Genomic DNA, 72089 nt, shown 5'->3' on the forward strand with positions numbered 1-72089 from the left:
ACCAACTTCTACTGGGGAAAGAGCCATGCTTTCAGGCACCACAGAGCTCTTCTTCAGGGTCTTCTTCGTGAAGCAGAGCTCTGTGTAGCTGGAAAGCTTGTCTTTTTCCTCAGCGCAGTAACAGATATTACCTTAGCCCCGTTATCTATGTAGTACCCATAGACCAACATGGTTGCAACACAAATGAAGACAGAGAACTGAGCTGACATTTCCCCAGAATTTAATTTTTCATCAAAATCGCAAATTTCCACCTGAAAAAAAAATTAACTACGTGTTCACAAATTATATTTCTGGGTGTTTGATCAGCTGTTTGCTTGTTGTTGTTTTTTTGAATGTCACAAAGGTTAATGAAAATTTGTAGCAGCTGGTTTAATTTTGACAAAATAAAATACATAAATATGGGGTTGTGAAATGTTTTCCATAGTTTTGATCCACTCTCCATACAAACTAAGGCCCAAGATAAAATAATAGTTAATAAAATAGGGCCAAATATAATTAAAAGTGTTTGTAGACCTGGCCCAAATCCTGCTGACTGAAATCAGTAGGGCAACTCACTTGAGTAAGGCAAGGAGGATTTGGTGCACAACATGTAAAGGTGAGCCAATTGGTAAAATAAGCTTGGCTTTGCAAAAATAATCTTTGGATTGGACTCCTCATAAAAGGCTATTAAGGAGACCAAATAATCAGCAGCCAAGGAAAAAACTTGTGTCATGATTTCCCAACTGGTAAAAGAGAGCAGACAGAGAGTCATGCAGCCTGGTTCTTCCTGAGGGTGCAAAGAAATGTATCATCATTATTTGCATTACAGTAGCATACAGAAGCCCCAGCTGAGATCAGGGCCCCATTCTGCCAGTTGCTGTATATATATATATACACACACACAGTGAGCAACTGTCCCCGCTCTGAGGGGCGTAGGCCAGATTTTCAAAGGCATTCAGGTACCTAAAGATGCAGATAGGCACTCTGAGGTATTTTTAAAAGCGCCAAAGCAGGTTAGGTGCCTAACTCCCCTTGATCCCATTTTTTAGGCAAAAGTCCACTAGGTAAGATAGATAATGGGCAGGAGGAAGAAGGGCTGGATTATTATCCCCAAGTTACAGAAGGGATACTGAGGCACAGAGCGATAAAGGCCCAGATCCTAAGAGTGAAGCAGCTAAATACCTTTGAGGATCTGAGGGTCCTACTTGTCCAAAGTCACACAGGGAATCTGTGGCAGAACCAGGACTTGAACCAGGATCTCCTGAGTAATCATAGTCTGCATCAGAAACAGGCACAAGGCAGGAACAGTTGAGAGGTGGCATCCTGGACTGAGGAGGGTCTTCATTCTTCCTGAATCCTGTTCCAGACGTAAGTGGCGAGCTGGCCGCCATTGGCTGTGAGCCACTCCCGCTGCTACTGTGATGGGGCCCAGATCTTACAGCCCCCCATGACACTGCCCAAGCATTGAATTAAAATGGGAACCTGGGTGATTAAATGTTACAACGATTCATAACCTTTGCAGTTGAGCTCTATTAGCCTGGCAAGCTAAGAAGTTCTCTGCAATTAAAGTCTGGGCCCGTGCACACTGAAATCAATGACAGTGACTCTGATGGCCTTCAGGGTGTGAGATGATCACCTGTGCTCATTAGGAAGCGAGTGCAGGGATGTGCACTGTACAGCTGGCCAGTTGCTATGTGGCCCCATTGTGCTAAGTGCTTTTGAAACACCTAGTGAGTGACAGTTCCTGCCCTGAAGAGCTCCCAAGCTCAAAAGAGGAGAGCGGAAGGGTGGGGGGAAGCAAGTGCTCTTATCCTCATTTTACAGAAGGGAAACTGAGGCAGGGAGCAATTATGTGATGACCCACGATCACCCAGGAAGTCTGTAGCAGAGCCAAAAGGCAGCCCAAGCCAAAGGCTTGACCATCCTTCCTCACTTTTGCTGCAGCCATACTGGAGTAGCTGGTCCCCGAAGAAATGCCCAATGTAGCTATATGCGAGTAGGCACAAAAAGATTTGGCAATGGGCCACTTGGTTCTCAGTCCAGCCGCATCCTGGTTGCTCTGTAAAGCTAGGGCTTAATTCCCTGCCGTGCTGCGCCCTGTGTGATCAATTTCACCAGTGCACAAGGGGTTGTGAAAGCTTGAGGCAGTAACTTCTTGCACTTGCTTTGCACTGGTGTGTACGGCTGTGCAAAGTGTAGGGCAGCTAAGAGTGCCTATACTGAGGACAGTGGGTGCAGGCCTGGGCCCTGTATAATGCCAGCTCTCATAGATTTACTCATTGGTGGGACTTGGTAGTTTGGCTTGTGTGTAGGACTGTATTCCCACTGAGGTTTACGGGCATGCCTCTCTCCATTAAAGGCTATGGTAGCTGGGGACCCTAGGTTGCTTTCCAGCTCTGGCACTGCCAGCCTGGGCACCTTGGGCAAGGCCTTTCACCTCTCTTTGTCGCCACATGAAACGCGGCTCATGACACTCGCAAAAGCCCAGCATGAGGCAAAACACTGCACAAGAGCAAAGCACTTAATGAGCTAATTCATCCTGCTCCATTTGGCAGCAGAGCAGGAGGAAGGGGACGCTGCATGAGCCCAGCTTTAAGCCCCTCTGCTTCACCACCTACTTGCAAAGGGCCTGCGTTTCCTCCCTGCTCCGGCTGCCCTGCCCCCTAGATTAACTGGGGACAGGAGCAGCTCCCATGGCCAGGCCAGCAGCTGCGAAGGCTCTTTGCTACTGTGGTTCTCCGCTGAGACTGGAGAGCCTATGCAGACCAGAGTCATGCTAGACCAGTGGGGGAGGCGTTTGCGAAGCGGGGGGAGAGAAAATACCAGACTCAGGGGCAGTTTTGCTAGGGCCCGGAGTTAGAGGACAGGGGGGAACAGCCATGTGCTGAGCCCCCGCAAGGGGGGCTCTGCACCCTCCCTGGGGAAAGCCACACGAGCGGCTGAGGCTGGCGGCTCATTCCTTATCCAATTGCGCCACCCCGCGGACGGTCGCGGCATCGCCGCCCCACCCGCCGATTGTTGACGTTCACACTTAGCGCTAATCGGGTCGGCGTCAGAGTTTGGAGTCAAACTCGCCGTTCTCCATACCCAGGGGTGGGGGAAAGCGACAACCAGCGACCCCCGCCCCCCGCTCAGAGCTCGTGGCAATGACCAGGCTGTGTCGGTCGGACAGGCTCTGGGAGAGAGCATTTCATCTATGAGCAAAATCATCAGGCCACCCAGCGTGGTGTGTGTGTTTTAATCGATGTTTAATAAAATGGCCTCACAGTTTGCTTTGTGCTAGAAGTTGACATCCAGGTGATGCGTCACATAATTAATGGGAACTTGAACTTTTTTTCAAACACAAAAATGAGTTGTCCTAGCCCTGGTTTCCCTAGCAGGAAGAATTCGCCTCTTGCTTTCCAGGTGCAATATTACCAGTCGTTTACCTTCCCTTTTGTAGGCTGCTGGCTAAAGATGACTTCATAATAGTAGATCACGGAACCGGTTGTCTTCCACGCATTTTGTGTTGTGTTTTGAGTTGGGCACAAGGGGCAATCTGCAAGTAAAAAAGAGTCTGGCCATTTTCGAGTGGCGGCATGAGCTCTGGTCTCAAAGCGAGAGGGGTTTATGGTGTCAACCCAAAACCAAGCCGGTGGGATCACCGACCAGCTTTCATTCTTGTACCTCTTGGCTTTCCGGGCCCAGAATGTGATTTCAAGTTAAAAAGTCTTCTCCTGGACCTCCACTCTGTTCTTTGCTGACCCCAGCAATCTTTGCTTGCCTCAGTTTTGCCCTGTGTCTTCTTTCCCTACACCACACCCCTACCTGTTTGTGGGCTGGAGCTCCTCCTAGCCCGCCTGCCCACCCCCCCGCCCCCATCAGGCCAGTTGCAATTTTAAAGCGATAGTGTTTACATTGCCAGAGGTCCATAAGTCTATTGCATGATGCACTTTTCGACCAGTCACTTCCTTCTGGTGGCATTTAGTATTGATCAGAAACAAGCATATGGTTATAGGCCTCTGATATTCTTCTGTGCTATGTGTGTGTGGAAGCCAGCCAGCCATCTATGCATACTAGAGGTATGTATATACACACACACAACCACAAATATGTGTGTTTGTGTGTGGGTATATATATATATATATATACAGAGAGAGAGAGAGAATGAGAATGAAAAAAATACAAGATAAAGAAATCTATCGAGGATTGTGTGTTTTTTATTTACACCTCTAATATTTTTATGTAAAATAAACAGACGGTTGGCACACACACCTTGCACATGGAGGAATACAGTCAAATCTCCCATATACACAGTGGCTGTGTGTCTGGTTTTATTCAGCCAACAGAATCTGAAACTAGAGTCACACTTTAAAAACAGGAAGAGATCAGATTTTGTTTACAAACTCACACAGTTGGTCAGATTCTTCCATTAACAATCTGAGGGTTTTTTAAAAAAAATCGGGGGAAGGGGGGATACAGCAAATGGAATAAAACTGAAGTCTTCATTTGCTGTGTGTGTGTGTGTGCTGATTTATGCTTGACCATTCAAGCATGACCATTTATGCTTGACCATTTTTTGAACACAATTGAGAGAGGAAGTGGCTTCAGACGATCAGGCTGCTGCCTTGTTAACTTCTCTCTCTCTCTCTCTCTCTCTCTCTTTTTTTGGCTGTGAGATTTTTTTAAAGGTTGTTAAAAAAACCCCAGAACCACCTCTCGGAACTGGCGATGATGTTCAATGGGTAATAAAACCATTTATCATAAGGACAGTTCAGAGCAGGAGGAGGGGAAAACCCCAGGGACAGCAAGGAAGAACTTTGATGACCCCTTGTGGTTAAAAGGTGCCATTACAATGATATTCCGGCCTGGGTTGTTGGTTCCCCTCCTTCCTTGGGGGACCCCCTGCTCCCGGTCGTTTGCGACGATGCTTTAGTAATAACAGTCTTCACGGGGCGGGCGGGGGCGGGGGAAGCAATACAAACTAGATTGTTTCCTCCCCCAGATAGCACCGGGCAGCCTGCGCGGTGGGGAGATCGCGGGGTTTATTGGCAGATGCCGGGATAAAAGGAGATGATCCGTGGACACGGGGAGAGAGAGTGTCACTCTTAGGAAGCCACAAGTGCATATTTCCGGAAACCATGCACACTACACTATCTAATACACACCGCCACTTCAGGCGTATCCGCCGCCTGGCGAGCTGGTGTAGAACGGGGGCCGTGTACTCTGGGCTGCACTCCCCCCCCCACACACACACACAAACACAAACACACACACAAACACAAACACACACAGCGTTTGCTTTCGTACTCCCCGCCCAAGCCATCCCTGGCTGATTCGGCCCCTTAATAGCGACAGCTGAGAATTGTTCTTAGACTCGGTAAACATTGGATTAGCTTTTCATTGCCCAGCCCTCTTGAAAAGGCCCGAACGACCCACGCCAGGTCTCAGCTAAGCCCAACAGTCAATAGGTAATGAAAGTAAGTTCTTTCCCTGGCTTAGAGGGGTTTCCACCTCATTACCAGGTTATCTGATTCTCCTCAATAGTGGCTCTGTAGACGCGAAGGGGGGTGACTCAGAGTCGAGCGAAAGGAGGGAAATTAACCCTAAAGCGCAAGTTTAACTATAATGTCCCTTGATTGGGTTGGAGTTGGGGGATTCATCCCGCATTCATTCATCGCCTTTTCTTTCCTGTCAGACGTGACTCTGGTTTTCCAGATCACCCACTGGAGGTGTAATGTGTTCCCCGTGTCTCCTACCAGTGGAAGGGTGACATATCTGTCTGGCCCGCCACAGGCGACTCTGAACGAGGCCAATTAACATTTCTTCCTGTTGATCTATTTCCAGACCGCTGCAGTTTATGCCTTCCTCAACACAAAGCCAAAAAAAAAAAAAACCCCTTCCCAACACATCTGACACCGCGTAGGAAATCCGTCCGTTTCCCCGTCACAATATCACCCAAACCACACTAGGGATTGCAGAGTTTGTGTAGGCGTGTTACCACTCAAATAAAGAGAAATTGTCTGGTCGGTGTAGGAACCGAGTTAGCATTTTAGCCGAAAATCCTTTATTTGATTTGATTTTTTGTTGTGTTCTTTAAAAAAAAAATAATCAAAGTTAGCCCCTTCAGTTGTTCGCGCCCACCCTGTTTGCATTTAGCTCCTTGGCTGCTTCATTCATTTTCTACTCGCCCAAGCTACTCTCCGGAGCGCGGGGGGCATAGCGCGTCGCTAGTGCGCGGTCAGCCGCCAAGAACTCCAGGTAAAGGCAGGAGGCCAGGTCTGGTGGCCCCGGTGGAGATGGTTAACCGCCAGCACCCCTCGCCCCAACCAGAGAAAGCCTTCCAGAGAAAGGAGCGGGATGGCGACTTCTCAAACTCGCCGGCCTGGAACAAGGAAACACTATCACAAGAAAGGGACAGTTCTCTGGAAGAGAACAAAAAGTGGTCAGTCCGCAGCGCTCTCCAGTTGCGCACGGAGGGAGAAGCCTGCATAACATTACACCCCCCTGTGAATGAAACCTTGTTCTCCCGGCAGAGGGGAAAAAACCAGCTCAGCGACCCGAAGTCAGCGGAACTACAATGCTGATCGGGGTGCATCGACTGCCATTTGCTTTCATTTTTATGGGCGAGATTTGTTTAGGCCCCGTGCAGATGCAGGAATTTAATTTCCTGTGAAATGAGAGACAAACTTGTCAGTAGGGCTGGAGAAAAGGAGGCCCTGTTATCCTTCCAAGAAGAGAGAGGGGTTTTTTTTCCCCCTCCCCCCCCTCCCCCAGAATAGATATAGCACGAATTTTTAATTCGTCTTCCTTTCACAGACAACAATACAGGGTTTGAAAGCAGGACACAATTTGGGTTTTGTGAGGGTCAGCCCAGCTGGCCATATGGAATACAGCATGTACAACATGGGGGACAATGGCTCCAAGTGACAGCCAGAACAAAACCCAAGGATACTTCTCCCTGACTCGGGGATGCACCGCTCCTGATAAACGAATTGAATGGCACTAGAAAGAACAGGGGGAGGATGGGGGAGGCCAGCACCGTCTCTCTCTCTCTCTCTTTCCCCCTACCCCTGTCCCCTCTGGGTTCTCTCTTTCTCTCTGCCCTCCTTAATATGTACGCCTCTAACATCCTTAACGACCAGCCTCCCGCATTGTGCTGTTTTGTGGTGGCTACTGTATATTGTGCAAAGATAGACTGCGCCAAACTGCCCCAGCGGCGTGTGAAATATAAGGCCACGGGGGAGGGCCACACAACTGGCTTGATAGACTTAATAGGGGCCAAGCAGAAAGTGACTGTTTCCCTCCCACTCGCTCTGCGCGGCGGGCGGAATTGGAAGAGGGGAAAGTGTCCTTCCCTGTAAAGTGGGCTCCTTTCTTCAGGCGCCGCCGAAACCTGTTTTCACTTCACGGGGAGCTCGGCCCCGCCTGGCTACCGAGATGGCAAAAAAAATAAATCCTCAGACCCCCTGTTTGCAACGAAACGCTGCCATCCTTATGTATTTAGATCTCTCTCGCTTTGCTACTAATGATCAGCTTCCAGGATAGATCCTGCCACGGCAGAGCCGCGACTTGCCGTTTGCCAGCCACGCTGTTGATGGGTGCCCTCGGCTTTGGGGAAACCCGGACTCATTTCTTGGGTTTTGTGTGTGTGTGTGTGTGGGGGGGGGGGGGGGTCGTGTAGAATAAGGTTTCATCTGAAGCAAAACCAAAAACAACCCCCCCCCCGGCCCCCGCTCTGTGACTGCCTCCCGCTTGTCATGACAATTCAACATTCAGTGGGGAGCGACTAAACCAGGGGAAGAATTTAAACTGGTGTCAACTTTGCGCCTGAGTTTGGTAAGACACCATTGCAAGAAATGGCCATCCCAGCTGGGACTCCAGTCCTGAAGCAGATCCGCGCATGGCTAGAAGACCCCCCCTCGCCAGCACTGTCCACGCAGAGCTGTGGGTCCCGCCGATTTTGTTACAGATAATCATGTTTGCGCGAGATATTGAATTAAATCTGATCATCAACAAGAGCGCGGCTGGTAATTCAGTGGGGACGGTTCAGTTTGCTTTTCCTGTTCCGAGCCCCCCCCGCCCCCCAGCCCTGCCCCTGCAGTCCCTGCTGTTTGTCCAGCCTACAGCAAGGGAGACAGTTTCAGAAACAGAGAAGAATTTAAACAGCATGGTTGGAAAGAAGCCTCTCTACCCCAGACAGAGGGGCCAATTCATTTCGGGTCAACCCCAAGCATATTGGAGTATGTGTAAGCCTAAAAATCGTGTGTGCGTGTAGATATTATATACAAGGGAGAGAGAGAGAGAACAGAGAGGCACAGAGTGTGTACCTATGATCCTAGATGTAGACACACACGCCTAACTCACACACTCGCTTTCCAGCTGGATCTGTGTGTCCTTTAAACGCATATTCTAAAATGATCATGTAAATAGCCGGAAGAAGTTTTGCTTTAAAACACGCCTTAGACAAACTTTCCTACACAAGCCCACCGCATTTGGAGAACTCCCCCTATATCGCGGCACCCCACAAATTCCCAATATGTGTTATCACAGGCAGAAGGGGATCTCCAGAGAGCCAGTCGCCCGGACGGAGATGACAAAATTCCGTTTGGTTAAAACAGGTTTTAGAGCAAACTTTACATTGCAAATCCGACCGCGTTTAGGGAGAGCCCCGTGTGCCCCACGACTTGCCCCAAAGCGTTATCTGCCCGCAGGAGCAGAAAGGGGGTATAAACTCATCCGCCAGCCGATACCCCCCTCCCGCCCCCATTCAGCCGCCTATCTACCACTGCCGGCTAAAGGAGGACTTACAACTCTTCGGGCTCACCCCGCTTAGATCAACCCCCGAGCAAAGGCAGGCCATTGAGACTAGACTGGAATCAAAAGCCCCTCCGCTGAAGGGTCACTCTTACATTTAAGTGAGTGGTGGGGCTTATTTTTTCATTTCCACAAAGTCACTACTCCAGCGCCTTTGTCTCTCCAGTAGACACAACGAGGCAGGACGCAGAAGAAGAAGAGGAAGAGGAAGACAGGTATCTGATCGTTTGCAGAAAGTTTGGGGAGAGTGATTAAAGTTTCCCTAAAAGTTCTAAGAGGGGACGAAACTCCGCCGAGCTGTTGCCTGGGAATCTGCCGCAGGCCAAGCACGGATTTCCGACAGAAGGGTTCATCATTCCCCATAAAACAACTAGCACCAGGAGAAGATCTCATTGATCGGACAATCAGGCGAGGCAGGCTCCCCCCTCCCCCCACAGGATCCCTCCAGTCCGTGTCGCTTCAAAGTGAGGGTTTTGCAGGTATCCCGTGGTAGCCACAAAGTCAAACAAAAACATTCTTTTGTTGTTGGGTTGGTTTTTTTTAAACAGCATTTTTATTAAAATTCCTATAAAAAATGGAAACCCTCCCTGTAGCGCCCCCCCCCCGGTTTATACACAACGAGGAGCTGGAGATTTCTATGGAGCTGATCCAAACATTTCTTCTCCGTCTCCAGTTTCTTTGCTTGCTTAATATTTGGGAAATCTTTGCACCCAACCAAAAGAATAAAATAAAATAAACCGCCCTGACTGTCACTTATGGCAACAATAACCACACATAGTTACAAAAAAAATTATTTTTTTTGCTCATAGTTGTCAGAATTTATACACGGCCATAAATAGGTAACGGTTCATATAAAAAGGGAGATCAAATTCTCTAGTTTTAAAGTGTCCTCCACTTGTTTTATATACGACTGACAACAGCTGTACAGCACACAAAACGTACTTTACGAAATCACAAGCGCATACGGATTCATTCTTATTACTAGTAAGATTTTTATTTTTAGTTGTAGGTAGACAGGACCACTTTGCATGGCGCAAAAATCTCTGTAAACATGGCGCACAAAAACCACCCCCCAAAAGAAACAAATCGAACCCCCCCCCAAGGAGGAAAAATAGGAGAGGGGGAAAAATGCACCATCATTAATAATAATAATTAATATTCATATTGTCTCCCCCCCCCGAGGTTTGATTTTGGAGCCTCAGTTTCTTGTCTCGGCAATGTTCACCAAGTCCATTGTTGGGCTTGCACCAAATGATGCGCTGTCGGGTACTGGGGGTTGCTGGCGGAGCTGTACTGGGCGTTATATTGCATATGCTGGAGCGATTGGGCGCTATAGGCGGAGAAGGGGATCCCAGCCTGGAAAGTGGCCGCGGCTAAGTCCTGAGCTTTGAGCGTGTGGCAGGGTTTGCCGTCCCTGACTAAGACGGGCACTGCTACCCGGCGTGGGGAGGGGAGAGGAGTCACTTCCATACCTTTCTCAGCCCGGGCCCTCTTCATCTTGTACCGGTGGTTCTGAAACCAGATCTTCACCTGGGTGGGCGTGAGGCGGATGAGGCTGGCCAGGTGCTCCCGCTCGGGGGCGGACAGGTACCTCTGCTGTCGGAACCGTCTCTCCAGCTCGTAGGTCTGTGCCTTGGAGAAGAGCACCCGCCTCTTCCTCTTCTTGCCGGAGTCGCCGGCGCTGGCCGTGTCCTTGTCGTTGTCCGGGGATTCGTCGGCCGAGGGGTCGGGGGATTTGGTGGAGGAGTCGTGCTGGGAGTTGCTGGAGGCCAGCCCGTGCACTGCAGAAAGGCCACCGAGAGCATAAGTCAGAGGGGTGCTGCCGTGGGGCGGGGTTCCCCGCCCGGGGGCACCTGCGGCTCTGCTCTCTACCCTCCCCTGAGCCAGCCGGGAAATGCAGCGAAATCGCCCTCGCTTTCTCTACCGTGGGGAGGCAATCTCCCCAGGTGGGCACCAGCTACCCCCCAAATCCCGCTTGGGCTGAGGGAGCGCGGCTTTCCCCGAAAACAAATGAACCCCGCGAGGAATAGGCAGTTGCCTCCTACACTCCACCAGAGCAGCAAACACCGGAGGAAAAGTAAACGACGACACACAACACACTATGCCCATGTATGTTCCCAATGATATGGCCATCTGCAACACACGTGTGTATCTGTACAGCTATCAACATATATAAATACCTGGAGATGGGAGTTTTATATTAGATAGCTTGTGAATATGAATATATTTATATATACACTCACGTTCATAATTACACACACTTTTAGATGCATGTAGACATTCATGTGCATGTCTACAGATCTATTCACCCGTCGGTCTGTGTGCACATTACAAGACAGCCACATCGATCCGGATCACAAATTCCTCTATTCCTCACCTAACGTTGCATCTCTTTTACATCTATTGGACTTTGGACCTCAAGCGATTTGCTGGGGGAGGGGGAGGGGTACGTGGATTGATTTTTAAAGGATAATTTAACAGTCCCTTCATTGATCCCCACAGCCGCCCGGCCATTGAGTCATTTCTGAACTGTCTACACCGAAGCGATCCAAAACGGCCACACAAGGCTCGCTCTGTTTGATTTAGCAAACTCTGTTCGTGCTATTTTTAGATCGCTGGAGGTGACTTTTGCTTTTCTTTCCCTAGGCTGGGTTGATTTCTTTCTCTCTCGTTCTAAAAAATAAATACATAAAAATAAAACCCCCCCTTGGGGAAAGATGAGGCTTCCAAAACCTTGGTTTTTATACCAATCGAATCAAACCCAAAGAAATCCCTGCGGTTAGTTTGACTCCGGACAGCCTGGTGAAACAACAACCACTCACAGGGTAAATCGGAGCGCTAATGCTTCCCGTAATAGCTATTAGGAAGAGATAACAGATAGGTTTATTATTAATTATTATTATTATTATTGAAGAATACACGTTAGAGGCTGCGGCGCTGAACGGATCAATCACAAGACAATGCAGACGGTACATGGAATCAATGTAAGTTTCACTACTCACAGGAATACTGGATGCTTTCCGTGCTGGCCAGCCAACGCGTATAGGGATTATCACTGGTATCATAGAAAGGGTTTTTCAAAGGCAGAGTCTGAACCCCCTCCAGTGGGTTTTGCCCCAGAACTCCGGATTTCTTGGGTGGCTCCGACCCCTCGTTCTCTTCATCCGCTCCTTCAACGAGGGATCCCTCTTCATCGTTGGTGTCAGGGAGATCTAGGATGTCCTTTACAGAAAACCCCGTCTTTGTGTTGGTCAGAGACATATTCTGGCCAAATTTATGCAGGAAAGTTGGAGCACCAGTTTGTCAATTCGCTGTTGCACAAGCCACACACACCCCACAAACACCCCAGGAAGAGGGGAGGGTGTGTGTGTGTGTATGTTGCTGGGGGGGGGGACGTTAAGAATAAAAAATAACGAAGGCTGGTGTGGGGGGAGACGCGGGGGGGGGCGAGGAAAAAGCGGCTGCGATATAGATAGATATTTTACAGCCTTGCTCTGCTGCAGAGGGGGGGAAAAATCACGGAGCACAAGTGGCAACCGGCTTCTGAAATAGTTTGTAACTCCAGGAAAAATGCCAAAGTGCGTTTACTTCAGGGTCTCGTTTAAACACACGGATCTGGTGCCTGCTGCTTGAAAAAAAACAGCCATTGCTGGAGAGAGCAGTCCATATAAGGTTGGTCTCCACATATGAACCTGCAGAGAGGAGGGGAAAAAAAAAATACATTAAAAACGCCAAAGGTTGGCCACGTGTGGGCGGGTGCTAGGAGTCAAGTGGATGAAGACAGTGTTTGCAGATGTGAAATTGCGGGGTTTGGGGGAGATTGGAGTCTCCACCATTGGTTCTGTAGCACATGATGAGTGGTATAACGTGTCAATTAATTACAAAGATAGGGAGGGCCTTTCTGCACGGTATTTACATACAAAGGAGCTCCAAGGAGCCCGATATTCCACACACTTGAAAGTACGTTTTAAACAAATTGCTTCGGGAAAAAAACAACATCTTTGCATTCATTGTCACCCTGCACTGATGTAAACTGCTTTGTAGCAGGCTGGAAAATTGACTATTTACAGCGAGCAACTTGAAAAGGAAATCTATTCCAATTATTGGTGGTCCCCTAAACAAGATGGCAAGAGACCAACTTGAGCAAACCTCCTAGGTCAATATTTTGGTTGAGGCTTAAGGCTGAGTACTATAAATTAAACAGCAAGTAATTGATTCTAGTGTGCTCCGAAATCAACCAAACTGGAAATACATGTAATCAATCGGTACCCAGGCAGGCTCTGACGATTTCGGTGTGTTGTTTGCAGAGAACTAATTTGTTTCTCTCGCTCTTCTCCCCAGCAAGATCGCTTGCTAATTTGGATGGATGTGCAGCGTTTAGAGGTAGGACTTAGAAAGGGAATGCAGCCAGATGTTTAATTTAGGCGTTGAATTTGGAGGGTTGTTTTTAATAAGACATTTAATAAGTGGGTCTCTCTCACAGCCATTTGCAGACACATATATTATAGAGGCGTATGAATAGCAGCGTCCGCGTTTTGAAAATCCTCCTTTCAAAATAGCAACGCTAAATAACACCCAGCTATCCGTGCGTCCATAACACTTTCTTATTGCGGCTTTATTTCACATTTCACCCCCAACCCTTCCCTCCCCCCTGCCTTAAAAGCCCGTGCGCACCCCGATTCCACTGGGGACATAGGAAACGGAGCTAATCGAAGCCTTTTTAGCAAATTCTCCATGGGCTCATTCCCCACGTCTCCAGTCCACACGGCTGTGCTCCGCTTCTTCCCTCGCTTCGCTTCGCGCTAGCGCAGGACTTTGTTCAGCTGGGAGGGGTTCATGGTCCGGAGCCCTGCCTTGGGTCTGTGCGGAGGGTCCTATTCTCTTTTTGACCTACTAAATGAACCATCCCAGTGCGCCTCCCCCTCCCTGCAGCTCCCTGGGACAGACACCGCTCTCTATTGTTTCTCTCTTGTGATATTGGGGTGGGGTTTTCGCGTGTGCTACATTTTGGACAAGCCAACTTGATGCCACGATCCTCGAGGAGTTCTGTCCTTTAACGGGATCTCTGCGGGGGGAGGGGTTGGGGGGAATTAAAGATGGAGAGTTAAAGGTGAGATTTGCAGCCCTCCCCGTTCCTCCCTCTACCCCACCCTTTTGGGGATGACCAGAGGATAGAAGTTGCCTTGACTTTCCCTCCCAAGAACTGGGCATGTTTCAAGGAGGTGCTGGGGCAGAAGGGGCACCGCAATTTATTATTGTTGATCAGTTTATTTTGCTGTCCCTCACCCTGCCTCCCATCGAGTATGTGATGTGGGTGACAATGCCTTAGGGTTTTAGCAAGGCCCTGAGCGCATCATGGGTGGTCGGACCCGGGCAAACACAAATACAAACCGATTGCTAAGCTGCGGACAATGGGCGAAATGTAGACAAATGTCCGGCTTCTGTTGGAAGCTTTTGTCCGAGCTCAGTTTTTGCATTTATTTCAGGGGCGAAATAATACATGATTGAAGCCCTCTTTCAATGTGTTCTAACTGTTTGGAATAAATCGGAGGTTGTTGGTAGTTGTCATGGCATTCAACTGCTTTCAATGGACTATCTCTTCATTCATTTCGGAATCCTTCCACAATATTAAGGAAACTCCTTCATGTTGACGCTCACTGGCTCTTCTTTCCTCTGCATTCGAGGCGTTCTCTCTCTCTCTCTTTTTTAATTTTGAAAAAAAAAATTCAATCCAGGACTAACCCTGTATTTATTTCTTGATCACTTTTCCTTAGCCATCTGGGAAACGCAGCAAACTAAACAAAGTGAGAGGATTACGTGTGTGTGTGTGAAAATTATGTCGTTCATAACACAAACAGCAACGGCACTGTGGACCCAACAGCTAGGACTCAATAAAAGAAACCACCTCCGATAACGATAAGCCCACAGCGCAAGAATTCAAGCCATCACGGCAGCGCAGGGTTTGCGTGGCAAAGAAAAGCCAAAATCGAAGGTGGAAGACGAATTCACAGCACAATATTTGTCGTGTAGCAGTGTTGCAAAGTTTCCTTGGTGGGGGTGGGGGAGGAAGATAAATGAATTGTAGAGAATTTCCTCTGGGGAAGACTAAACAATTGACAGTGGGCATGCTAACTAAAGATTTCTAATAAGAAAATCCAGAGTAATTAGGACCTGTGAGATTTGATCAATATGAAACCAGCTAAACACCACACACAAGCTCACTCACTCACTCACTCTGTGATGAACCTGTTGTCTCCGTTCCCGCAGACCACCTGATAGGTAAATATTTTCCTAAGGGAAAACCAGGGCTCCTGGACCATTAATCACGCTGCAGTTAGCCAATGGTCCATTGAGAAGCACACACCGGCTGATCAGCACAGTTGGACTGTGACCAGCTAGTCTCCTTTGTACACAAAGACCTGCCATAAAAGTCATAATTTTGTCCCTCACCCCCGCCTCCGTATTGAACGCTTGGTCCAACTTAGAAACACAGCTCCGGACAAGTTCCCACAACTATGGTGGAATCACGTGAGTAAAAATCAAACCCAGTTTCCCGATTGTTTAACAAGGTCAGTTTCATGATCTAAGGGGGCTGGAATGAGCGTGTGTTAATCTGCCTTCTCTCTTCCAGTCTCCCCCTCGCTCTCTCTTCTGGGTCTACATTTTGCTTTCGCATCGGGGCTGCTTCGAAGCGCACGTGTAACCGCGTCCAAACCGAACTGTGTGTGGGTTGTGGCAAACGACTGCGCAGCCCAACTTCAGAGAACCCCCTTTTTGAGACAGAGAGCCCCAAATAGCGAGAGAGGAGCCCCTTATTTCAGAGAATAAAACTGGCTTTAGTGAGGGTACAAAGGGGAATCGATTGTTCCTCCTCGCCAGAAGAGCCCCTGGCCCACACAACAGGTGTGTGGTCCATAGGAGTAAGGTTTACAGACTGGCCTGCTGCGGATGATGACGTGACTAGGTGATGAAATAGACACACCGCACTGTGGTGGATTCTGTGTAAAGATAACGATCGCCTAGATCAATCTAGCTGCTCCACAGAAGGCTTATTTCAAGACAGCCTTTCCCAGCTCTGGTTTAATAATTGTGTGTGGACGCTTGATCCGCATTGCATCTTCTTCTAAACTTTTTCGCTTCCCTTGTCCGATTTTTGTAAATATCCTCCCTGAATTTCTTACACTTTGTTCTCTTTTAACTGGATCCTTCCTTTGCCCTCTTCCCCATTATATTTTGGGCTGACCCTCCAGTTCTTACTCCGGTTCTAGGTGAGAGGGCCAGACAGTGTGAATGGCCAGGGTGCGTCGGGAGGTGGGAAAGAAGCAGGGAGACCTGGGCATGGGTGAGATAAGTCCCCCACCTTCCCCCAGTGGAGTGGTTCGCCTAAACGGGAATTGTGTTTCTAAACATCGGACGGCTCATTTCTGGGATTTTTAATCGTCAGATTTAGGACCGACACTGGCGCCAGAGAGGCATTTCGGGAAGATCGCATCAATATCTAGACTCTTCAAGACCTCCCTGTCCGTGTCCTGCTGGCATGAGTAGCGCGGGTAACTTGGGGAGGTCCCTTGCAATATGATCTCTACTGATTAAGAGTCAATCGATCAGCAAATCCTCACAAACACAAACACAAATAAATAAATAACTGCCGGTATGGATAGATACACAGAGACTCGCCACAAAACCTCGCAAAGCGTCAGTCAAATTGCCTTGCCGCAAAGCCTTCGGCCGACCCTGAAAAACCGAGCGAGCGCTGACCCTGCTGCTTAGAAATGCTGGAATGCTCCTCCAGACAGATCCTGCTGAATTTAAGCCCCGGAATTATAGGATGGAGGGGTTATTTGAACAGCCGAGCAAGAGGCTGAAAAGGAGAGGTGCGTGTACACAGGATAAGTGGCGACACTTCAGCACAAGTGCCCTCTAGGAGTGGGGAAGTGTTTACCTGTTTACTTTTACAGGTAGCGCTCAACCAGGAGGCTTTTTGCCTTTTCCACTCGTTTCTGGAAGGCGGCCTCCTTGAACCCCCTCCCCTAATGCTGCCTCGCAGCCCCGGCAAGACTTTTCCACAGCAGCAGCTTCAGCCGGGGCGGGGAAGAGAGGCAAAGAGCCCCTTGCCCCGAATGAATGCGGCTGCACTCCGAAACCACAGGCAGCCTCGGCTAGGGTTAGGCTCCGCTCCCGGCCGCTGCGCCGTGGGAAGAAAGGTGCGTTCGCACTTGCGAATTAAAGGGTGAATTTCTCTACCATGGCAGGACACGCCACACATGCGAATGGCAAGCCAGGAACATAGCAAGGGCGGCGTGTTAAAACGTGTTTCCCCGTCTGTCAGCCCGCTCAGCTCCCCCAGTCTCCCAGAACCAGACAGCAAATCCTGGGTCTATTATCTAGAGCGAGCAAAAGCGGTGGCTTGGCTTAAAGTGTCGTATAGAGACAAGGAACTAGCCAGTCAAAACAACTACTTGGCCTTGATAGTTCAGAGCCGAATGAAGCGACATGCATTCGTTTTGCTAGTGGTCAGAAAGGTTTCCAGTCATTAAAAAGTACAAGGTCTCTCCATTTATTTTAAGCCACTAATTTGTTTGACTTAATTTTCTCCTCCTGAATGAAAAGGTGTTTAACAGAAGTCCCCTTTTTCTCCCGGTACAGTATATGGGGCTGACCTCTAACCCATCACAACATCCCATCTCAGATAACAGCCTTCAAGTGGATTAGTTTATTGTTTGATTAGAGCAAAGGTGCAAGAAATTGTTTTCATTCACTCCAGACAAACAAACCATATTGCACCTTAACGCTCTGGTGAGGATTAGTGAAGCTGACACAAAGCCTTTGTTCGAGGAGAAGGTTTATTTTATCTTTGGTTTGATACTCTTAGATAGAAGACACTTGAAATCAATGGGAAAGGAAAATATAGCCCCGTCTACTTCTGATAATTCTTATGAAGAGATTCACCTTCGAAAGATGCCAGGAAACAATGCAGGCTTTGTTTTATAATGTTGCAGGGGGGAAAAGGAGAGATGCATCCGTAAGAGGTGTCATCTTTTGTTGTTGATTAAAAAAAATGTAACAGACAAGAGCTCTTTCCCTGAATAGACAACTTAAAAACGCAGGGCTTCGGAGCCCAGAATTTTATAGCCTTATTATATATGTGAGCATATATGCACCTATGTAGAAAAAACACATTTAAGTGGGCGAGCTACTTCGCTTGACACCAGTATTCTGGTTATGTTTTGCAAAGCACCTTGCAAGGTCTAGGGCAATCAAGAGAGCGAACAATAAATAGCAGCCACTAAAACTCAGGTCTAAGCAACAAGAAAGGCGATTGAAATAAAGACCTGCCCATGTGCAATCCTGGCTTGGAGGTTTAACAAAGATCAGCGTTTCCCTTTGCCTCGGAGATTGTAGAATAACAGAGCATCGCAACCCCTTAAATTGATTTTAAAAGGCTTCATTGACAATAATGGGGAAGGGTTAATGTTTCTGAAATTTCCTTCTCTTTTCATGGCTGGAGAAATTGCAGAAGCAAAGACTTTCCCCGTGTTTTAAACATAGAAAAATACGCTCTGATCTGCCACATCTCGTATTACCTTCCTCTGTCAAGGAGTCAGAGCAATCTGCTAGCCAGGCAGTGAAAATGCAATCTTCCCTTGCCTTTCTCACAGAGAAACAATTAAACCGTGTTCAGGACATAGGAATCTAAATGAGCTTTTCATGATTATGATTATTCTTTGGGGTTTTTTTCCTCCCCCAAGCCCCAACTATGATAACACATTCTCAATTCACCATCAACCCCCCCGGAGTGGTAAAAGTGGAATAGAAATTAGGTCTCCCCCCCGTCCCCCGTGGGCTAATCGGTCACATTGTGGGTTATGTCAGACCCGAGGGCACATGTTAGGACTTTGATAAATGCACTTTAATGAGATCTTTGAAATATATTGCCAATACAAATCATAGGACATACAGACGCCTTGGCAGTGTGTTCCCGCAACTTACGGAAGCAAGAAGCCGGGAGATTTGTGCTTCGCGGGGCTTGCGACATTGGGAACCAGCTAGTTACCGATTTTTTCTGTAAAAGCTTTAAGTCTAGCCCCGGGCGTATCCTTTCCGTTCCAGTCTATTATAACTGTTTTATTTGTAAATCAAATGTTTGCTCCCCCCAAGCAAACCCTTCAGCTTTATTCGTTCGCATCTTTCTAATGATTAAACGTGTCCCAATGAGATTAAGCATTGTCAGCCTGTCTCAGAAGTGTTCTTTCTTCCAAAGGGGGAAAAAAACCCACCACCCCAACTCTGTCTGATAAGGGCAATTTGAATGCAGGAGATTTATAATTTCTTTATGAAATACGGTGCTGAAAGCACTTGCTTATCTGAATTTACTTCGTGTATCTCTACCCCGTAGGTAGGACTTTTTTTTTTTTTAAAGCCAGCCATTGATAATGATTTAAATATATATATATTTCAAGCTTAAAAGGATGGACTGATTTTGAAACTGAAATTAATTTGAGGCACATTAAACGGAGCTCCTCGGTCCCGTTGAGTCTTGAAAGGAAAGGAGGAGATGGATTTGCGATTTTAAAATCGATTGCACATACGATTGATTGGAAAACCCAACTCCGAGGAAGAGCTGAGTTGCAGACCACTGCATCCAACCACAACGACGCTGCTGCTCTGGGGTGCAAACGCAAGGGTTAAACATGGGCCAAAGCGCCTGGTGAAGTTAGCAAGGTGGAGATGAAATCAATAAACCCCCCATGCAAGAGGCAGAGCCAACCGAGTGCAAATTGTTACTTTTGAACCATTCCTGATCCTCTGGCGGACTCTACCGACTCTAGCGAGAAATGTCCCAGCAGCCGCTTCCCCACAAGGAAGGGAGTTGTAAGCTACCAGCTTACCTTTCCTCCCCAGGAAACCCCCAGCCCCAGAGCTTTCAGGATGACAAACCCACCCAGCCGCCGTGTGTCACGGGCTTTGCTGCGCTCTCGGGGCAGCAAAGGGAAAAAGAATAAGCCCCCACCCCCAAGCAGCTAGGGCTGTGAAATTACCCACCCACGTTGGGTAACTGAGTGTGGGGGGGTGTCTTTGGGGAAGGGGGGTTCTGATCTCTCGAGTGTCTAGAGCAGGCAGGTAAATGACCTGAGGAAGTTCAGGGTTGGGGCGAAAGCAATCGCTAGCCGGAGCGCTTTGGATGGCCACCTTCCCTCTTGCAGCCCCGGCTGGTACCCCAGGACAAACGCGTCTTGCTGGCCGCTGAAGCAAGACCTGAGCGCAGCCCGACGTCTCCTTCTCGCAGGGGGTGAGACTGACACCCCCACATTGCACCCCCCTGTGGCTGGGTAGCCTCCCCCAGCCCCGGCCACGCCACCTCCGCCCCCCTCTTCCGCCGAATTCACAAGCAGCTGCTCACCTTTGCACTGCGCAAACCCAGGTAAAACTTTAACCGGCTCCGTGCGCGGGAAGGGGGCGGTGTGAAAGCGGCGGGGCTCGGGTGCAAACCGCTATGGCTCCATCCTCTCCCCCCAGCAGAAGAACCCCCCTTCCCCACCTGCTGCTTCCGGGCCAGGAGAGATCAGCGTCCGTTTCAACAAGATTGGGGGGGGGGGGGCGGGAAGGGACGAACCCCCCCCCCCAAAAGCCCTTGGGAAGCCAGCTAGCACCTTGCACCCAGGTGATCCAGCTTGGGGGACCCTGCTCGAGTCCCCCCCCCCACACACCTCGTTTGGAGGACCCAGTGCCCCTGGAACAGCGATGTCTGTCCGACCAGCTCCCCAGCCACCTGTCCGTCCTCCCCTCCAGCTAGCTCGCCACCCATATCGCCAGCCAGCCACGTAGCCACCGCTCCCCCCAGACAGCCACCTCCGCTCTCCACCCGGCGGTGCCGTGTAGACGCATCTTTCCCTCCCCAATCGCTCTGCCTTGCATTGAACAACCTCACCCCCAAGGCGAATCTACCCCCCACCCCCCCGTTTGCTGTACTTCGGGGCGCTGCCTAGACCCCCCGCAAAGTTACATCCAGCAGCCAGCCCCCCTGCAGGTACCTGGCTCCCTCGCCAGGAGGAAGCGCAGCGGCTCACCTGGAGCGGCTCTGCGGTGGGCGAGGCGCTGGCGAGCTCCGAAGGCGCCGGTCTGCAGCGCCGGGGCCTGCGGGGGCCGCTTTATATAGCCACGCGCGACGCCCCGGCTCGGCGGCCCCTCACATTGTCTCCGGCGGCGCTTTGCAGAGCCGGCCCCGTGGCCGCTCGCCCGGCGCTCCCCCTCCGCGCCGTGCCCCGCGCTGTTTGCTTTCCTCCGCGGCGCGTGACGCGCGAGGCGAAATATTGGCCATATGGTCGGCGGTCATAAATTGGGGAGAAGCGCAAACACGCCGGTTCCTGGAAGGCCCGGCTGCGCTCCAGCCGGCGGAACCGTGCCCGCCCTGCCAGGCAGGCCCCTTCCCACCCGGCTCCCCGGCCCCGGCCAGGAGTTTGGCTCCTTTCCCCCCGGCCCCACTTGCCCACCTTGCATGTTGCAGCCGGTGCAATGTCCAACTCTCCCCCCCCACGCCACCACCCCGGCCTCCCTCCAGCCCGGGCCGCCCTCCATAAATCGCTCTGTAGCTAAGACGCCGTAAAAACCAAAGAGCCAGATGTGGCACGTTATTTATGTGTGAAAGCCCGTTTACATTAGATAGGCTGATCCAAGCTGTGATAGCACCGGGCTTGCGAGAGATTAGAGCTGGCTTGTCCACCGGGGGCCCCAGCTGCAGCTCGCTTTCTTGGGGGGGGGGGGAGGTGGGTGAGGGGTCGTGGCTGAGTTTCCCTGGAGCCCAGGAATGAAAAGTGACCATCGTTTGCAATAGCCTCGTGCAAAAGGTAGAAGATGATTGTGTGTGTCTGCCACTGCTGGCAAGAAAGGGCTTTCCTAGCCTGGGACCTCTCCTATCCCACCCCCTTAAATAATTTTGCTCTTTCTTTTTGCACACCAACGGGCTAGATCCAAAAAACAACCGCCCCCCACACATTTATCGGGCCAGATCCTGCCACCCTTCCTCACCCTGAGTAGCATCTTACGCTGGGAGGAGCCCCCTCCCACTGAAATCAGTGGGACTACTCAAGGAGTAAAAACAACAAGGAGGACTTGTGGCACCTTAGAGACTAACAAATTTATGTGGGCATAAGCTTTCATGGGCTAAAACCCACTTAAGGTGTCGTCAACAAGAGCAAGTGTGGCAGAATCAGGCCCATGAGTGTTTTTTTTTAAAATCCAAGGGTCTAAAACTGCAGTTAACCCTTCCCTCCCACCACACTCTGTAAACTTGAAGAGCCAGATTGTGATCCCCATGAGTGAGCAGTTACTCACCTGAGACCACTCACTCATGGGACTATGGCCTTCCTCTGTCCCACATCAGATTTTGCTGTGACTTTATTGAAACCAAATTCCCTCCCTTCCCTTCATTTTTTAAAACTCCAGCCAGACCCTTGCCTTCTCTTTGAAAAGTTCCAACCTCTAGGGCAGGGGTTTTCAACCTTTTTCTTTCTGAAATCCCCTCCAGCATACTCTAAAAACTCCATGGCCCATGTGTACCACAATAGCTGGTTTTCTGCGTATAAAATCCAGGGCATTAGGGGACAGCAACCAGGGCCCCATGCCTGGTGCCCCATGCCCATGAAGCTACATTGCCCAGGCTTTGGTTGCAGCCCAAGGTGATGTAGCTCAGGGCCCTGGCCTTCTGTCCCATGTGGTGGAGCTTCAGCTTTCTAACCTGGGCCCCAGCGAGTCTAATGCTGGCCCTGCTTAGCGGTCCCCCTGAAACCTGCTCGCAGCCCCCCAAGGGGCCCCAGACCCCTGGTTGAGAACCACTGTTCTAGGATACATGTTCCTTAGCTAAACATGCTTCCTTTAAGGTTACCTAACACTTCTCAGTATAAGACCCTGTTTTCAGTTACTTATAACTTTGTCAAAGTTCAACTATTTGGACGGCAGTTTTCCATGCTGGGTGTCTGCCTCCGGCTGAATTCGTTAAGAGGGAAAGTTTCAGCAAAAATGGTCCAGCCCTTTCCGAGAACGAGAGGAGCAAAGAATCCATTGTTTTGCCCCTGCTCAAAGAATTCTTACCACTGTTTAGTTGAGAAGCTCTTGTACCTCCATGCTTTGGAGCAGGGATTTGGCATTTGGGAGGAGGGGTGCCGCCATGTCAGGGATGTGTCTTGTGACCTCCCCGTGAAGAACTGCCCAGATCTGGACAAGTTATAAGCCTTTGGAAAAATCTCAGTTTGCATATGCTCCGTTAGAGTTTGGGAGCTAAATTCTCTGAAGATTCTGTCTGCACTGAGCATGCTCCAGCCCAGAGTTGCAGGAGCGGAGCAGCATTTTCTCTCCAATTGCTGCTCCAGGCCACTGTGGTGATGAGCACAGGAACTGAGAGCAGGGAGACTGCCTAGCCTATGTTTTAGTACTCTCCCTGCTGGTGGCCAGGCAGCATGCAGGAGGAGGCAGCAGGGATACAGAAGGGACCAGAGCCAGACTGGAGGGGCGTGAGAGGGCATCAGAGAGAGTTGAGTTGGACAAGGATCCTGGGGGGAGCCTGGGCCTGCAAGCTGTGAGTGGGGATGAAGACTGGGGCTGTTTGGTCAGGGAGACTAGCACAAGGAGCTGGGGTGGAGGCAGGAACTGGACAGGGACAGGCTGGTGGGAAACAGAGGCAGAAGGGTCTGTGATCCCAAGAGCCCACTTCCCTGTTGAAAACCTGGAACAGAGATTTCTAAGACTCACCATTCCCTTGCTGTCAGCAAATATCTGTGAAACCCACCCACTCCATGCGTCTGAAGCAGTGGGTTTTTTACCCACGAAAGCTTATGCCCAAATAAATCTGTTGGTCTTTAAGGTGCTCCCGGACTCCTCATTGCTTTTGTGGATACAGACTAACACGGCTCCCCCCTGATACTTGCCACCACTAACGGGTGTGTCTCATCCTCCTCTGCTGCTTGTCCACATATAAGATGACAACCTACTGCTGCTACCTGTGTTAGCTGGAGTGGCAGAAGTTGGTCCTGTGGATTGAACGGTTCCAACATGGCTGCTGAGCCGCCTGGGTGCCAATGTGATTCCGCATAATAGACTTCCTGGTTTTTCAGACTGTATCACTTATATGCACAAGGGGGGGCGGGCAAATGAAGGTTACACAGGCAATCTGAATTCTGGCATTTCCTACAGCTGACTTTGCACCCTAACTGTTCTTGTAACATCGTTCTGGATGCAATCAATATTTGACAAACCAGAATGATAAAGGGATTCTATTTCCCATTTGAAACGATAGCAAAAGAGATTTTTGAAAGACCCAGAAAGAAAACAATCCCCATATTCATTTAATAAATGCACTAGGTAACATCTAAAAGTGGGAAGAAGATGTGTTTGGAGCTGGAAAAGTAGACAATTCAACAGGTGCAAAAAAAAAAAAAGCTATAAAACCACCTTTTAACTTTAGGTTCTGAATACAAACAATGCCTCTCCAACTACTACTTACCTCCTGGCTCTTCACAGTGCACTAAGAAACCTTTAATTACTGCCATAAAATCTCATGCAATAGTGAGCCCAGCAGTGGTTGTTGCTCTTGAAATGGTTACTACTGTACTTCACACTTCCTCTGGGAAATTAAGTCTTTATCTGTTGTTAAAACAGGTTACAAGGGGGCTTTATTGAAGGGTTTATTTCACAGGTGGGGCGAGACTTTTTGTTGTTTGTTTGTGTGTTCCACATTGAGACGTTGCTTCATGTCAGAAAGGGCCAGATTCGGATATTGTTACTCCAGCTGAGTAGCAGCTTACTCCATAAGTAGCTCCATTCACATCAATGGGCGTACTCAGCAGAGGCTGGATAATCAGTTTGTAATCTAGCCCATACCAAGGATTAAAACGTTGTTGGGAGCATTGCAGTCTCCTCTCGTCTGGTCTCCTTGCCGCTGTAGGAAGGGAACCAACCACACCAGTTTGTTGCAGCACAAAATTTAAGAGAAGATGTGGACAAATGGGAGAGAATCCAGAGGAGAGCATCCACAATGATAAAGGGTTTAGAAAACCCAACCTATAAGGAAAGGTTAAACAAACTGGGCATTTCTGATCTGGGGAGCAGAAGACTGTGGAGAGGCCTTATAACAACCCTGAATATTGTAAGGCCTATTATACAGAGGACTGTGATCAATTGTTCTCCATGTCCACTGACGGTAGGACAAGAAGCAATGAGCGTAATCTGCAGTGAGGGGGATTTAGGTTAGACACGAGGAAAAACTTTCGGACTGTAAGGATAGCTAAGCACTTGAATAGGTTACCAAGGGAGGTTGTGGAGACCCGCTCGGTGGAGGTTTTTAAGAACAGGTTGGACAAAGAGCTGCCAGGGATGGTCTAGGTTTACTCGGTCCTGCCTCAGCACAGGGGGCTGGACTTGAGGACCTCTCAAGGCCCCTTCCAGCTAGGCCTGATGCCGTTAGACCTCTGGGAGGGGGCGGAGTCAACGCTCCTCCCACTCCCTGTCCCCTCCTGACAACCTGCATGAGTGGGGGAATGTAGCAACTCGGTGGAGCCTGCTTCCCCCTTGGGCTCCGGAAGCACTGGGATGGCAAATCGACGCCAGGGAGCACCCCGTGGGAATAAGCAAGTCCTATGCCGAGCAAACAAGGTTGGCAAAATCTGGCCCTAAAATACTAGTACCATGAATAAGGCTATGGGACTATTAGTAGAGGGAGGTGTTACTCCGGCAGGTATGTGGTGGGGGGTGTCCAAATCTGCCCGATGGCTTGGAAGACCAGTAGAGTAAGAAGGGATAAAGATGAAGATCCCAACTTTCCATGAAAAGGCTCAGACTCCCCGTAGGTTCTTCTCCCATTTCAGCTCTGACTGCCTCTTAATTGCTGTCTGTCCTAGAGCTGCTCAGTTGGTCCTTGGTGGCTTTACAGAAGACATGAAATAACTCACACTTCTGCGTTTTACTAGAGGTGAAGCCCAGAGGGAGTTGTCTGGTTATGATCTGTGCTGTCTCACCTCTGTCAGATATGGTCCCTCTCACCACAATATGTGGGCACCTCACTACCTCTCAGTGTTACCCGTGTGAGGTGGGGCTATGCCCTGATGCCCATTTTACAGATGGGGAACTGAAATATGGAGGCTAAGGGCCAGATTTTCAAAGGCACCTAAGCACATCTGAAAATCCCTCTAGGCACCTACCTGTATCTTTAGCTGCCTAAAAAATACTTTGAAAATCTGGCCTTAGTAATATGCCTAATATTACATGGGAAATCTGCAGAGAGGAGAGATTTGAAGCCAGCTTTCCAAAGTCCCAGAGGAGAATCCCAACCATAGGGCCACCTTTCTACTCAACTCTCATTCAAGCTTGCAGGGGTATCCCTGACTTTGTGAGACTCCTTGAGCTGAAAGATCCCAGGCCCATTAACCCACTAGGATGTGATATAAATAGAGGATTTTCTTGTGTGACAGCTTGTGCCCCAGTAAAACAAAAAACACTCAGCTCATTTCCATGGGAGAAACACAACAACACTAAGGAATTTAAGGTGATAAAAATCACATATAATGTGAATAAATTGGAAAGTCTATAGAACAATGTACTTGGCATTATGTTCTGACACTTCACATTTCCGTGAAGAATAAAGTGGGCACAGTTCTTGTTAGCTCCCTGGAGCACCAGGTGTGAGCAAATAACAGCATTGACAATTGCCTAGCTGAGATCTGACGTGGGTTACAGAATCCCATGGCATATGGCTTTCCTGCACTTCCAGGAAGTGAGCGCTCTGTCACACGCTTGCTTTTGGACATTGATGTGCTACCTTGGCAGTTCAACAACATAAACTAGCAACTAGGGGAAGTGAAATTTATGTTTGCATCAGCTAAAGGCCTAATCCAGGAAGGCACTTAAGCACGTGAGTAATCCTTCAGCGCGACTACTCACGCGCCTAAAGTGAAACACGTGCTTCACTTTACTGTCTTCTTCATAGGAGTTTGCAAAGTGCCTACCACAATGGGGTCCTGATCCCTGATCAGGGCCCTTCAGCACTACCCTAATACAAATAAACTACTTTCAGTTCACTAACATGCATGCCACATGCTGCGGCCCCTTCTACATGTGGGAGCAGATTTTCTGTCTTGGTCCACTTCCTTTACAATGCTCAGGTGGCACAAAGGAGAGGCCACTGCCTGCAAGTCCCTTGCTGGGATTCCCACAGTTCAGGGGAGAAAGCAGCAGGTGTCCAGTCAGCAGAGCCAGCGTCTATGCTTGGGGCAGGGGGAGGTTTCGGGGTGAAACAGGAAGCTGCAGGAACCTGATGTGCTCCTGCAATCCTCAGACAGCTCCTCAGGGCCCGTCTACCAGCTGGTGCATGTAAGAGCAACCCTAAGCTGCTCAACCCTATGATTGGGGCTAGGAAGAAAACTAGAGAGCCAGAGCCAGGTCCCTGATGGCCTCTTCCATCTGCTGGGTACAGCAGAGACTCCGAGCCAATGTTTCTACCATGCAGTCAGATACTGGTCAGGAATGGTGCATGTTAGTTCAGTGATCAGAAGCACCTTGACGGTCTGATGTTAAAATCATTGATGGGGGATTATAGTGCTCTCTGAGCAATGAGTGTATAAAACTCGTGCAACACTCATCTTACCCCTTTGTACTACATACTTTGGACTCAGATGTTTTACGTAAATACTGGAGCCAAACCAAGGCACACTGAATGAACAAAATGTGCTGTCACCAGGCCCAGTTATGGGGGATCCAGGCCCATAGCTGGGGGAGTTGAGGTGCATTGTCCCACCCGTTCTTCCCCACTGGCTCCTCATGCATCTGTGGCCTCTATCACACTGGCCTCAAGCTCCCCGGCCGTGATGGTTGGGACAGGTGACTCTTTATCACCTGGCTGGCTCATAACCTTAGCCCCAGGGGGCTGAGAATACTGATAGCAGCAACACTCAGAGGATGGGAAACCAGTGCTGAATCAATAGCCTAATGGAGTACAGAGCCTGGAGAATAACTCAGTGCTAATTCCCCTTCAAACACAGGCTCTGGGCTGCTGCCGTCAGTGACCTGGGGGACATGCGAAATGAAGATCCAGTCTTTCCTAGGAGCTGAAAAGCGATGCATCCAGATGTGGTCCTTTCTTTGTGTTCCATAAGGTAGAACAGGAGAAGGGATGCTGTCTCCCTCCCAAGCCAGCTGCAGCAGATAGGCCCAGATAGACGGGGGGAAAGAAAGAACAGTGCCCACGCAGGGGATGTCAAGAGGAATGTGGTCTTCATGGCTGGCCAGCTGATGTGCAGTTACTCAGGGGCAGGGTAAGGCAAGAGCAAGGTTTGGGTGGAAGGCAAATAGCTCAGGGATGGAGGAAATGGAGAGCAGGTGGGTTCGACCTAGTCATCATTGAAACAAAAACTCTTGCTCATGCCCATAATCAAGAGGGGAGGCAACCCCACTTGGCAAACAAGCTGCTGATAAGGGTACTTCATTAGCAGTGATTATAATCTGCCCCTGGGAAACACACGGTGTCTGGTGACAGCAGTAGCCACTGCGTTCAGCTCTGTGTGCGTGAGATGTGACCTGGGGTGGGAGTCTGTGTGCGTGAAGACCTCCTACGGGTTGAAGTTCTGTCTCCCTAGGAAATAAAACCCAACCAACAGACACTTGGTGCAAGCTGTTCCATTCCGGAGGTGGGGCAAAAATGTCCTAAAGAAGTATTTCAGGGATAATTGTGACAGTCTGCAGTGGGTGACTCCATCTGACATAGTTAAACCACCCCTCTCCCATATCTGATTTAGGGAATCAATTGTAATAAAAACTCTTGCAAATCCCTTTCCCACAAATCTCTGACATACAGACTTTCATTCATTCATTCTACTGTGGTCAAATATGAAAATAGGGAAACAAGAACAATATGAAAAATAGTTGTCCTATTTATTTCAATAAACATACAACAGTGTGCAAAAATCATGGACTTTTGCCCCTCTGCTGAGCTGTAGCAGATGGTAGGGCCTTGCAGCAGCCGTAAAGTCCACATATGTCCTTAATGTAACTTGTTTATTTACACTGAACGCATCAGTCCTGGAACAGAGGTGGTCACAAACTGCACACTGGCTTCCGCAACCTCAGCTCAACCACTATTGCCCAGGTCCCAGGGAGCAACTCAGACTCAAGAGCTAGCTTTAGTTGGAGAGATTAAGGCAGAAAGCAAGCATCTTTGCTGCTTGCCACAGCTCCCCTTCAAAAAAAGCATATCACAAAGCTGACAAAGAAACATTTTTTTAAAAGTGTTTGAGCCAAGAAAAGAAGTTGTAAGACTGTGTGTAACAGCGCAGCCTGGGGATTCCTGCCACAGCAGTGCATTCTTTGCCTATTATCATCAGAATTAATTCATCTTTCTTCTTTCCGGTTCATAAGGTGATCAGTCTTGGCCATTATTTTTAAAGCTGGGTGCCTAACTAAGTGAGCTGATTTTCAGAGATGCTGAGCACCCAACAGCTCCCACTGACCACAAGACACCTAGAATGAGTACAAGGAGAGCTGTGGGTACTTAAAACACAGACAGCTGCAGGTTGCCTGTCTACACTAGAGCTTCCAGCCCTGCTACATTATTGCTGGTGGAACAGCTCCAGTGATCATGCAATGGTGGGAGGTTTTCAGAAAGGTGCCATTTTCGACAAGGCTGCTGTGGTCCGTCTAGCTAAAATGTGTTGCTGAACTAGACAACTTCTTGCAAAATATATAGTGACCATTTGGCAAATCTAATCTGGTTCCAATCGACAGTCACTCATAAAAATATAAACAGGTGTTAATATGAAAAACAACAGTAACAATATTCAGGTTTCAGAGTGGTAGCCGTGTTAGTCTGTATCAGCAAAAAGAGTGAGGAGTACTTGTGGCACCTTAGAGACTAACACATTTATTTGAGTATAAGCTTTCATGGGCTAGAATCTAATTCATCGGCTGCACGCAGTGGAAAATACAGTAGGAAGAGAGAGATATATATACACACAGAGAACATGAAACAATGGGTGTTGCTATACACACTATAATGAGAGTGATCAATTAAGGTGAGCTATTATCCGCAGGAGGAAAAAAAACTTTTGTAGTGATAATCAGAATCGCCCATTTCCAACAGCTGACAAGAAGGTGAGAGTAACAGGGGTGATGGGGGAGGGGACGGGGAAATAAGCATGGGGAAATAGTTTTACTTTGTGTAATGACCCATCTGCTCCCACTCTTTATTCAAGCCTAATTTAACGGTGTCCAGTTTGCAAATTAATTCCAATTCAGCAGTCTCTTGTTGGAGTATGTTTCTGAAGTTTTTTTGTTGTAATATTGCAACTTTTAGGTCTGTAATCGGGTGACCAGGGAGATTGAAGTGTTCTCCAACTGGTTTATGAATGTTATAATTCTTGACCCCTGATTTGTGTCCATTTATTCTTTTATGTAGAGACTGTCCGGTTTGGCCAATGAACATGACAGAGGGGCATTGCTGGCACATGATGGCATATATTGCTCGGAAATACAAAGAGCATGACTCAAATCCTTCCAAGGTGCCTAACTCCCAGAGGAGTTGAGGCTCTGGGCTCATTGGACCACACTGGGCTTGAGGCTGTATTTCTCCTGCTTTCTACATTCTCACAGACGTCAGCTGGAGCTCTGGGTCTGTGAGAACTGCAACATTAGATACATCACACTCCGGGACCTGCTTCATTGTAAGGTGGGGCAAGTTAGTTTCCCCTAAACTCACTTTAGACCCTTTACACTCGCTTAGCTCTGTTCTCACTTGCAATGCATATGAGAGGCTAAGATGATCTAATTTATAGATGGAGGAGCACAAAGACTGTGTAAATTAAAGTCACAGGGGCGCGAGTCAAGCCTCCCGGGTGTGTAACTTACACAAACTTAGACTCCCATGCATGTCAGCACAATGGGTGTATGTGTGTCTGAAAGACTAGGTCTGAGTGTATCCGCGTTTAAACTGACACCACTTTACTCATTTCTGAACTGGGCCAAGTATGGTTAAGTACCATAAATCAACACTTACAAAAGACCCAGTCTTGCTGCCACTTAAGTCAATGGCAAACCGCCTACTGATTTCAGTGCACATTCATGTCACACACAAAAAACAACCCCCGCACTTGATTCAGGCTACCAACATATTTGAGGAATCAGGGCAAAGATTATCTCATCTGTCATATCCATTGAGTATACACACCTGTGATTAACAGATGGCCACTGGCTGTCACTGCTGATTTAAACACATATAACAATCTGTCAGTAAAAACCTGACTCTTAAAGACCGGATTTTCAGATTACCTCTTGAAAAGTAATCCAGTATGTCTCTGAAACAAGGAAAACACGGGTGCAGTTCTTGTTACAGGCCTTTCCCCATTTTAGGTATGAAATACACCTCAAGTTAGATTTCCTGAAACAGTAATTTTTAATAATTATTCTCCATTTCCTTTTCCAGCCTACAATGTCTATGAGCCGCAGTCAGCACTGACCATACCTAATAATAAATTGGCATTGCTTATATGGTGATAATACCTAGCTCTAATATAGCACTTTTTATTAGATGATCTCCAAGTGCTTTTCAAAGAAGTCAGCCTTATTATCAGCCTCTTAAAGATGGGGAAACTGAGGCCAGGGAGGAGGTGACTTGCCCATGGTGAGCCAGCAGCAGAGCCAGAAAAAAACACAGGTCTTCCGAGCCCCAGTCCAATATGCTGTCCTGCAGACCACAAGGCCTCCCCTAAGGTATGTCCCTACAACCACAGGGGTGAGTGTGGGGTCTCTGCTTCACCCACTACTGGGAGAAAACAGAGCTACCCTAGACTGTAAGTTCTTCTGACCATCTTACTGTTCTGCGTTTGTACAGTGCCTAGCACAATGGGGCCCTGGTCCAGGACCGGGCATCCTAGGCTCTGCTGTGTTAAAATTAATAGCAATAATCTAATACCAAGAAAATGAGGCTTTTTGCTTGGCCTGCCTGAGAAAGGTGACTCCAGGAGCAGGATGGGAAGAGCTGGAAAAGCATGAGAAAGGGGAACCAAAGAGCAAGGGGGCTGGAAAAATCACCAGACCCTTACACTTACGGATGAAGCTTCTCTGCCAAATGATGACGTTACAGAAACAGGGGGAGTGGCAAACAACTCCTTCAGCCTGTCCGCCCACAGCACCTGGCCTGGCAAGACTAGAAAGCAGGGGGTCTCATAGAGGTAGGTGATTAAATTACTCTGCCAGCGTGTTGTCCAATGTGGCTATGGGTCAGGTAATGTACATTTGAAATACTCTTCCATACTGAGAGATCTCTGGATTAATCAAAGCTGTTCAGGAACAAGATCTAGGCACCCAGAGAGAAAACCCATCATGGCTGATTCTAAGGAGTGAGCCAGGTCCCTCCAGAGCTTCATATGCGCCTCTCTCCGGCTAGGGCTAAAGAGCTGTGCGGCTGGTGCTGTAGTAGATTTACATCCTCGATGGACTTGTGCCTGCTCTGTAACAGACACCGGCCAGCGGGTCACACGCGTATCATTCTGCTCGCCGCAGAGGATGGTGGGGGAAGGCGTTTCAAAAGCACCAGAGGCATTCAATAGGCCCAGTGCTCCTAAATCCATCAGGCGCTTACGGAAATCTCCCTCTTGACTTCATTTCCAAGGGCACCCTTCATGCACTGGAGAGGAGCGCTGACTGTGGATGTGCTTAGGACATATGGGAAAATGAAAGCAGCATATGGGCCTGGAGGAAGCAGTCCATGGCGAAGTCAAATAAACCACTGAAAGCACTAACACAAAAGGCAATTAAGAGCTGAGTAATATATTAGTGTTTGGGGTTTATATTAGCTTAGTGCCATGGGAGGTTAGAACGGATTAGCGGGGTTGATTCTGTTTTCAGGTTGCACAGAAGACCATTCAGGATGGTTTTGCCATGTTGCGTACAGTTCACCAATGCCTGCGAAGGGAGTGGCGGGGGGGGGGGGGAGGGGAAAGGGATACAACCTCTAGGGTCCAAAGACGCTTTTATGGCATTGTTCAGAGCGCCTTGCCTGGCTCACCCTATTTCACTGCAGAGGGAGCAGGGAACAGGGGGAGGAAAGACCCAAAAGGTTATGAAACGGTCTGTTTGTTACAGAACTGGAAATGTTTAGAAACATTTTGACCGGCTCCACAGTGGGGTGAAAAGCCGGAAGTGTGTGGGGAGGGGGAGGCAATCAAAGCAATGTAACTGAAAATCCCCCCCTCCGCCTTTGGGTTAAATTTAACACTCAGAACATTGAGGTGTCATAATTAGCAAAATGGCCACCGTCTCTACTCACCACCCTCTCTCTCTCTCTCCCACCTGTGGACCCCCAACCTCTCTCTCTAGCCCCCTTTGTACTCCCCCAACTTCCTTTCTCTCACCCCCCTGACTCTTTCTACCCTCTCTTCCCCACAAGTCTGCCTGCTCCCTCTCTCTCGTCAGACTTTTCCTCTGCACCTTGCTTGATGGTACAAGGGTGCACCTCCTGCTGGTGGCACAAAGTGCTCTGGTTTTATTATAATGCATCTAGGCCATTGTTCCTCAACGCTTTTTTGACACCAGGGACCCGCTTGCGGTCTTTCTAAACCATGTCAGAGAGATCTCAGGGACTGGTGCTGGCCCAGGGTCCGGTTGTTGAGAAACACCAATTTGGGTGATGAGAATCAGAAGTCTATTTTTGCTCACGTGACTCACTCCCTGCCAAATGGATTTCAAAATGTCTGTCAGACCGGCCACACGATCAGGACACAAGGTGCTGGGGGTCAGCGAGGCCTGGGCCGACGGCGTTTGCTAATTGGCTGAATTTCAGATTGCACTAGAAAAGGTAACCAAATAGGCAGTACGCACCGTATTCCATGGCAGTTGTCACTTGAGTCACTGAAGACCGACCCCTGCCATATGACAGGAGTATTAACCTTTGGAACCCTACTAAGGTCACGTGACGAGGACGAGGCAATAAAAGTTTCCGTTGATTGCCTGGCCCGGCGCGTGTCATACCCTTGTTGCAGGGGAGGGGTGTGTTCCCTCCTCGAGGCTGAGCCAGGCAACTCTGCGCAGACTCAGCCTTGCTGAGGAGAGCCGTGAGAGGAACAGGTGTGCAGGAGAAGAGTGGGGAGGTTTGTGAGTCAATCCAAGAGGGGAATTTGGGTTGGAAGAGTCTTAAGGGAAATGATTTCTGTTTTAACTGGGATGCCGATTGAGGGGGCGTCTTGAAACAGAGAGGACAGCCCTAGGAAAAGCAGGGCACAAGGAATTTTCCTCAGTCAGGTAAATAGTTCACTGTGGCCTAATTCTCATTTACGCTAAGTTCCTTTACATCTTTCTGGCGGTGCAACGGAGCCTTAAAAGGTAATGGCCAATTTCAAGGCCCTTTTCCTCTGCCAGAGAGGAGTAAAGAGGACCCAGCGTCAATAGGAATCTGGCCTGGAGAGCCTGCGTTTAATGAACTGAAGAAAAGCTGGTGAAAAGAGAATTTTGCAATCCTCTCAAAGCAATCTGGGGTGAGTACTGGCTCACCGCTCTGGCTGAGGAGGAAAGAAGGACTCTTCATTGCTTCGCTGTTAGAATTTCAGAACTCCTATTTATTGTTTTGTAGCCAGAGGGCCTGATTCCCCGTGAACCTGCATTTCAGCTAGTCTTTTAGGCCAGTGCTGAGTGGGTGCAGAATGCTACTGAGTGGGTGCCACAGGTCCCCTTCGGTGCACCATCCACTGAGCATTCGAGTCTGCGACAGGCCCAGTTGGAGCGCTTTGATGCTAAAGCTGTGGTATCTCACACTGTTCACTCAGGACGAGCCCAGTTCAATCCCTGGTGCTGAGTGGCCAAGTCGGTGGCTGTACTGCTTAAAAACCAGCATGGAAACATTTTACACCCACTGCGCAGTGGTGTCATTGACTCAACAGGCTGCAGGGTAAATGTGAATGTGACCAGGAGAATGGTCACAGATAGATTTAGACCACACCACTGGGGAGGTTACCAAGGACCAAGACAGCATTAGGTAATAATCCAGGAAGACATGGAAGCAGGCACCCCCATCAAAAGCAGAAAACTAGCAAAACCCAAGCCAGTATGGTGGGACTATTCTACATAGATACCATGAGGTCCAAGACTGAGAGTCGGTCAATCCGTTGTTTAGTTTGCTTACACAAAGCAAAAGAGATTCAGAGGAGCTGTTTGCTGTTATTCTGGTGGGAGCAGCTATTGGTACAGTGCGTTAGCATAATAAAGCATAAATTGTGCGGATTGTTCTGGGTATTGTTAACACATAATGTATAGTACACAAAGCCAAAGGAAATATATGCTAGTCCTATCACAGAAGAAGACTGGTCCTGCGATGAAAGCATAGACTGAGACTTCCAAAACACGTGCTCAGCTGTTGCCTCTCTCACAGACTCCCTGGGTGTGATCCTCAGCTAGTCCTTAATCTCTCTGAGCCTCAGTTCCCCATCTGTAAAATGGGGATCATGGCCCAGATCCTCAAAAGTATGTCAGCACCTAACCAAACTACACATCTGCAACTCAACTGTTATTTCTGCCAGAACACTCTAGGTATGAAAGCTGGAAATCCACCAAAGGCACAGGCAGACTTTGAGTGCCTTTGAAAGCAAACATCGCAGGAAAAGACTAGCTATTAACTGGAATGAATTTATAACAAATGCTAAAATTAGTCAGAGAGTCCAACAACCCCTTGTCTCCAATGTTATCCAGAAAAGAAGATGGAAATACCTGGAACATGTGTTAAGAATGAAGCCAGAGCTTCTCTCATGGCAAATATACTATGGGAGAAAATCCCTTAATCAAAGGATACTTAGAGAGGGAAAGCTCATGATACATAGCACAGGACGTGTGAAGAGTGGCCCAGGATAGACAGGGAAGGCGGAGCCTTCTTTGTGCCCTAAGGGACGTCCAATGGTGCGTGAAGGATTCAGACAAATACATCTTTCTATATCTAGTGGGACCATGTCAGCATTTCTTTGGAAAGGACAAACGGATGTTGCACCAGTGTAGTTAACAGGAAGGGAAAGTCCGTAAGAAGATAGGAACAGTGAAGACAATTGTTTCAAATTCCCATCAATGTTCTTTTCCTATGAAAAGGAACCCAAACAATAGACCATTATCTGTCTAACTGTGCATTCAGGTTCTTATATGACACTCATCCCCATAGCATAAGAGCACCTATAACCATGCTTGAAATGATGACAACGTGCAGTATTGGCTCATATATTGTTTCACAGTGGCTGTCAGCTACAGTATTTTTTGTGGAGAGTCAGGACTAGGGGTCCCTTTCAAAATACTTTATCCAATTTTGCTATAACCAAGGGTGCATCAAATTCTTCAGAATTTGTGAATTTGTGCCAAAAAGGAAAAATGATTTTAAATGAGTGACATTGATACTGTACACTTCATAAGTGACAGGTGGGCCAGGTGGTAAACTGCAGATAACGTGTGTCATGGTACATTGTATGTCAGATCCATCACTCAATCATCTTCAGACGCCACCAGCGCAGCCAGTGAGAGCTGCAGCAAGGGATAAGAGAAATGGCTGCTGCACACGTCAGTTTATTTGGCAAGTATCATGCTGCTGTCAAAACTTCATGACGAGATACTGGTGAGCATTTCTGAGTGCTTGGAACCACTGGGTCTTTCTGTTTCAAATTCAGTGTGTCTGACAAAGGTGTCAAGAAAATTGTGCCCTTCTGAAATTGATGCCAAACCTGAACCCAGAGGTCTGCAAAAGTTTAGTTTCCCCCCCTGTCCCATTAGTGTTCACCTTTACGCATTCCTTGGTTCCGACCAGGACAAAAGTGTGAACCGAAGCAACACACAAGAAATACTGGGGGAGGAGATCCTCAGCTAGTCTATATTGACCCAGCTTCAGTGGTATGTCTGCTATTTATTCCATCTGAAGATTTGTCCCATTGTTCTCACAGTATTCGCCTGTGAGCTTGAAGTGTTGAAAATGATAGGGGAAACTTATTTGCCCCTAATTTGCAGATCCAAAAAGTTCAGTTAATTTGAATAAGGTTTTATTGTCTAGATGTTGGGTTATGAACCCAATTGAATTTACTCATCAAGGCCCATGCTTTAAAGCGTTGTGCCTTTGTCAGGTATAACGGCTTAGCACCATTGGCAGCAACAGGTATGAAAATTTGAGGAGAAAGAATAAATATTTGAGCCGTCACTCGTCGTTCAAGCCTCTTACATACCTTCTAGATTCTCTCCATTGATTGGTGTATTGAATTCAGCCCTATGCCGTGCTCTCTTAGGGCTAGATAGTCCATGACACAAAAAGAAAAGGAGGACTTGTGGCACCTTAGAGACTAACCAATTTATTTGAGCATAAGCTTTCGTGAGCTACAGCTCACTTCATCGGATGACACAGTGAGCCTGTGCATTAGATAAGAACGTTTGTCTAGACGAGGGCTTCAGCTTTTTCTTCTGTATACTCACTAAAGTGTAGCAGCTAGTCACTGCTTGTAGGGTTCATTTTTTAAAAATAACTAGCTTAATTCTAATGTTCATTCACTAGAAATATATTGCCCAAAACGTCTTGCAGATTTTGACAAAAATGTAATTTGACAATATGTAGTTTTCGCTGACATTTATTTTCTCTTTTTTACATTTCTTATGTTTATCAATCATGGTGAGAGCTGGGTGCAAAATGGTTTTTCATTCCCTGAATATTTCTGAGAGTCTGAAAACATTCTCCCATCTTGAATTGGGACAAAAAGGTGAAATCTCAAAAATATTTGCAAACCAAAAAGCCCCCAAAATGTTTTTCTTTTGGCTCGACTGGAACATTTCAAAATTATCAAAAAGAAATGTTTCATTTGATATTGATCTTTTTCTCTTCATGCATTTTTCTCTTTTTTTCTTCATGCATTTTTATCTCTTTTCAGTCTGATTAGCTTAAACTTTGAAACAAAAAGTTATCTCAAAAGGAAAAACAGGATTTTGGGGGGAGGGAGGGAGGTTGGTTTCTAAAATGCAAAAATGAAACACTTCAACAATTCTGAGGTTTTCAAGTTGGGGAATTCATCAACCCCGAACCTGTTTCATGTACAGCTTTGGTTTCAACAAATAGGTATTTTTCAACAAAAAAAGATTAATCAAGAAATTCCTGACCAGCTCCAATAATGATGTTACTGATGTGGGAATTATGGGAAACAGAAATAAAATACTGAAGGAGCAGGGAGAAAAGAAAAAACAAATATAAAGTCTCTAGGAGAGAAAGAATACAGCGAATCACTCTGCAACAGTCTGTTTCTGACTTGAGACATAAAAAGGGCAACTGTCTCTGCAGCAGGGACAGGGGTCCTCTCCATTTTAAAGTTTAGCCTGCAGATAAACCACATGGCAGCATCTTCTTTGAATAACATACACCACATGTCTCACTATTCCAGATTGTACCCTTCTGGAATAGCCCTTTGTGTTTATATTGTTCAGGTATTAGACTGTTATATTGCCCTGTTACATGACAAGATCTAATGAAAAACCGGTTGAAATCAGTGGGAGTCTTTCTATTAACTTCACTAGGCATTGGATGAAATCTTTGTATGCAGTGTTGTTGTAACCAGGTTGGTCCCAGGATACTAGAGAGACAAGGTGGGTGAGGTAATATCTTTTATTGGACCTACTTCTGTGGGTGAAAGAGACAAGCTTTTGAGCTCACAGGAGCTCTTCTTCAGGTCTGGGAAAGGTACTCAGAATGTCACAGCTAAATACAAGGTTGGACAGATTGGTTAGCAGAAGTAGAACGCATATTTCAAGGGACCATTTGAGGTCAAGTAGCCCATTAGCACTCCTCCAGTCCCCACACCTGCCTTCACAGATCCACTGCAAACATACCAAGAAATCTGGTATCTCAGATACCACAGAATATGCTCCCAGGGAGAAAGTCTGGGATATACATATTCACACACTTAGAACCACCGTCACCAAACCAGGACACTCCACCAGAGAAGTACCATGAAACAGGCACCCAAATACCCCGAGAGATCCTGCTTCAATACAGAAATAAAACCTCCTCCTCCTCCTCTGGAAGTGGGTTCTCATTCAGGCCAGCTGCCTGCCCTCAGCCAGTCTCTCCTGCAGCTGTCCTTTCCCCCTTAGGCTTGGAGTGAATTCAGCAGGCAGACTTTCTCCTGCTGATGTCTCTCCACTATGAGGGAGAAGGCAGCCTATATGCTTGTTCCATTCCCCAGCTCATCCCCAGTTGATTGGAGGAGAGGGATCTTTGCCCTGCCCACTCCATATGGCTCCTGGTCCCAGGCCCTTACAGGAGTACTAAAGGGTTTCTCTCTCCAAGTACTACTCACCCACAAGACTGCTTCCTCTTTACCCATGCGTCCTATTTCTCAGATCCTGGCCTACATCAGCCCTCCCAAACTCTTAAAGCACCATGACTATGGGAAAGAGGTGAGCTGAGCCCTGTGCCTTACTATCCATAAAGAGCAGCCTAACCCCGTAACATGACCTATAAGACAATAATGCCAACATTAAAATAAAAATGGAGGGAATTCATCCTTGGGGTAACTCCATAGACTTCAGTGGAGTTATACCCTCTTGCACTAGAGAAACCCCTATTTCTTAGGATTTCATTTTATTTGTTTTTTTTTACACATTCACTTTAGGACATGGGTTCTCAAATTGGGGTGGGTGGGTGGAAGGTCAACACCTTCTGGACAAGTTTTAATGACCACCCTTCTTTAGGGCAAGACAGGAAGGGATGGGTGTTAAAAATTACTGAAGTTGTAACAAGAGGTCACAGTCTGGAAAAAGCTGAGTGCCTACATATAACTCAACCAAGACATTTTCCTGTAAGGGATAGTCTTAGCATTCCCTATGCCAGATTTATTTCCACAGAAGCTGCAGCAAATCCTCAAAAACACCATTCAAAAGCAGATTGCATTACAGACTAATCAAGATGCTAAATACTCTCTGTAAACCAACGTTTCTCATCAAAGTGAAAGGCCTGAGTGAACAGCAGAGTCAAGTAATGAGTATCAGGGAGGCTCTGCTTTTCAAAGGCAGGAAACCTTTGATTCTCTTTAAGATAAAAAGAAAAGGAGTACTTGTGGCACCTTAGAGACTAACCAATTTATTTGAGCATAAGCTTTCCTGAGCTATAGCTCACTTCATCGGATGCATTCATGAAAGCTTATGCTCAAATAAATTGGTTAGTCTCTAAGGTGCCACAAGTACTCCTTTTCTTTTTGCGAATACAGACTAACACGGCTGCTACTCTGAAACCTGTCATTATTTAAGATAAAAGCATGTTGTGAAAAAAAAAACCTTGAAGTAAACCTAAACGTTTTAAGGCCCTTATTGCAAAATATTATTCACACGAACGGTGCAGGACTGATTCCCCCTTGCCCCATTGCAGACTGGATTGTATTCTTGAATCTCAAAGAGAACGGAGTCAAGACACTTGACAGGCAGAATCCGAGCGGGCGTCAGAGTGGGTAGCAGCAAAAATTCCATGTTTGCTGGAAATGACCAAGGTCGAGAATTTTGATTTTGGGTTCCTCTGAAAATTGGGCCCTGTCAAGTGTTTCAAGTGGGTGAAGGAAAAATGGAGGCTTTTGAAAATCTTGGCACGATTCCAGAGCATGCAGCCCTGACACAGCCAGTGGGATGTATTATTTTGCCCGTTGCCTCTCTAAAATATCTGGCACGTTGGAGGAGTGTGCTGATATGAAATTCTGCAGTCTGAACTTTGCAGCAGCAAACTGTTACATAACCCTGCTTTGGAAGAATTTGCAACGCTCAACTGGGCCAAACCCTCCATGGTTTGATAAATTAGTAATTTCACTGTAACACTTATCACATGGTCTTTAATTAATGTCACCTGCAGTGGAAATCATTGGAACCTCCTTTCTCTCTGTGGGTTAATTAACTGCAGACATCAAATAAGCTGTCAGCAGAAAACCTACTTGATGGGGGGTGGGGGTCTACAAACAGATACAACAATTCTCCGGTCTGGTGCTCCTGGATTTGCTATGTACTATCCCTTATCGGCATCTACCTTGAGGATATCATGGTAATATTAGAATGCAGATGCAAAGCCAAAGTTTGCTCTCGGTCCCAACAGGCTACCTGAGAGCTAGCTAGATTAAAGCTAGCTCAGGTATGGTGGCAGGAGCTGCAAACATACCCCACGACCGCAATTCAGACACATCTTGAAACACACCCGTAACTCTGCTCTCTGAGGAGTAGTTCCACTGACTGCTTCTTCAAGTAGCACTTCCAGTGAGTAAAGTCAGGTGCATGCTTTGTTTATTCATTTTGATTCACAGACTCATTTCCGTAAAAGAACAGCTCCTAGTCTTTACTGCAGGCCTTCTACCATTCATGTTGAAGATACAAAGGTAAACCACTATTCCAGTGCCACCCCCGCCCCCCCAGTAAGAAACATGTAAGCTACATCCTCAGCAGGGATCAATCGGCTAGCTCCATTGAAGTCCATTCTGGCCCATATGATAACCCAGCAGCTGAAATCGACATATTTCAGATCTGCACAATCTCCCCACTCTCTTAAAGCTAGGCAGAACAAATAGGCCTTGCAGCCGTAGGTGCTTGCGGGACTGGGGGCCCAATCCATTCATGCAGACCTCAGGGTTTATACTCAGTTGCAGTATTGCCATCCCCAGGTGTTCAAAGCTCATAATTCGGGCCTCAGAAAAATCGGGAGATTGGCTTCAAAATCATGAGATTTTTTTTTAAAAAAGGGGGTTCTCCAAGCCAAACTCTCGGGCAGAATAGCCGTACTGCAAGCAGTTACACTGACAAAGCTTTTGCATACAGGGATTCATCTGAATACTGAAAGCTTGACTCATATTACTACACGATAGTTAATAGTTCCAGCTGTGCATAGAAAAATGCTTGATTTTTTTCTTACAGCGACTGTCAAATTTGGGCTATTCTCCCCCCCCCCCCACCCCCTTCAGATAACTCTCAGATGAAGCAGAATGAAACCAAATGAGCTCCTTGGCAATATTTTTGTATTTTCCCTCTGTAATCTCCAGGTTTATTTTAAATATTCTTGTTGCAGTTATTTTCCAAAACCCATTTTTTATTTCTAACATCTCCTGTTGAATACCTCCCCAGACACTATAATTTCAGGATCAACAATGATGCTGACAATGGAGAAAAAAATTACATTGTGAAAAACAAAGAGGAATGTATCCATAGCCCCATCTTTATGCTGGCATTCAGAGAAAGACTATATATATTCCAAATGAATACGATGATAAACTTTGAAGTGGGTTATTCGGTTCCCAGACGTACCAAAGGAGAGAGAAATGTATGGCTATTTTAAGTGCAAAAATAAATGTAAGTAATATTAATGTGGTAACATGAAATGGGGAAACGTGATTTCAAAGCCAAGACTGAGGTTCTCTCCTTAAAGGTGCGTGCTCTGACACTTTAACAAGTAAAGGCCAATATTTCCAAAACTGGGGGCCGACAGTTAGGCTCCTAAATCCATATTTCACCTCCACGTACTTTTGGCCAGATTTTCAAATGTCCTGAGCTGCCATAGACTACAAGGAGAGTGGAGAGGGCTGAGGACTTTTACAAATTAGGCCAAACGTGTTTAAGAGCCTAATTTTAGGCCCCCCAGTTTTGAAAATTTAGGCCAGAATTTGAAAGATATTTAGGCCCCTCAAGATGGAGATGGACACATAATGGAATTTTCAGAAGTGCCAAGGCATCTAGCTACCCTAGATTTCCCAAAGCTTGGCTCTTTTGAAAATCACAGGTAGGTATAACACCCATCTGCATCTTTAGGTACCTAAGCACCTTTAGAAGTCTGGGCCAAGGACTAAAAATACTGTAGCAGAAAAGGGCCCCAGTCCTGAAAGCAGGATTCAGTGGGATCGATTATCCACGTGCACTGTGTTACTCAGCTCCAGAAGTGTTCTTAGGATTGGAGGCCTGTGATTTGAAACCTAAATATTTCAAAATCAGCTTCTTTCATTTTTTTCCAAGCTCTGAGTTCTGAGCACGGATGTGTCACAGTTGCCTGGTGGCAGGTCAGGATATTAGTATTGTTATTGTTAATTTGCACTGTTGCACCTAAGGGCACCAGTCATGGATCAGGACCCCATCGCGCTAGGCACTGTACAAACCCAGAACAAAAAGATGGCTCTGACTCTAGTGTAAATATCACGGCTAGTACTGGACTGGGACTCAGGAGATCTGGGTCTAATTTGCCACTCTGCCATTTGTATTATTGTTATTGTTAGGGCCCTACCAAATTCATGCTCCTTCTGGTCAATTTAACGGTCACAGGATTTTAAAAAAATGTAAATGTTATGATTTCTGATATTTAAATCTGAAATTTCATGCTGTTGCAATTGTAGGGATCCTGACCCCCAAAAGAGTTGTGTGCGTGTGTGTGTGTGTGTGTGGTGGGGGGGAGTCGCAAGGTTATCGTAGGGGGGTTGCAGAATTGCTACCCTTACTTCTGCGCTGCTGCTGTTGGCAGCACTGCCTTCAGAGCTGGGTGGCCAGAGAGCAGCCCCCGCTGGCCAGTAGTCCATCTCCGAAGGCAGAGCCGCGGCCAGCAGCAGCGCGGAAGTCAGGATGGCAGGGTGTGGTATGGCCACCCTTACTTCTGTGCTGCTGTCTGCAGAGCTGGGCGTCCGGCCATCAGCTGCTGCTCTCCGACTGCCCAGCTCTGAAGTCAGAGCAGAGGCAAGAGTGACAATGCTGCAACCCCCTAAAATAACCTTACGACCACCCCCGCAATCCCCTTTTGGGTCAGGACCCCTACAATTAAACCACTGTGACATTTCAGATTTAAATATCAGAAATCATGAGATTTACAATTTTAAAAATCCTGTGACCGTGAAATTGACCAAAATGGACTGTGAATTTGGTAGGGCCCTAACAATGACAATTATACAAATGGCGGAGTGGCAAATTAGACCCAGATCTCCTGAGTCTGAGAAACGCTGGTCTCCTCCGTGAAATCTGTATAATATAAGGTAAAAGAACACAAAAGATCAGATTTCATGGGAGGAGACTGGTTTTCACGGTCCATGATGCATTTTTCATGGCCATGAATTTGGTAGGGCCCTAGGTATTGCTGTTGCTGAGCCTAAGGGCCTTGATTCAGAGCATGGCCTGATAGCTCATTCCCATTTTGTTTGGTGGGAATTAGCTGAACTTTAACTGCAGACTTCCTGTGTGGCCTGGAGAAAGCCATTTCATTTCTCTGTGCCTCAGATCCCTGTCTGTAAAGTGGGCATAATCATCCTTCCATTATCTATTTACACTGTAAGCTTTTTAGGATAGAAACAGCATCCTGTATACTCTCATGGTACCCACCACAATGGGAGCCTGGAGGTATAACCATAGTACAAAGACTAAATGATTTGGCTGTTATTTGTGGTCATCCGTTTTACCACTGGAGAGCTGGAAACTGGTTTCATAGCAAGTTAGGTGAAGCAGGAACTGCATTTGAAATACCATCTTTCCTTACTGTTCTAGCAACGCTCGAAGGCCACACGGTGTAAGTGGTCGGGTCCACTGTAGAAGTTAGGCCAGGATTCGTAACCACTTCGCACTGCAGAGTCCAGCTCAAAGGGAGGTCCTTTCATACTACAGTGAGACGGGCAGTTCTGTACCTACAGATCTGCACTACAGCCATTGTGGTTAGATGCAACTAGCTTGGAGTCTTCTGCGCCATAATTCTGCAGTGTAAGATAAGCAGCAACCAATCTGCTGTTCTGCAGACCGAGAAGGAGAATTACTTGTCTTCCATCTCTGCCCATTCAGCCTGGATGCTTGGACTGGATGCTGGCAGCAAGGTTTTCCTAAGATGTGAAAGATTCCCTCAAGTTAGGTGGTTGAAATCTTATCTAGAGATCCCTGGCAGGCGTAAATGGGCTTAGTTCTATTGAGTTCAGTGGAACTAGGCTGATATGCGCCTGCCGAGGATCTGGCCCTGTATTTTTTACCTTTAATTCCTTGTTGTTCCACCTTAATTTGCTCTCCTGATACAACTTGATATTGTATGCTTTATGGTAATGAACATCATGCACTGATCTCAGAATCTTCCCCTTCTTAACTTCTTCTACTTCATGCACTCTGGCGAAGGAATTTTCACACATTTGTTGGTTTGTTTCCCCACCTCAGTATTGCTTCCATGTCCTTATTTTGTGTGTGTGTGTGTGTGTGTTTTATTTGACTTTCTGCAATACCCAAGGAGAGAAATAAGCTCACAAAATCTCCAGTATGATTTTCTTTGGCTTCTTTTAGAAATACAGCATTTCAATTAGCCTTTGGTTGCATTCCACCAGGACCCGTTTAGAAAAGAAAATGGTGACAATGTAAAGTTGACCATAAAACTCAACAATTGTGTGTACACAAGTGAAAATCAATACAAACATAGGGCCCAATCCTCTCCTGGCATAGTTCCATTGAATTAATTGTTCAATTAACTTCAGGTATTCGGTTTACATCAGTAGAGAATCTGGCTCAAGAGTATTTCTATACAATAGATACATGTAGCTCCAATCATTTGTTTGCCTGGTTCTTACCAATCTAAATGCTTGTGTGATGTTAATCATTATTCATTAAGCAAAGGAAACATCTTTCAAATAGTGAGGGTGGTATACAAGCAGGAGGAACAGACGGCAGGTTCAATAGCTTTTTCTTCATGTCCTGGATACCTGGAATATTTTCCTTGAACTTCCTTCAGTTAGTCAAAAGCCTGACATTATTTTTTGAAGGACATCAGAGATAACTTTATTCATAACAGAGAATCACTCTGTGAATGGCTGCAAAAGAATAAATAAGAGAGTTATATTGGAGGAGATGCAATGTGTGGCCACCGGCGCATTGTATTTAACATGCACAATCCCTTTGCTAGACTTAAGAGAACTGAGGCACTTTAAATATAGTCACCAACGCTTCACGCTACAAAAAGTGAAACAAGTGCATAACTGAGGTTGTGGAGGTCAAGTGTCTAAGCAATTTCACATTTTCATTATATTCTGGAACAGTAAACAGAAAGCAAGCCAAGGGTGGGTTTTTTTTTTTCCAATTAATTGTGCTAGATGTCTACAAAACATGTGACGAACCCACAAAACTGCAGATAATTCAACCAACATAAAGGGCAGAATTGTCAATGCTTTATCCTTCTGCTCCTATTCTGCTCAGCAAGACAGATACAGGTATTTTCAAACCTTGCACGGGTTGCCAATCTGCCTTTGCCAATGGGATGGGTTAATTATGGAAGCCAGTGAGTATGAAGTTGCTCCTTTTTGACCCCAGTGGCTAGTGAAATTTCTGGGCCCTGGGGAATGTTCCCGTTGGAAGCAGAAATTGATGGAGTCAGGTATTTTCTTTGGTTCAGTCTTGTTTATTTACCAGGAATGTATAAAGTCCTGCTAATCTAAACACGGCAGGAACCAAAACCAAAAGAAGCAATGGCGTAGCTCACACCTGCAAGTCTATTTATCCAACAGACCCCAAAAGCTCTCTCTAGCTTCTTCAAGGCTCATAGGGTACTGCTTGGCTTTCATGTTTTCTGCCTCTGCCTCTCTCTCTCTGTCCCTATCTGCTCTCATATACACACACACACAGATATTCCCCAAAAATGCAGTGCCTGGCATACTGGAGCCCTGATCCCGCCTGGAGCGTCTGAGCACTACTGTGACAATTATAGCGGTCAACGCACAGCTCCTGAGCCTTGCACGTTCTTCGCGTGTGACTCTTCTCTCCGATTGAATCCAGGCACGGAAATACACCCACAAGGGTGCGACCCCAAGTGGGTGGCAGAGATATTGACCAACTGGAGTGGGCACCAGTCTTGGAATGCCAGTTCTCTCCCGGAGCTCTGAGTAACTCCGCTCTGAGTAACTCCGTAATCTCTCTTTAGCTGTTTTGATGACTGTATGAGTTACCCCAGGGGTCGGCAGCCTTTCAGAAGCGGCGTGCTGAGTCTTCATTTATTCACTCTAATTTAAGGTTTCGCCTGCCAGTAATACATTTTAACCTTTTTAGAAGGTCTCTTTCTATAATTCTAGAATATATAACTAAACGATTGTTGTATGTAAAGTAAATAAGGTTTTTAAACTGTTGAAGAAGCTTCATTTAAAATTAAATTAAAGCGCAGAGCCCCCCGGAGCGGTGGCCAGGACCCGGGCAGTGTGAGTGCCATTGAAAATCAGCCCGCCTGCCGCCTTTGGCACCCGTGCCAGAGGTTGGCTACCCCTGAGTTACACGTCTTGGTATTCGGAGTGCAGTGTGCTGAATTCTTTCGTGACTCCTTGCGCGTGTGCGGCTCTCTGCGTCTCTGAGATGATGAAGTGGCTCTTGGGCTCTTCGAGGTTGAGTGCCACTTCCATCAAACGATGGAAGACAGATTCGGCTAAATAAACACAGGGGCTTAGAAATAAATTGGAGGTTACGCGCAGGGCTGGATCAGAATATAATGTTGTTAGGCATATGACAACACCCATGCACGAGTGTCACTCTCCAGGCATGTTACTCACCAAGGTGTTCGGACAAATTCCTGAAACTCATTACTCCAGCTAAAGCAATGTGCTGTTGAAAGGATGGGAGAAAAAAAGTTGAATCTGAAATAAACATAGTCCAAGAAGGGAGAGAAGGAGGAATAATGAAATGTTAGTGAGAAGCTGCCTTCCGTACTTAATTAGAGGTAAGGAAATCGACAGTGAAAATATCATCCATTAATTACTATGGGTCAGATTCTGCTGTCTGATAATAATACCTACCTCCAATGTAGCACTTTTCATCAGCAGATCTCAAAAACCTTTACAAAGTGAGTCTCTAATCCTATCTCCTTTTTTACAGATGGGCAAACTGAGGCAGAGCAAGGGGCAGCGACTTGCCCAAAGTCATCAACAGAGCCAGGAACAGAATCCAGGTCTGCAGAGTCCCAGTCCAGTGCTCCAGCCACTAGGCCACTCTGCCTAGAATCGTATGTGGGCTATACACCTGCAACTACCATTGAAGTCCACAGGAGCAACCCCTGCTCCAAGAACAGAACGTGACCTTGCAGTAGTAAGTGTCTGATTTCCCCTGTATGATGCAAAATGTGCTTCAGAAAGCTACAATCCCTCCATCAAATTAGAAGCGACATTTTTCTACCCTGGGAGATTCTTTGCATTTGACACCAGTAGTTCTCTGCACGACAAAGGCAGCACAAGTTTCAGCAAATTCTTGCCCTTTCATGAACATCGGTCTGGTCTGTGCACCGTTTTTGTCCCAGTATATAACAATTTCAGTTCGGGGAGTGAGTTTTGTATGGACTGATACAACTCCTCCTGCGGACACCGTTATATTGTGTCAAGGTGCCTTATCCCAGGACCGCTTATTCCCCTTCTGCATGGGAATAAGTTATATGGGTATAAGCACTTTTATACTGGTCTAACTGCATTGATATGAGGGGGTGTAATGGAGCCTGGCTTCTCTCCTGCCTTTCATCCCACAGGTACTGCACAGACTCCCATTGTTGTGCCATCACAGAACCCTTTTATTTTCCGTTCCCTGACTGTTTCCATAACAGTCTCTGAGCAAACATCTCCTTACAGCACCACCGTGCTTTTTGGCCCTCTCCTCAGGACCAGAGGGGGACAGAGGTCTCCCTCCTTTGAGAGGCCTCCGTGTAACTGGGCTTACCTAGCCCTACTCCCCTCTCTCTCCCCCCTTGGCACTTCCTTCCTGCCTCTTTACCAGCCTGGGGCTGAGGGGGTAGCTGGCTCCTTCTCAGGGGAGTTAGGGTTCAAGTGGTACAACTTTTGTATGTAGACCAGGCCATAGGCAGCTGACTGGAGGAGTGACCTGTAGACCTGCATTCCAGGAATATCCCACACATGGTGCCTATCTGGGGCTAGAATTGCATGCTGCATTTGTCCAAGGGGTCTCGTCCTGGTTTCAAAACAAAGAATAAACTCCCTCTTCATGCCCATGTCTGGAAGTTCACAGGTCATCTTGGGAACTGCATTATCTGAAGCAAATTTATGTTTGTGAGGAACCAATACAGTCCCAATGGATAAACCCATTGGTGTTTCCACAATGGATTATCCCAGTTTTCCACGTACATCCAACAGGTATTTTCAGCCTTGGTGGTTTGCAATGGTTCACCCCTTAAAGTTACATCATTCTGATTACCACTGCGCAGTCCCCAACTTGAATTCCAATTTGGAGATGGCTGAAATTTTTTGTGCAGAAAGTTTTCCACCGGTTTCATCGAAAAACGGCAGTTTTTCCTGAGTAAACGTCAATTCTGATGAAAAATTTCCATCTTGTGGCAAGAAATGTCAAAACCACAATGTTCATTTCAGATTGACATCCTGAAACAACAGGAGCATTTTTATTTTGACATAAAATGTCATTAGATTTCATTTTAGAGTTTAAAACGGTAAAGGGGTTCCCTCACAGCAGCCGTGCCCCCCAGTGTGGTGTAGCGTCTGTCTCCCTGTACGGTGCCCCCTGCTGGTGATTGCTCCAGTGGTCTCTGCAGTGGTCTCTCTTCCTGCAACTTGGCCCTCTGGCCGGGTTATACTTTAGTTCACCCCTTCGGGGGTAACCGAGAGTCCAACCCAGGTATAGTTCAGTGTCCTTATAGCAAGTCTCCTCTCTGTCTCTGGGCTCCATGGACTGTACACCCCGTACCTCAAGGGGTTTCACCTCACCTTCCCTGGTGGCTGGTAGGGGAAGCCAGGCCCACCCTCTACTCTGCATTCCAGCCCAAGGGCCCTGGAGCTGGCCGCCAAAGTCTGCTTCCCTGGACTGCTTCCGATCTCTTCTATCCCCAAGAGAACGACTGCAGACGCACCCTACAGCCTCTTTCTGCAGCAAACTTCCTGGCTTTATCATCACCACCCAGCCCCTGGCTGGATCTCTCTCTCCCAGCTGCTATCAGGTATGTTAACTGGCCTCTCAGGCCCCATTAACCTCTTCAGGACCTGCATGGGGTAGACACCCCATCACCAAAACCATGATCCAAAATGACATTTGATTTCAAAATGTCAATGCAAAATGACAATTTTCACTTCAGTTTGATAGAAAATGTTGAAACCTTTCTACTGCAAGATTTCTGATTCCAAACTTTTTTGGAAATATTTGGTTCCATGAAACTTTTCAGTAGTTACATTTTCTGTTTGGACTTTCAGTAAAAATGTCAGGATTGCCTGTCAGATGAAAATTCCCTTCTCCAAACATCTCTGTTCCAACTTGATTTCATTGGCTTCCATTTCAAGAACTCTAGGCTGTGTCTACGCTATGGAGACTATATCGGCATAGCTATGCCGGCATAAGCCTGTAGTGTAGATGCAGTCTACACCAATGGACGTTTTTCTGTTGGTGTAGGGACACCATCTCCCTTAGCGACTTTAGCTACATAGACAGAAGCATTGTTCCATCGACATAGCTATGTCTACACTGGGGGTTAGGTTGGCATATCTACACCATGGGATGTGTTATTTTCTCGATCAGAGATTCTCAAACTGTGATAGCTCCCTCCAAGGTGCGTGCCTGGGCGGCTGCACACGAGAGAATGAAGGGCCACCCACCTAATTAGTGGAGCCACGCAGGCATGCCTCCACTAATTAGGTGCCTGGACCCTGGAGAAGATGCACATGTGAGGTGGGGTGGTAGTCTCGGGGAGTATAGGGGGTAGGTGGGAGGAGGCAGTGGGGTGAGAAGAGGGGGTGGGGGGAATTTGGGATGTGCAGGGCTGCAGTGGCCAGAGAAAGAGGTGACTTTCCCCAGCTCCAGGGCTGCGGCTGCCAGGGAGAAATGGCCGTCCTCCCATGCCTCAGTTCTGTGGCTGCTGTGGCTGGGGAGAAACCCCCCTCCTTCCCAGCCCCAGCTCGGGGGCTGCCGTGGCAGGGGAGAGAGGGCACATCCATCGCATTAGAAAGGTAAGACGACTGATATTAAAATGTGAGTTGTGTGCTAACGGTACAAACAACATTTGGAAAGATCATTAAGTGGTCCACCGAGGCCCTCAGCAATTTTCAAGTGGTCTGTGGAAAAAAAAAGTTTGAGAACCACTGGTCTAGGCGATGGCGTGGGCGATGTTATTTTCACACTTCTGACTTAGTTAGCTAGGTCAACCTAACTCCCAGTGTAGACCAAGACTTAGTGCTAGAATCCATGCTGTACATCCTCTGACATCATATCACATCAGCTTCCAACTGGTATACATAGCATTATATACGTTATTAACTACACACACACACTTGAAAACCTTTTTTACTTAACTTCACGGGAGCACCGGTTGACTGTGGAAAATGGGGCTGCTTGGAATGGCAGCCAGAAAGCTGGAGAAAGATGTCTCAGACCCAAGCTCTGGAGCATATTAACTGCAGTTGAAATAAAAGGTAGAAAGAAAGATGGTAAATGGAATTAGCTGAGTTCGAAACATGTTTTTTGTCCTCTAAGTTGTTACATCATCTTTGTTGGTACGGCAGGTTGATTTATATAAAACTTCTCAGGAGGTCATGGAACCTGAAGAAATGTTCATGTTTGCACCTTGGCTGCGATTCCTTCTCGCGGCCCTGTCTAAAAGGCTGTTTGAATCTAGTTCTTCTTCTGTCACCATGTGGACTGGTGCTAGCGACTTATACCCAACACCAGCCAACTGTCTCCATGCTCCTAAGCCAGGATTTTCAAACGAGACTTGTCATTTTTTTGAGGGGTGGGGTCCTCAATTTTTGGGTGACCAAATTGGGATGCCTTCAGAGGGCCTGATTTTCAGAGGGTGGATGCTCGCCAGCTTGGGAAAACTGGGTGCCCCAAATCACTAGTCGATTCTGAAAAACGTGACCCAAGTTTGGGCACATGGACTGTAGGGAGGGTTGCTGCCTCTGAGATGGAGAAAAACCAGCCACTGGCCACCCCTGACAAGCAAAACCAGCCACTGGCCACTGAACAGCCTAGCCCTCACTAACACCAAGGGTCCCAGTGCTGACTAGGGCTAATCGTTACTAAAATGTTTCAGAGAACTATTAAAAAAACGAAACAACCCCCCTGCAACAATATGTATATTTTTAAGTTATTTTATCATTTTTCTTACCTTCTGATCCTAACAGTGCCACTGTATGGACTTCAGGGATGTGAACTGTGGAGTATTCTCAACAGTGGCACTAATTAGAGGGGGCTAGGAGGGGCAAACGCCAGCCCTCCCTCCTTCCCCAAGGATTTTGCACTCGCTTCAGAGATCCATGGGCTGTGGAGCAGTGGTCCCATACTAAATCAGGACAGCTGCTGTAGGAGCATCACTCCAGCTGTGTGGTCACAATGACCCCACCCCCCTTCTGTGTTATTTGTATTGTACTGTGGGTAGCACGTATGGGCCCAGTCATGGACCATGGTGATAGGGGCTGTACAAAGAGAGAACCAAAAGCTCGTCCCTGCCCCAAAGAGCTCACGTTCTAAGTTAGCTCCTAAGCTGTTCTCATTTTTGCTTCTAGCACACTTCTGGTTATATTATTTACATTGTAACTAAACTCACGCAAACGTCGAGTCAGTCACACTATCCCAGTTATTCGTTATCTAAACCAGTTTCATGTACAACAGAGTCATAAAAATCTTACTCGGTGCAGCCAACGCTTGCAGTTTTAGTGTCAGTCTCATGATAATTGGCATTCTTCAAGCTCCAGCTCCTAGAGTCATGTGACTAGGCGAGAATCTCAGCTTTCATTTAAAAAAAAGAGTAAATTTCTAGCCCTTCTGTTTGTACAGAAAAGCTTGAAAATGTGAACCTCAAAAGCCAGAAAGCAAATAAAGAGACCTCAAAACTATTACCTTTTAAAAATCCCATCATTTTTAGGCCAATTTCATGATTTGTGGGTGGGGGCGGTAGGGGGTGGAGTGGCTGGCTGGTGATTTTTGAACACTTAGTCAGTCAGCATAGGTTACTGGCAAATAAAAACGAGCCATGCTTGAGTCATCACATGGTCTTGTTTTCTCTTCCATGAAGCTGAACAAATGATACATTTGCAAACACAGAAGTTTATTGATTGGCTTTGGGCTTCCTTCAAACATGTATTCACCATCAGATGGAAAGTATGAAAGGTCGTGACACCGTCGGCCTGTTCATTATATGCAAGAACAGCATGGTGTAGATCACAGAGAATGGATGTGAAGTAGAATGGTTTGAAAGGGTAGTAACTCCAGTGGCTCAGCTCCTGGGCGTCTGAGCTCTGCAACAGCCTTATATATGCAGTAGAGAGGGCAGCCGTCTATGGCAACCATTATATTCATTTATGCAGGTCAGGGTTACTCCACGGAAACATTCAGGCTTGATTCATCAGGTGGTTTAAATGGTTGCACATGGTTGCAAAGCAGCCGGCAGATTAGGGAGCCCACTTCTTGGGGTCATTAAAATAAGCGGCAAGTCTCTTACTGGCTTCGGTGGGAGCCGAGCATACCCTTGGGCTAGATTGACATCCCAGTGCAGTCTCGGGGGGACAGATCCTCATCTGGTGGAAATCAGCATCATTCCACTGAAGTCAATGAGAGCGATGCTGATTTGTTCCAGCTTAGGAGCGGAGAATTCTAACCAGGTTCACCATGTGAATTTCTCAAAGGCACTCACTTTGCCTGATCTCTGCTCCTGTTGATGCCAATAGTTGTTTTACTTCTGCCTTCAACGGGAGCAGTTTGTCCAACACTTGTTGCCTTGGAAAATCCCACTTACAGATAACTACAGTTTAAACAAATACTTGGTTTGCCAACCATGTGGCCACTTTAGTTTGACCAACTGGTTCATGCTTATGATCTGTTTCTTCATGATTTGGCATCTTATTTTTCTTAGGATAAATAGCTCTGTCCACCTCACAGCTAGAATTGGGCTAGAAACGGAGCTAAGGCCACGGTTGGCAAAAATAATTTGTCCAAAATTTCATCAGAAAAGTTTTGTCAATTTCAGTGCATCTGTTATTTGGCCCATGTATTTGTGAATTCCTTGAGTGACTAATGTCAGAAAATTCCAGAAAAACACTTTATGGGAAAAATATTACAAATTTCACCAGATCAGTTATTCAACCAGTTCCTGCTAGCAACAACCGAGCTCAAAAACAGCTGATAAGCAGATCTTGCTAGCACTGTGTTGAACTACCATTTCCAATACAGTGGAAGGTAACACAGGCCCACATTCTCCAAGATATTCAGGTGCCCAACTCCTGTTGATTTCAAGGGAAGGTAGGCCCTTAAATTCATTTGGGGATCAGAGCCACAGCCAAAACTCAAGTCAAAACTCAGTCAAGATTTTCCCTCACTTGACTCGGGTACGGAAGTCTGCATGGATCTTTTCTCTTTCACCTGGAAGGTGAGCTCAGTTATTTCCATGCTACTGGGAGGTTCTCCCACCATTCCCACATACCCAGGCCCAGCAAAGCCCCCTCTGCACAGTCCAGGTTCCAGGTTGGCGTAAGGCTTGGACACTGGGCGGGAGGAGTAGGAGGGACTCACCTTGGCTCCTCCCTAATGACACACAGGGAGCTTGTATTGAACAATTCCATCGTCACTTAGCACAGCAACATGAGTCACAGTCTGATCCATCCCCTGCGGCCCACAGTCCCAGCTTCCAAAACGGAGGAGGACCTTGGTCTCTGCCGTCACCCCGCATATCCTAACACGCTAAGGACAGCAACACCACACACCCTACTGCTCTGGAAAAGGTCATGCAGCACCAGGCCTTGGTACCCCAGCCTCAACCCCTTCGTGGTGAGCATTGGGCCTGCAGATTTACCCCAATTGTGAGGTCAACCATCAAACTCGAGTGGAAGTTCATAAGATGTCATGCTAACCTATAATCACAAAATGCTGATGGGAACAGGGGCAAGAAAACCAAAGAAACTGGACTAGTCTAAACCAGAAAGGTCACATTGATGTAATCCAAGGACATTGAAATTATGCTTGTTAAACACAGATAATGTGGAGCCAGAAATTAATGAAACAGAATTGAAGTGCTAGATATTAACTGGTGGACAAAATAATGAAGGGATGGGTCATTCCATATATCACTCCATTTTCGGGGGGGACCTTAAAGAAAGAGAGTTTGTAGGGAAATGAAAGAACAGAGGGAAGAAGAAATGGAGGCTACTGGAGTGAGTTTCCCCATCGTGGCTGCTGCCCCCACCATGTCCAGGAACCCCGCTTCTTCTTTGGCCTAATCCTGAAAGGTGTCTTGCTCAGCTCAGGCCAAAGAAAGGATCCAGATGAGTTTGCCACCCCTACCGGCTCCAGCCGAATCCCACACACCACCTAAAATGAAATGTGATTGGACGTTAGCAACCGCAGCATCAAGAATGGCTCCAGTCCATCTCAACTAACGTCTTCTCTTTTCCCCAAAAGGAGAGTTATTATCATCTAAGAGACTGTCCAACAAGTGCGGTTTACCTTCTAAAAACTCTCTCCAGCCAAAGAGAAAAGGAACAAGGGACCTTGTTAAAATGAAAGCAATACTTAATACTTTACATTTGGAATGCTTTCACTGTTCTTCCTTCTTTTCTTTATCTTTAATAAAAAGTTTTTTTCAATCGTATGTTTAACCATGGTATTAAACAGGCGGAGGTCTCTGTATACCACACCCTGCCCCTTGTTTAATGTTGGACAGTGACTGGGTTATATTAACACCTTTGCCCCATATATGCCATCTAAATTAACATAACAGATCTCAGGGAGAGCAACAGCTTACGGAGGCACAGGGAATCTGTGTAGATGACCCTGGCCTCATCGGGATGAGTGAGGACCAACCAGGCTTGGTGGGGAGGGGAGAGGCAAGTCTTTAACCCTCAAAGGGCTGATGGGAAGAGATTCCTCACAGAGATTGTCTCTCCAAAAGCCACGGAAAGGGGGACGATCCGGTCCAGGGTGTTAAGTCCACCTCTGGCTGACGTCACAAACCAAATCCATCTAGCAACTAAGGGAGCCTCCTCATGTAAAGAAAGAGACATACTCCCAAGGAATTATATACCAGGAGGCCCTCATTTGGCGTTGGCCTTATTTCCTTGTAGCACCTTGTGAAATACGTTGGCGGAGAGAGAAGGCCCGTGGGGCCTGAGCCTGCCTCCCCTGCAGTTGATGGACCCATTGATTTGAGTGGGGTTTGGATCAGGCCCATGCTGAGGGCTTGGAGTTTGACACAGCATCTCCATTTTGGAGAGCAAAGGCGGGGAAGGCAAAGGGCATTTCTGGCGAGCCGTCTGTTATATCATCAGGCTTTGCTGCTGCCCTATTGACGTCAGCGGCAGCTTTGCCCTGGACATCGGTGGATGCAGAATCAGGCCCTACAGGAGCAATGGAGACGTGACAGCACCGAGGTTTGGAAAGTAAAGCTGATCAGTGAGTGAGCGGCGGAGATCCCTTGACAGGCAACAGCTTTGGCTGTTGAAGGAATGGACAGGAACCAGCCTCTCAGAAACAGACATAAACCTGTCAAGAGCCTCCTAAGCCAGTGGACCTTTCCAGCACAGGGACGATTTCAGTACTTCCTCCTGTTACAATCTCGGCTCCTGTTCATAGACTTGTATCGTTTTGGTTTCCTGTTACTGGCTAAAGGAGTTCTTTCCCCTTGAGCCATGCTGGAGTCCATTAAACGCTGTTATAAAAATACCGGGCCAGATCCTCCGCTCTTAGAAACTGCTGTAGCTCCATTGAAGAAATCTAGCAGAGCCCTGGCATTTCACTGCCTATACCTCTGGCCTAGAGCTAGGATCTTCTTCTTGTAATACAAACCCTGATGACCGACGGCATAGGCACCGACTCCGTGGGTGCTTCGGGGCTGGAGCACCCATGGGAAACAGTAGTGGGTGCTCAGCACCCACCAGTGGCCCTGACCGATCCAATTCTCCTCCTCCCCCCCAGCACCTCCCACTGGTGGCGGGTCCCACTGATCAGCTGTTCAGCAGCAGGCAGGCAGCACCGGGGGGAAAGGGAGGAGTGGGGGACAGGAAGAGTCAGAGGGAGGGCAGGGCACGTTTTGGGGAGGGGTGGAATGGAACGGGAAGAGGCGGGGTGGGGGTGGAGTGGGGCAGGAAGAGGTGGGGTAGGGGTGGGGCCTAGGGGAAGGGGTGGAGTGGGGGCAGGGCCTGGGGCAGAGTGGGGGTCGAGCACCTCTGGGGAAATCAGAAAATCGGCACTTCTGAAAGACTGTTGGACACGGAAATAAAAACGCCAGGCCAGCCCAGGATATCCTCATATTAGAAGGTCAGGGTTTTTCTCTGGAAAACTGAGGCAGGGTTAATAGCTTGGAAAACATGACCCACTTTATGAATTGAAGGTTCAGATCAGTTTGCTAAATCAGTAAGGCCGGTTGCCTCTAAAATCAAATTGTAATATTATCATTTATTTTATGAGTAGTATCAGAACTGCATCTCCTGGCCTCAGTTGAGCCGGGGCCCCAGGGTGTTGTATCGTGCAACAAATTGCTTTGACAAGGGTCTAAGGAGACTTGAGATAGACAAGAGTGGGAGTGGGATGAAGTGACTTGCCCAAGGCCATGCAGCTTGTCAGTGGCAGAAGCAGGAATAGCCCCAAGCTCTCAGTCCACTCATCCCTTCTGAGAAAAGGACAGCCATAGATTGCAATGGTGGTGGGAAAGAAGAGATGGGATGACAGCGGGAACGGAGAGAGAGAATGTCAAGAGGCCAACAGAGGAGAAGGGGAGTGGAGACAGGAAGGGTGAAGAAAGAGAAGCGAGGAGGGGAGTGAGGGAAGAGAGAAGGAGAGGAGAAGGAAAAAGGAGCTGGCATAAGAAGGAGGAAAGAGATGTGCGGAAGGTGAAATGGCAAGGCAAGAGGAGACGATGGAAGCAAGTTCCTGCTTCTGCACTTCAGACCAAGATGCCTTCGCTGCTTTTACAGGAGAGCTATGGGCCCAGCCTGTGCTAGCCCAGGGCGCGTCCCTTTTCTGAATCCGTCCGCGCTCACACAGAGTGATGATGCTCGTGAAGACTCCACCAGGCCCTTCAAATCTTCTGCCAAGGCGGGGCGAGTGGGGGCCACAGTGGAGAGCAGGGAAGTGAGGAAACTTCAGAGATGTGTGGCAGCTGAAAGCGCTGGCCCCAGGCCCCTGAACTTGAAGCGACTGGCTGTTTAAACGGTGTCCCTCACTTTGGGCCCTCCCCAGGGACATTTGTGTCTTGATGGCAAGGTGAGAGGGAGGCTAAGAGCAGATTTAATGCTCAAGAAAGAGCCACTGAACAACATACTGCAGCCTGGGGAAAATACAACAATCTCTAGCGACACCTTGTGGCAGATGGTTGCAGTTCCAGCTCTAAAGGGCTAGCAAACACAGCTTTCCTCAAGAGGTGAGAAGGGGGCTCTCTTTTATTCTTTACTAAGAGATTCTCTAGGCAGACAAACTTCATTCATCTGGCTGGGATGGTATGAGAAATCGACTCCAGATAACAGAGTTTTTTCTGCAGCTGCACCAAAAATGACTGCCAAGTCCCCAAATCTGTTGAAAGACGAAGACATAGATTCACGGATTTTGAAGCTGGAAACTACAATTATAACAATCTAATCTGACCTTGGTTTTTTTCCTTTTCTACAAAAGGTTACTTGGAAACACACAGATTTTTGCAGGACAAGAACCTTTTGTGGCTGGCAGTTTCAAATAACTTTTGATTTGGAGAAGGAAACTGACCAAAGCTGGACTGAACGAAGCATATGTTTGGAAAGCACTCTTCTTCCACGTCTTTTTCTATCCTTCACTTACAAGGACTCAGGCCAGGATCTGTTTTGGTCAGCTGTGCAAAACAAAACTCCAGGATTCAAGTCTGCTCCTGGTTAATGGAGCAAATGTGGAGTAATCTCATTGAAGTTACTTCAGATTCACAACCATGTGGCAGTGAGTAGAATGTTAGCCTCTGATCATCTTCCATAAAACAAAAGAAACAAATAAATGCATTTGAGACCTTAAAAACTGGCAAAAACTAGTATTATTTTTCCAGACATCATGTACCTGTACAAGGAGTCCCTAGAGAGAATTCTACCTGGAGTTTAACTGCAAATTAGCATCACCTTCACTCCTAAAGATGCCTCTCACAGACACATTGTGTCCAGCACATTATCTGCTAAGATTTAAGAGGTAAGCACTGGTGGCATTACAGTTGGGATTTTTAAGGAGTGTTGGGAAAGGAAGCATGTAAAATATCACCGAGGACTTGTCTACACAGGGAAATGTACAGGCATTACTAATCTGATATAATTCACTTTGGAAGGCTGTGTTTACACTGAAGACAGAGCAGCTGCGTTGCTGTAGCACTTCTGTGTAGACACTCACTACAGCGATGGGAGGGGTTCTCCCATTGCAGTAGTTAATCCGTCTCCCTGAGAGGTGGTAGCTAGATTGATGGAAGAATTCATCCATCAACCTAGTGCTGTCTACGCCGTGGGTTTGGTTGGCTTACTTCGTCGCTTAGGGTGGTGGATATTTCACATCCCTGAGCGATGTAGTTAAATTGACCTAATGTTTTAGTGTAGACCTGGCTGAAGTGCATTAAGCTAAACTGAATTAAGGCCACTTTTATTTTAAATGAGAATGTCCATATAGGGGTTTAATCTGCTTTAACTAATTTAGTTTAGTTTCACACCTTTGTTAATTGGGAATAGTTTTCTTAGAGTCCCTGTGTAGACATGACCTGAGCCATCTGCAATACTCCCATCTCTCTCTCTGCTTGCTGTGGCTAGGAAAAGTATGTAAATAACTCAGGAACAATATAATTCATTATTACTGTAATGTAAACGTGACAAAGCAACTAAAAACGTGGGAGAAAAAGCCCTAAAGCCCCTGTCCTTAAACATACCATAAAATATATTCAAAGAGGGGGAAATATTTTTCCCCTGTACAATCCCAGACTCTGATCCTGCAAAGGCTCACAAACATGCTTAACTTTATGCACGTTGAGTTCACACCATGAACATCACTGGGTGAAATCTTGGCTCTGTTGCAATCAATGAGTGTTTTGCCATCATTTTCAAAGGAACCAGGATTTTCACCCACTGCATAACATTAAGCATGTGCCTATATTTTTTCCGGAACAGGGCCCAACAAAGAAGGAAAAAACCACGACAAATAACTTCTAAATCCCACCAAAAACCCCTCCTCCTAACCCACACACATGCTTAAAACAATCCACAATTAAGAAAACACAAAAATTCCACCTAACACAAAGCTTCAAACATTCCCCTCTTCTGAATTACTCCAATGAGACTCATCAGCAGTATAAACCCAATGCCAACCTCTTAGCAGATCATGTGCACTGAGAGACACGGGAGATGGCAGAGCTGTTTACCGGCCAGAAAACAACACTCTGTGGCCACCATCGTGTTTAGAAAGTTCTTTCTCCTATGGATGAACAAGTGATTTTTTTTGGAAGGACACTCGGATTCAAAGGGGGGGAAAGGAGGAGCATTTGGTGGACACAGATTTTACGGATGTACTTTATCAGCCGAATTATAGCCCGTGGCGCAGGTAAAAATGCAGAAAATTCAGAGCAAAAATGTTATAGAAGCTCTAGTCTTCTTGTTGACTTTCCATTTGCTCCATGCTTCATTGCTCCCTAGCTAGGCTCTGCTGGTTGCTCAGAAACCAACAAAGGTAGCAGCATATTGCAGAAGCACTTAAGTAAAGAGGTGTCTTTGAGGTAATAAATTCTTCTGGGGGAGGGGAGAAAGAAAAAGAAAACACTTCCCCTCTCATTTAATTCAGAATCTTATTGACAAATAAAACAGAGTTTTACCCTCACATGCAAAGCCGTGGTCACGTCATGAAAAGAGACACTCAGGGCTTTAGATCTAAAATTTGATCGACTGGATCTTTTACATATTATACTCCGGATTTTGAAGACCTACACAAGTTTTGGTTATTTTTTTTTCTTTTCAAATTTTAAATGGGCATTTTTTAAAATGGGGTTTAGATCCCACAAAAACAAAATCTGCCACAGTCCTGATATTTTGATAACAGTTGATTTATTAATTGATTGTTATTATTAGTATTATTATTATTACTGTAGGGGCTAGAGACCCCTAACAAGACTGTGCTAGGCTCTGTACAAACACATAAAAAGAGGCAGTCTCTAAAACAGGGATCAGCAACCTTTGGCCCACGGCCCACCAGGGTAAGCCCCCTGGCAGGCCAGGCTGGTTTGTTTACCTGCTGGGTCTCCAGGTTTGGCCGATCACAGCTCCAACTGGCTACGGTTTGCCGCTCCAGGCCAATGGGGGCTGCGGGAAGTGGCAGACAGCAGATCCCTCGGCCCAAGCCACTTCCCGCAGCCCCCATTGGTCCCTACAGATAAGCATCCAGGAGAGTGGATACTTATGAGAACGATCCAGATTTATGGATCCCTATCGCTAAGCCCTGCTCATCTTCCTAAAATTGTCCTTCCCTTAACCAGGTCGTGTCTTCTTGCATTGGGAGGAATGGTAGTGGCCTGTTATCTTATCTGATGTCTTGGTCCATGGACAATTCCTTCCTCATCACCATTATCATCAATTACAATAAGGATACAGCACTGCTCATTTTCAAAGTGCTTGTCACGCTGTCTGGAGTGGCCCATGTGACAAAGTTCCTGGTCTACTTTGCAAAAAGAAAAGGAGTACTTGTGGCACCTTAGAGACTAACCAATTTATTTGAGCATAAGCGTAGCTCACGAAAGCTTATGCTCAAATAAATTGGTTAGTCTCTAAGGTGCCACAAGTCCTCCTTTTCTTTTTGCGAATACAGACTAACACGGCTGTTACTCTGAAACCTGTTCTACCTTGGTGGGTCTTGCGCTTATTGACGGATTTGCTCGCCTTGGAGCTTCACGGCAGCCCTCAGCTTGGCCGTTTTTCTGAACCCACAGTCGAGGTCGACTCCTCCTGTGTCTGACCAGGAGTTGGGAGGATTTGGGGGGAACCCGGGCCTGCCCTCTACTCGGGGTTCCAGCCCAGGGCCCTGTGGAATGCAGCTGTCTAGAGTTCCTCCTGGAATAGCTGTGTGACAGCTACAACTCCCTGGGCTACTTCCCCATGGCCTCCTCCCAACACCTTCTTTAGCCTCACCATAGGACCTTCCTCCTGGTGTCTGATAATGCTTGTACACCTCAGTCCTCCAACAGTCTGCGTTCTCACTCTCAGCTCCTAGCGCCTCTTCCTCCCAGCTCCTTACACGTGCACCACAAACTGAAGTGAGCTCCTTTTTAAACCCAGGTGCCTTGATTAGCCTGCCTTAATTGATTCTAGCAGCTTCTTGATTGGCTGCAGGTGTTCTAATCAGCCTGTCGTCTTAATTGTCTCCAGAAGGTTCCTGATTGTTCTGGAACATTCCCTGTTACCTTACCCAGGGAAAAGAGACCTATTTAGCCTGGGGCTAATATATCTGCCTTCTATTACTCTCCTATAGCCATCTGGCCCGACCCTGTCACACCCACAACCGTGAGTGCCTCCCTCAGGGAAGACTGTCAAAAACAGGGCAGACACCCAACACTGATGATGTGTTCTATCATTAGATTTCACCTAGCCAGTAACAAGTATGAACTCCTGAATCACTGTACTAGTCATATCACAGAGCCCTTGGACTCTCCTGTCTATCTTGCCATGCAGGCAAGCTGGACTTCGTGATAAATGGCTACTTACACCAAAAATCATACACTATTCAGGTTGCTTCCAGTCCCAAGGGACCAGTCACTTACCCCAGATCAATTGGTACCCTAGATCTTCCACCAAACACAGCGTCTGTAGCTAATCCTGTAATAAACTATTTAAAGGTTTATTAACTAGGAAAAAGAAATAAAAGTGTTATTTACCAGTTAAAGCAAGCAAACATATACACACAAATGAGTTACCATGTATGATTCATAAAGATGACAGAGATGTAGTAATCTGTCAATTCAAAATGTCTTTCAGGGAAGACCCAGGGGTAATCCCTGAGGATCTCTGCATCGGTTTAGAATTTCTTGCCCTGTGAGAGTTCAAACAGCAAAGAGATGAAAAATCTTCATGTCAACTATTTTTATTTCCCTCTTCCAACATCCAAATACTAATGGGATGAGGCCTTCTGCACATGCTTCTCCAAGGGTGGATGCGGCAAATAACAAAGCTTTTGTTTTAGGATGGCCCACTTAATTTTTGATAGTTCTGCCAGATGGCCAGCGGGGGAAGGGACGATTCCCATGCCTGGGTTCACAATTTCAGAGCAAACTTTTTCAAAGTTATACAGCAAAACGTGCATATTGCCTTATAGCACAGAATGCAGCCGTTACAAGTAAGGTCAATGCACGGCAACAACTTACAAGCAATTCACAGAATCTAAACACTAATTACATTTTTATCAGACTAATACCTATTTTGAACAAAACTGCCATACAGATGAGCTGGTTTGGTTTCCAGCTATGAGTCTATCAGTTCTTACCTAGCGCCTACGGCCTTAGCCAGAGCTGGCACTTGGTTTACCAGCTTGGTTTACAGTGCTTTCCAGAGGTGACCTAATAACTAGGCAGCGCCAACATTGTTACGGAAGACAGTTCATGGAAACAGTCTCCTGGTGGGTAGATCATGGCCCAGATCTCGGCAATAGCCAAAGAATGTGCAGCAGAGTTTGGGATGGGGGTGTCAAGGTCAGCTGTGTGCTCCCCTGAACCCAGGATGGATATGTGATGGACTGATCTCCAGGATAATTTAGAGCAGCTTGAAGGCTATAAATTACACTGTTTACCAGCCTGGAGGCTGCTCTAGATTACACCTTCTACCAATGGCCCAAAGAGGTTGATAAGCAGCTGGGGTTTGATTGGGTATAGGGAAGACCTGCCCGTGCTCCTATGGTGGCAGCAGGGAAGGGGGTGATGTAGGAACTATGCCATATCTCTGTCCCTAGGAGGATTCCCTTACACTAAGGCAATCCTCTCCAGGCTGGCTTCAGAGGCCACAATCTGCCAGTGGTACCAGGCGAAGCAGCCGTCGTACGCCCCAGGAGCCGAGCCTGTACATGGGGCAGTCCCTTGTCAGGCAAGGCGCCCAGTGTCACCATTTGTGAGCTCTGCCTGTGGCAGTCTAGTTCAATATGAAAGGGGACTGGTTTTCACCAGTTGTGCTGTGGCTGCTTTACCAGCTGGTTTGTGTCTGAGGTTAATTAGTGCAATTAATAATAATTGCCGCCCTTCAGTGGGAGACTTTATCGTTATTGTTTTGTATGCAGTTGTACTGAGCACTCGGATGTCTCTCTATTACAGCAAACAAAACCATTAGCAGGAGACCTATCCAGGAAGTAACAATTCAGTGTGGTGCAGAACAAGAGGAGTGCTTGGCAAATCCTGTTGTTCACTCAATAACCCATTATACGCCATAGAATTTGGGGCTTTGTTGTTAATCAGGAATTGGTGAACTTGTTTTGCCTAATTTCAGAATGACTTGAACCTCACGTGGCCAGATCCTGGCATGGAGTAAATCAGTGTAGCCTCACTGAAGTCAGTGGAATATCACAGATTTATAACAACTGAAGACCTCCCCGCTGTATGTGCTATTGTTTTATAGCCCGGCTTCTTTTCGTCTATTGAGCTTCCTGTTAAGGGCTAGCAAAAATTCAGAAGCAAAGGAGGAAGAAATGTCTGCAGGCCTCTAATGTGAAAATCTAAGTGTGTTTGTTTGAGCAAACAGAAGAACCTCCGACTTCCTGGAGCCCTGGCTGGTTGTGGAAGAAAGACTGGTGCTAAATGCCATCTGAAAGAATGGGAATGAAGCAAACCGAAAATTGCAGCATTGCAAGCTTTTCATTGAGGAGCAAGAGTATTTTAGGTCAAAAAAGGGTGGTCTTTAAGTCTGTGGGCAATCCCGTGAAGGAGTTAGGGGATCCAGATTCAAATAAATCCAGGCTGCAGTATGCATCAAGAGAAAATTAAAGAGTAATACTATGCCTCAAAAGCCTGGGTTGGATGGACTATCATCATATGCAGATATGTTAATGAATTTCTCTTTTTAGTGAAATTAATGCATGGATGATGTAAGCACAGTAGCCCTACATTTTATTAGGTGATACGAGGATGTGTTGGAGAGTTTCATCTGTACTCTCTGCGCCACTATTCATACAAAATTTATCTCTTTTATGGGTTCGAAGCGTTTTCAGATACATATCAAAGGCCTTTCCCATGCCTCTAATATGAATAATATATTGTTACAGCTTATAATAAATCATTTCAGTTCCCTGCTCAGCGCTGAGCAAAACCAGCTTCTTTAAGTGCAGTGATCTGCATTTCATCCCAGTTTGACTACTTAAAAACTTCTTTTACCTACCTTCTGGAAAACATAATAGCCAAAGCTGAAGCAGCAGAAGGCGGGTAGTCTTGTGGTTAAAACCTGGCACTCAGGAGAGGTGGGTACAAGCCTAAGCTCTGCTACTAACTCCCTGTATGACCTTGCACAAGTCACTTAATCTTTCCCTGTGCCTTATTTCCCCATCTGTGAAACGGGGATAAGAACATTCCCTTCCTCCACCTTACATCTACTTAGATTGTAAACTCTTTGGAGCTGGGACTGTTTCTTAGATCTGATCTACACTGCAGTGTTTGGCCGACGTAAGGCAGCTTATGTCGACCTAGCTACGGCAATGTCTACACTTAAATTTCGCTCCTGCCAAAATAACTGCCTCACTCCACCTACTTAATAACTCCACCTCCACTAGCATGAGTGAGTAGAGTCAAGGGCGATGTAATTAGGCCGAGGCGCTGTCAGTGTAGACACTGTGCGGCTTACGTCGACTGTTGCTGGCTTTCAGGAGCCATCCCACAATGCCCCACACTGACAGCACCATTGATACAAGCGCACTGCTGGTGAGCAGCCAAACACAAGGATGAGCAATGTAATTACTTCATGGCTGCATGCCAGCATAAATTAGGTTGGCTTAATTTTGTAACACAGACATGGCCTTAGCTTGTGTTTGCTCAGGGTCTAGAACCGTTGGGGCCTCCAACTACTACTGTTATATAAATAATCGGTATGGTTTTTTCCTCTTCTGTTGCTAGCAGTGTTTTCTGCACTGGGCGAGGAACCAGATTCTGGAGCATGAACTCCTCAGCTGATCTCAAAGGGTTACCTCTGGTGTGACTACTATGGGTTTCAGAGTAGCAGCCGTGTTAGTCTGTATTCGCAAAAAGAACAGGAGTACTAGTGGCACCTTGGAGACTGACCAATTTATTTGAGCGTAAGCTTTCGTGAATGCATCCGATGAAGTGAGCTGTAGCTCACGGAAGCTTATGCTCAAATAAATTGGTTAGTCTCTAAGGTGCCACTAGTCCTCCTTTTCTTTTTACTATGGGTTTGTCTACACTGCAGCTGGGAGCAAACCTCCCAGCTAAGGTAGACAGACTTGTGCTAGCTTCATTCGAGCTAGCACGCTAAAAATAGCAGTGTGGACATGGTGACATGGGTGGTGGCTGAGGCTAGCAGTCCGAGTCCAAGGCCCTGCCCCAGGTCCAAGCTCGAGTGGCTAGCCAAAGCCACTGCCCATGCCGCAATGTCCACACTGCTATTTTTAGTACGGTAGCTGGAGCAAAGCTAGTGTGAGTCTGTCTATCTGGGCTGGGGGAGACTCTCCCAGCTGCAGTGTAGACATACCTGATGAGGCTTGTCACACATGGCTTTTGAATGAATGGTGAGATGCTGTTGCCCAGGGGCTTTCCATGGTGGAGAATCAGTGAGTTCACGGACATTATTGTTATGAGCCAAATTTAACAAGATCTACAGGCCTGATTGACTCCTCCTAGGACCCAACCGTTGACCTCCAGCACTGGAAAGCCTACCTGGGGCAGGGGCACAGTATCACAAGCTACCAGCCCGTGAGATGCCTGAAGCCAGCACAGCTGACAAAATGGGCGGGTCTGGCTGGGATGGACATTGTATTCATCCTTTCAGGGCAGCATAGGTGCCATCCAGCCTCCTCCCAGGCTGGCGATTCAAGCTACTGTGGAGGCTTACTGGATTTCACCCAACATCTTTAATATCCCCAGCTGGGAAAAGTAACAGAAAGTAATAAATAAGAACGTGGCCATCAGTATCACTTAGAATGAGAAGGTCAGCCTGATTTACCCGCATGTCATGCACACGGTGATGTCGCCCCATGACGGATACCTCCGGAGCCAGACCTGGAGTGTTTTGGCATGATGTTGCCACTTGCCATTCAAACTCAATCCAAATCCATTGCACAAGGGACTCTGAGCCCCGACCTGGCAGCATATTAAAAGGTTACTCAGTTGGAGAGCAATTCTGCAGAAGGCAATAGAACCCATTTGTAAATGAATCTTTTGGGGCCCCCTGAAGGCACATCCATTCAGAGGGGAGAGGTGAAGTCCAGGGCTCAGTGCAAGCCCTCAAAGTAAACGTGCCAGGGGTGAGAGGTCCTGGAAGACACTGCTGTTGTCCCCCTACATTCCCTTTTCTGGTGAGGGGTACGGGTCTTCAGGACAACGGGCACCTTTGGAGCTACCAGCTGTGCTGCTATTGGCTTGTTGGTCTTCACTTGCTGTCCCCAACTGTCCAGTAGCCCAGGCTGCTCCACCCTCACTCAGGGACATCAGGAGAGGGACTATCTCCACATAAGGCCGTGAAGAATTTGGACTAGTCTTGAAGAAACTTTAGACTCTGCCTCTGGGGAGGATTGCCCAGGGGGCGTGTCACTCCAGGATTTTCTTATCTCTTGGAGCCTGGCTAACCTGCTGAGCCGTGACCAGGCTCCACCTCCAGAGAGCCACAGGATCAGGAGTTGGCCCTGTTTGCTCAAGAGCCGAATAAATGTACACAGATAGCCGATAGCCACACGAAAGGTATTTTCATAAGTATTCAACACATGCCTGAAGATACTGTCATTTGAATTATATAAAAGATTTGCCAGGCAAAAGCTTTCAGTGTCTATGATGTGATAGTATGCTTTTTTAAATCAATTATTTGGATTTATAACGTGTATTTTCTATCACTTAGCATACTTTTGCAAGCATATCTGTTGATTTCAAGGATTTTTTTTTTATTTCACCTTGGCATTTCTTTTATCAGAAATCATTTTGAAACTTTTTAATTTATGGGCTTTTATTGCAATACTCAATTCATCCTGAGTAGTCTATTATTAAGTGTTCTAGAGGCTCTTATTGTTCTTTATCGGAGGATTGTATCTCTGTGCAATTCATCTGTAGTCATTCTTCATAGGGAAAATCTTTCATATTAGGTTTCTTTCATCATACGATGACAACTCTTGAATGCATCATTATTCAGCAATGGGTTTAGAAATTATAATCATTAGGCAATTTTTCATATAATCTGATTTTATAAACTGTTTCCTTTTATTATCTTTTGATGGAAAACAGTAAATGCATCTGTCTGTTTTGATCCTCTCTGATAACAGTAATAGAAAAACTAAGTAAGAACATCTTATTGAGGAAACAACTGCACTGGATTTCTTATATGCACAGACCAGAAGAGGTTATTTAATGTGAAGTTAAACTCACTATTCTATTTAATGAGACACATTCAGCACCAGCATCTGAACGTTTATACTGTGCTCCGTATGAGCGGCTGTCAAGGTTCAATTGACGTTATACTCCAGATGGGTTTATTGTGTCACAGGAGTGTGTTTGTACAATTAAAAAAAAGTAACAGGAGGGAAAAAAAAAAACTAGACCGGATTTTATGTACGTTTTGGACCTGATTTTCATCTACAGTAAGGGTTCTTTCCACCTCTCTGGCAGTGTAAAAGGGCCTTAATGTACAAGTTCAGTATATACACTCCCACCCTCACTTTGAGGCCTCTTTTCATTGGTAGAGTGAAATTCTGGCTCCCTGGGAGTCAATTACAAAACTTCCAATGAGGCCGGTAGTTCATTCCCAGAGCAATGGAATTTAATCCGAGGCCTGGATCTTCAAAGGTATTTAGCCATCTCACTGCCACTGCTTTGCTCAATGCCTTTGGGATCTGGGCCTTCGTGCAAATGAGAGCTTGGCCCTTTATGAACTAGGGAGCTCTTTGCCTCGCGTTTTCACTGCAGTATTTTTAGTTGCCCTGGTCTAGGGTCCAGATCCCACAGTGAGCTCCATGTGGACACGTGGGGCTGCCGTGGTGGAGTCAGTCCCTGGACCATGGGCTAAGACTGTGACTTTACTTTGGATCCAGTGATGGGTAGTAGGAGCAGAGCACGGGCAAGCTGTTTTCTCCTTGTGTTTCTTGCTTGCTAGGTGGATATAGTGTGTTGCACAAAGGGGATTTTCCAAGTGTCCGTTGCCTACCTCCCCGGGGGTGAGTTGCAGCCGTGCGACCTAGAGGTGGGGAAAGCATAGGTAGGAGGAGATTAGGCATGACCTCCTAGCAGTCACACATACAAAACTGAGGCTATTTGTTCAACTTTTGCCCATGGTTGAGTGAGTGTCTCAGGCATCAATTCTTTCCTTCTGTTCCTTGCCTCTTTTTCCCCTTTCTATTCCTCTATTTTTCCCTGTCTCCTTTCCCAAATTGCTCCATAACACTATTTGCAGTGTGAAGCAGGTGGGGTTTTCTTAAGAATATCGGATTTCTTCTCCTGCATTGAAGATGGGCCAAATCCCCAGCCTGTGTAAAGCAGCATAGCTCCGTTGTCGTCTATCGCGCTATGCTAATTTACACCCGTTGAAGATCTGGCCCTATCCAGCATGAAATGCACAGCTCCTGGTCTGATTTTATTTATTGATTTGGAGTGGTGGTTTTTTTTTCTTGCTTGTGCCTTTGGTTTTACTGTATAATTACAGATAATCTTCAGTAAACATCTTGTTTGCAATATGATTTTTTAAAAAATTATTTAAGAGTCTTTTGTTCACCAACATTTTGGGAATAAAAGGAGATCCAAAAGAGCCAAGCACAAAAATAGTTAAAATAAACCTCCCTGTTTCTTTGCTTGGAAACTTTGGAGGACATGCAGTAAGAGAGGGGGACCCGTGGCCAAACCTCCCTGCTGTTCAAACAAAGAGAGAGAAAAGCAAACATGCTGGTTTATCACTTCCTCGCTGGCAGATTGTGGGGATGGTCTGGCACTCACACAGGTGAGGGATGGGTCAGACTTCTGTGGCGTTTGCTTCAGACATAGTCTCCATCTGGCTGTAATATTATCAGTGAGGGAACACTAGGTGGGGACGCACAGCTAGGCAAGCTGGGAGAAGGCCTGGAACGAGAGGAGTCATCTTCAAAGATACATATGCTCCAGATCCATGTGTAAACACCCCTTCTTACAACATGCTGCTGCTTCACCAGGCCAGCCAGGGACATGGGTGCTTCAGATCCAGAATCTGATCCCTTCACAGAGAGAGGCTAGTGACACTGGAGATTGGCCAGGCATTAGATCAGAGCTGCGAATTTGGGCCATTCCCTCTTCCCAGTCACTGAGCTAGTATTTTTAAAAACCACTGTCTCTTCTCCATCTAAAAAGTGATCTACCTGCAGGAGACCTTCGCCAAGAGAGTCCATGACCCTGTTCCATCCACGAGAGAGAGCTCTCAGTGCAGGGGACTGAAAGCAAGCTCAGGCTGAGGAAAATAACTCAGGGGCAGCTTGGACTTTGGGCATATGCTGTTCTTGCCCAGTGGTATAAAAAGACATGTTTGGCAGGCTTTTTGCAGAAGCAAAGCAAGAGAGCACTGGGTGGCGTGTAACAGGATGATAGCAGGACCATGGTGAAAGCCTGCCAAGGTCAGATGTGAACCATGGTTAGCGGACACCCTGCTGAACGTGACTTGTCCTGGTCAGTGCGGAGTTGCGAAGTCGCGGTCAGCGTCACATTAGCCATTCTGACTCTTTACAGCTGTGACCTAACCTGAGAACCGTCAGGAATCGGGGCCTGCAGCAAAGCCAGTCTCCAGGGCAGCCTCATCAGCACAGCTGGCCGACAGCAGGTTGCCCGATTGGCTGGAGGGGCCAGCAGGCCAGCTCGTAAGCCATCAGCAGCAGCTCGCCGGCTGCTCAGTGCTCATGCTCACCGCTCTGGCTGCTCCTGCATTATCTTGTTCCTGCTGCCCTTGCCTTGAACTGCGCCCCGCTCGCTCCAGTTCCTGTCCTCTGGATTGACCCTTGGCTCTGACTTCTCACCTCCCAGCTGCAGCTTGACCTCAGTTCTGGTATCTAGCTCCTGACCCCTGGCTTGACCTTTGGCTCCAGCTTCTAGCTACTGACAACAGCTCTGACCCTAGTCCTCGGTTCCTGATGCCAGCTCTGACCACTAGGCTAGACCGCCCACATCTGGGTCACCTGCAGACATGCCTGCTAAGGAGTCTGGTGTTTCTGGAGCAAAAGAAACCTGCCTGCCAGTTATTTTAAGCCAAATCAAGGGGACAGGCTTTGATTAAATGTGATCACCGCGCTCTTCCACTGGAGGAGCACTGGTTAAGTGAGGCACATAGGGTCTAACTACAGAGATGCTTCATGACTATGTGACAAGTGAATAGTTGATGCCTTCTCCAGAAAGAAATGCTGTGGGAGGAGGCAGGAAAAAGACTCAGGACCTAATTCCACACAGTTTCCATTGCCTTCACTGGGGCATGACCATGTGTAAATGAGGTTGGAATGGGACCCACTGAATCCACCACAGTTACCTCTGCTGAGCCTGACACTAGGGTATGTTCCAGGCCAGAGAATTCCCTCTCTCTGTGCAGACCAGACATTACCGTTATTAGGGTAAGTCTACACTACACGCACTACCATGGCACGGCTTTGGGGACGCACCCCTGCGGCTCTAATGCCCACAGGGTACATGATTCCTACATCGACAGAAGGGATTTTTCCATCAATGTCAGAACTCCACTGCCTTGAGGAGAGGGGCCAAGTTGATGGCCAAGTTCCTTTGACCTTGCTGCATCTACGCCGAGGGCTAGGTCAGCTTAACTGTGGCATTCACCGTAGCTAGGTCAATCTACATTTCATGGATAGGTCAGGCATAGTAATTGCTTAGCACCTGAAATGTGCCCAGTCCCTACAGAGTACAATCAATAGGTCAACTCCTCAGCTCATGTAAACCAATGGAGCTATGCCTGTTTACACCAGCTAAGGATGTGGCCCAAAGGAAAGGAAAGTCACTTCCCCAGAGAGCTTGCAGTCCAAAAAGATAGACATGATACATGCCTCTCTGCTTTACCGAACCCAGTGAGAAAGCCAACAGGAAGCCAGCTCCACCAGCTACATGTCAGAGGAGGATAGTCCCATGCAAGTGCAATCCCCAGGGAGCTGGTTAAGGTGGCTTTAAGACATCAAAACCTCAGAACCTAACCCCTTATGCTTACGTCCTAGCTCAACTCAGGTGGTGAAGATCTACCATAAAACATCATTTTCTTCTGCAT

General features: G+C 47.0%; 1 protein-coding gene across 1 annotated transcript; it reads right to left on the bottom strand.

Annotated features, from left to right (window-relative positions):
• Positions 1 to 9996: 9996 nt before the first annotated feature.
• On the bottom strand, positions 9997 to 12036 carry NKX2-2 (NK2 homeobox 2). Its single transcript, XM_077812074.1, has 2 exons — positions 11778 to 12036; positions 9997 to 10556 (listed from the first exon to the last, which is right to left on the bottom strand). The coding sequence occupies exons 1-2, from the start codon at positions 12034 to 12036 to the stop codon at positions 9997 to 9999; spliced, it is 819 nt and encodes a 272-aa protein (XP_077668200.1).
• Between the last annotated feature and the right edge of the window lie 60053 nt (positions 12037 to 72089).

This window comes from Eretmochelys imbricata, chromosome 3 (assembly GCF_965152235.1).
Source record: "Eretmochelys imbricata isolate rEreImb1 chromosome 3, rEreImb1.hap1, whole genome shotgun sequence".
Lineage (NCBI taxonomy): Eukaryota > Metazoa > Chordata > Testudines > Cheloniidae > Eretmochelys > Eretmochelys imbricata.

What these genes read in the sequence shown, in the direction of transcription:
- NKX2-2 (XM_077812074.1), bottom strand. Translation starts at nt 12,036, where the DNA reads ATGTCTCTGACCAACACAAAGACGGGGTTTTCTGTAAAGGACATCCTA. An exon ending in GGAAAGCATCCAGTATTCCT is followed by an intron (nt 10,557 to 11,777) that starts GTGAGTAGTGAA and finishes GCCTTTCTGCAG; the next exon opens with TGCACGGGCTGGCCTCCAGC.